The following is a 71,791-nucleotide window of genomic DNA, read 5'->3' on the forward strand; positions in this document are numbered from 1 at the left end:
AAAGTTATGACCAACCTAGATAGCATATTCAAAAGCAGAGATATTACTTTGCCAAAAAAGGTCCATCTAGTCAAGGCTATGGTTTTTCCAGTGGTCATGTATGGATGTGAGAGTTGGACTGTGAAGAAAGCTGAGCGCCAAAGAATTGATGTTTTTGAACTGTGGTGTTGGAGAAGACTCTTGAGAGTCCCTTGGACTGCAAGGGGATCCAACCAGTCCTTTCTAAAGGAGATCAGTCCTGGGTGTTCATTGGAAGGACTGATGCTGAGGCTGAAACTCCAATACTTTGGCCATCTCATGTGAAGAGCTGACTCATTTGAATAGACCCTGATGCTGGGAGGGATTGGTGGCAGGAGGAGAAGGGGACAAAAGAGGATGAGATGGCTGGATGGCATCACAGACTCAATGGACATGAGTTTGGGTGAACTCCAGGAGTTGGTGATGGACAGGGAGGCCTGGCGTGCTGTGATTCATGGGGTCGCAAAGAGTTGGACACAACTGAGTGACTGAACTGAACTGAAGTTATGAAAGAAGCAGTAGAACTATGATGAAAGAATACGACAGTGTTGAAAAAAGAACGTGGTGATTTGGAAAACATCAAGTTGAAAATTATGAAGTAGAGAGTACAGTCACTGAAGTAAGAATTCAGTTAGCAGGACTGAAGAGGATGGAAATGGGGGAGGAGAAGAGGAAGTGACTATTAATGGTGTAAGTTTCTCTTGAAATGATGGAATGTTCCACACCTGATTCTTGTGATGCCTTCACAGTCCGTGGCTATACTAAAGAATATAATAATTAATAAATTAATTTGTAAACCTTAAATGTGCATGTCAATTTTACTTCAATAAAGCTGTTAAAAAAAAAAACACACACACACAAAAACCTCAGTGGGGAATTCTCTGACAGTCCAGTGCCCCTGGTCAGGGAGCTAAGATCCCACAAGCCACATGGTGTGGCCAAAACAAATTTTAAAAAAGGGGAGAGAGGAAGGAGCATGGGAAATAAGCTGCAGTTAAAAGTGGCAATGACAAAGAACTGTCCCAAATTATAGAGGGCATGAAGCCATAGACAGCAGCAGCAAATTCTCAAAGAGTGTAAGACTGAATCCATTCCTCGACATCTTGAAGTGAAATTGTAAAACACAAAAAAAAGAAGGAAATCATAAAAGCAGTTAGAAACAACAGATTATTTACAAAGGAACATTAAGACTGTCAGAAATCTTACAGGCAACAAATAGCATCCTCAAAGGACCCTGGAAAGTTAATGTCTATGTAGAACATGGAATTCTACAACTACTACTCAAAATGAGGGTGGACATACTTGGCCAAAGAAAGGCCAGAACATTTACTCTCATTCTCTTATTCAAAGAACTACCAAAGGAACACCTCTGTTGAAAATGAAAACTAACCCAGGAGGAAGGAGGGATGAAGAGCGGCAGTGATGAGCAAGTAAATTGTTAAAAATGTGGACAAGTCTCTGCATTGACTGTAAACATCGTGTATTTGCGTGTGTGTTGAGGTAATTAAAAACAGAGTCAATCTAAAGTCCTGGACAAAAACAGCACAGAGGTGGGAGGAGGGGCTTGGGGATGATTTTGTGGTCTTTGTGGGAAATATGCTTTCTTTTTTTTGTCTCACTGAGGCTTGCAGACTCTAAGAGTAGGTGTTCTATCCTGTTTCTGTACCCTCATGTGTATAAAGCAGCACCCAACACAAAGAAGTGTGTCCCTATGTGTAAACAGAGGGTATTCTTCTGTACTTTTTTTTTAAACTTTACATAATTGTATTAGTTTTGCCAAATATCAAAATGAATCCGCCACAGGTATACATGTGATCCCCATCCTGAACCCTCCTCCCTCCCCATACCATCAGAGGAAGGTAAACTTCCAAACTCATTCTGTACCTTTTAAATGAGAAAAATGTCACCTCACTTAATCACTCTTGAAAACTAACTATGGTGTACATTTCCCCATTAACTTGGTAATTGAATGTAACTTGTGTCTATGTCCTTTCTGAAATTGGGTCCCAATATTTTAAAATTTATTTTTAAAGCTGTTTATAAACATCTTCACCTTCTTCTTGTCTTCTCTATGTCTCTCAATTACTTTTTAGTGATTTTACACAATTAAAAATTTTTATGTAATCTTTCATGTTTTTAAATTCTTCTATCATTAAGTTTAGAAAGCACTGCTTTTATTTCTTCAGTTCAGTTCAGTTCAGTCGCTCAGTCATGGCCGACTCTTTGTGACCCCATGAACCGCAGCATGCCAGGCCTCCCTGTCCATTACCAACTCCCGGAGTCCACCCTAACCCATGTCCATCAAGTCAGTGATGCCATCCAACCATCTCATCCTCTGTCATCTCTTCTCCTCCCGCCCTCAATCTTTCCCAGCATCAGGGTCTTTTCAAATGAGTCAACTCTTCGCATGAGGTGGCCAAAGTACTGGAGTTTCAGCTTTAGCATCAGTCCTTCCAAAGAAATCCCAGGGCTGATCTCCTTCAGAATGGACTGGTTGGATCTCCTTGCAGTCCAAGGGACTCTCAAGAGTCTTCTCCAACACCACAGTTCAAAAGCATCAATTCTTCGGTGCTCAGTTTTCTTCACAGTCCAACTCTCACATCCATACATGACCACTGGAAAAACCATAGCCTTGACTAAACAGACCTTTGTTGGCAAAGTAATGTCTCTGCTTTTGAATATGCTATCTAGGTTGGTTGTAACTATTGCTTCTTACATGTCTTGTAACTTCAACATGCCTTTCAACATGGAGCACTGTTAAGTTCCCTATTAACAAGCAGAATATATTTAGGACACGTGTGGTCACGGGCTGGTGTTGATATGGCTTGGGAGATAAGAGGCTGGTCTGAATTTAAAAGGACTTCAGTTTGAATCCAGGAGTATCCAGTGCCTGAACCACATTTATTAGTAGAATTATTAAATATAAATATCAGAAGCCTTTAAAGGTAATAAATCTTGGGAGTTTTGCTTTTTAAATTCAACATACAAGTTTTCAGCCTACTTAAAATGCAGAATTAGGAAAGAGGTTTTCAACACAAGATGAAGTATTCAACTTTTCACTATTTCCAAATGTTACCTTAAAACAGCCTTTATAATTTTGTCCATGAGCATTAGTAGTAAAGAGACAGGTTTTAAAAACCAGAATTTGTACCATACACAAAAGCTGGACTCAGTGATGCACAGAGAGTGATATACACATTTAGCCTTTAAAACTCTGGAAATGCAATTCGGATGAATGGCCCGCCATTACTACTACTGCTCATGTGAGCACTGTCAATCTTGCTGAAATGCTGTCAATGCTTTGCAGGACATTTGTGTTGGGAGCTAAGAGCTGTGCTGTCCACTGGCTACATGTGACTACAAATTAAAAAAAAAAAAAACTTTTTGCTGCGCTGGACCTTAGCTGCAGCACGTGGGATCCAGTTCCTTGACCAGGGATCACCCCCAGGCCCACTGCATTCTGAGTGTCATAGCTACTGGACCACTGGGGAGATTCTGTGACTAGTTACATTTTTAAATTTAAGACATTTACAGTGCAGTTCCTCGAGGGACACTCGCCTCAAGTGCTCAAGGACTACGAGTAGCAGGCAGCCCCCACACCGGACGGAGCAGACACAGAACAGTCCTATCTGTTCCGCTGGACAGAGCTGCCCTGTCTTCCACAATTCTCAGGTGTCTCCTGGGCTGCTGCTTCTCCTCCACCATGTCTCACCAAGCCCTCACTTCCAACTGTATTATTTCAAGTATATTCTTGCTCTCCCTGCACTCCTCACTGCTGAAAACAGGGGCAGTGTATTTACAAAAAAACAGGGACGATGTATTTACTCAACACTTACTACTTAAGCACCCCCTTGTCATTTGTCAAAGTCGCTCGGTCGTGTCCTGCTGTGACTGCATGGACTGTAGCCACCAGGTTCCTCCGTCCAGGCAAGAATACTGGAGTGGGGAGCTGTTCCCTTCTCCAGGATATCTTCCCAACCCAGTCTCCCGCATTGCAGGTGGATTCTTTTTAACATCTGAGCCACAGGGAAGCCCATCAAGCACTCCCTCAGCGTCGTGCAAAAGGAGTGAGGCACACAGAACTGCAAGACTGCAGCAGACAGAAGTACCTTCAGCCTGCTGTCACCAAACATGCCACCTGTCAGTCCCAGACTGTCCTCCTGCGATGCTGAGACAGGAGAGCCACATGCAGATACATCACTGTTCAGGGCCTGCACTCTGTTTAGGCCCATTTTTTTCACCCAGGGGTAGTTTCATCCAACAACTTGAGGGCAGTAGCCCGATGTTTCTTCGATATTTCTCACAGTGTTTAGATATTTAATAACAATTGATTTTATATACTGAATTGTACCAGCACTGGGACTGACCTTTGGCCCAGAACTTTCCCCAGGAGATTCTGAACTAAGTACCAGGAAATTCTTGGTGTTCTTACAAGTGCAATAGGCAAACTTATAGAGGAGTGTATTTTTAAAATGCATGCTTCAATTTTTAATGAAGTCTCATGTTGCTTTAAAATGCTTCCTGGAAAAATATAATAAAGTATGACAAATGTGTTAAATGCAGGTGATGAACATACAGGTGTGATCAATGCACTAGCCTTTTAGCTCTTCTGGGCTTAGAGTTAAAAAAAAGCTGAAAGAATGTCACACAACCGACATACCCTGTATTTCAATGGTCCAGGTATTTCTTTAGTTCACCTTTTTATTGCTAAATGGTATTCTACTCCGTGGCTAGATCAGATCTTGCTGATTGACCCACCTGCTGGTGGACATTCAGACTGTTTCCTGTTTGGGGCTATTATGAATAACGCTGTAATTATTCATACACAAGTCTGTGTGTGGGCTTCAATGTGTGGGTTTGAGAGATAAGCATAAAATAGTCATTTTTATTTTATAAGCATAAAATAGTCATTTTATGCAGCTTGTGCTTAGGCCTCACTCAGTAATGCTGTTTGTCAAGACTCAAGTTTAATAAATTTTTATAAAAGCAAAATGACTAGAACTTTCCAGAAAAGCTTTTCAGGTTCATTTAGCTTTCCGGTGAGGTGAGGCTTTGACATGACATCTTTATTTCAATGTGTCTGAATTCTGCTTTTGCAAACAGTATAAGTCTAACGATGTTTCACAGATGATCCAAGAGCTTGTGAGGTTTGCTGCTCACTGGACAGCAAGCAGCTGTCCAGGACTGGAGAGAACCAGTGCAGAAGGCACAGACCAGCCTGTGCATCTGTAACACAGCACAAGGCTGCTTTTACCCATCATCCCAATGTGAGTTAGTTTTTACACCTGCTTCGAGGTGCCTTACTGCCTGCCATTCATTAGTGCCTAACTATATGCCAGGAGCTTTACACAGTGTAAAATTCTCTGGTGGCTCACCCGAGTATTAGGTGGGAACACCGTGGCGACGGTGGCAGGGCCCTACTCCTGCCCCACAGTGCACGTGCCTGGATTCCAGCTGGTATCTTGGTCTGTTTTCTGTTCCATTGCTTGGTGCCAACCATGTAACTGCCTCTTTTACAAACCAAGTCTACAGGCTTCAAAAAGTAGTCAGTTTGCGTTGTCTTCAGTCTGATACCGGTGCCAGTGGGTAGGCTACCAAATCCTTGCACCAACTTCTATGAAGCAAGCTAATGACAGCTAACATGTACTGGGGTATAGTGTATGTCAGATACCAACAGGCTCTAAATTATTAATAATTTTCTCATTCAACTTTCAGTATCTATTATTATCCACATTTTACAATTGAGAATGCTGATCGTCTCAAAGAAGTTGCCAATGATTAAGAGTACTTCCTCAAATATTCCTTTAATTGAGGTATAACTGACATTTCCTTCAAATAATGGTGACTTAAAAACCATGTCATTTCAGAAATTGAAAATAATTTATAAAAATAAGAAAATTTGATTTTTGCCTTGGAAGCTGACATAAAATGGCCTTGACTTTCTAAAGCCAACTTTGTTCTTTCCCCATCCTTGTTTTTGGATCATGAATTCAGGTGGCGTCAACAAGTACTTCAAAGAAAAATCCCCAAACTGTGAAGAAAACAGGTGTATTTCCCCTCTGAAAATTGAGAGCCACAATATTTAGCTATTAAAGTATTTTCCGTGCAACTAGTCTCAGATCGAGTGATATCACTCTAGTGGCTCAGCAAGTGGCAGGCTCCCTCCTTGCAAATCCCCACAGAACGCCTGCTGCTGAGCAGGCGGCCAGACGTCTGGACTTGACGCCCCACGTGAGGAGACTGCAAAATGCTCCCTGCTTCACATCCGGCCTGGTAGGGAAAAGTCTGAATTTGGGAGTGACGAAGTAAGCGCTTTAAGAACACATACTCCACATATACGTTCCACAAGAATCCAAGAAAAAGGTATGGTGCTTGTCCATCACAAGGCTGTGTGCTCCACAACACCCAGTGGTTACCCTCAGGATGACAGAGGAGCTGCTTTTCTCAGAAACCCCTTTCCTGTCTCCTGGGCTAAGCACAATGATGCCAAGGCTCTACATCTTCTCTTTAAGAATTTCAAACAGTGATATAGGTCTGCTTTAATTCTTCCTTTTGCATTTAGGTAAGACTGTTTCCCATACTAGTTTTACATGTTCTAGAAGAGCTTAAAAAACTACGAACACATTGATATTAAAACATGAAGTGTTAGGAATCAAAATGACACAAGGGCCAAAGACCATGATATGAGGCAGTCGGTAGTGTGGCTTGTATGCACGTCACCCCACCTCGTCCTTCCCAGAGGCAAGCTCAGGCAGCCATGAGCAGCTACTGCAAGACCTCTCCAGGGTTGTTCAGGTCATCATGGGCCAACAGTCAAGCTTGAAATAGCAACCTAAACCAAGACGAAGCACTGGGTTGTTCTATCCAAAGGAAGGCCAAGTGTCTTCTGCAGCAGAATTTCTGTGTGAGTCAGCCCTAGACTGAGCCAGCGGCGCTGTGCTGGGGATGTGACGTGGGTCCCCAGCAGCAGTGATATCTGGAGATTAATACTGAAAGCTACGCTTGGTCTGGATGTCATCAAGAATCTGCTGTAGCTCCTCATCTTCAAACCGCCCCTCCAGGCTACAAGAAGAAAACCAAGAGTGAGTGTAACAGCAGCTGGCAGTGCTCCCACCCTCTTCTCTCGTAGGTGCAGATCTTGGAGCACTGCTGGCTCACCTCTCCGCTCACCGCTGAACACTGACACCTTTACGTTTCAACTCAATTTCCTTCCTTTCCTTTGAAACATTATCAAGTATTTCAAATACATAAAAGGTATAGAAGAATTATCCCTAGTTGACTCAGTAATAAATATTGACAGACACAAATCAATGGTTCTCTGTGGGCTCCCCTACTCCAAAACCTTCTCTTCCTTCCCTAGGAGTAACAATCATCCTAAATTTGGCATTCATTACCCCTACATATATTTTTATACTTACTACTGTATACATGAATGTACCTATAAGCAATACATAGCACTGTTTTTAAACTGTAAGAAACAGCAGTTACGTATCCTTCTGCAATTTTTTCACTCAACGTTCATTCTGGCATATAGTGACATTATCTCACATTGTTCTAGTTCACTTATTTTTTTCACTGCTGTATAATAAACATTGCACGACTGCACAGATTTATCCAGTCTTGCAGACTGAAGACTGTTGGCAAGTTTCCACTATCACTAATAATGCAGCAATATACACTGGAATACATGTCTCCTTTTAAACTATGTTTGACCTGCTTTTAGGACACATACCCAGGAATGAATTTTGGGGTCATGGGGTGTATTTAACTTTACTAGATGTAGCCAAATTATTCTCCAAATTGACTGTATAAATCTGTACTCCTATCATCAGTGGACCAGAGTTTCAGCTGTTTCACATTTCTGCCCACAACTGGTACACTGTAAAAACATTGGTCTTACTACAAAAGCACTCATTCTCCTGGGCTGGCCACAAAGTTTGTTTTTTTCCTTAAGATGGCTCTATTAGCGCTTACTTGTCTTTAATTTCATTCAAAACAATTTTGTTAGACTACATTGTGACAGCTGTCATATCAGCATGCATTAAAAAAAAACTTATCAGAATTGGTCAATTTTTGTGTAGCCATTTCAATACGGAAGACAGAAGAAAAAAAGCAACACTTTTGGCCTATTATGCTTTATTTCAAGACAGGTAAAAACACACCTGAAGTGCAAAAAAAGATTTGTGCAGTGTATGGAGAAGGTGCTGTGACTGACTGAATATGTCAAAAGTGGTTTGTGAACTTTTGCACTGGAGATTTCTTGCTGGACGATATCCCACAGTCAGACAGAACAGCTGAAGTTGATAGCAATGAAATCAACACAATAATTGAGAAAACAATCAATGCTATACCACGCAGGAGATAGGTAGCCAACACACTCAAAATATCTGAATCAAGCACTGAAAATCATTTGCACCAGCCTGGTTATGTTGATTGCTTTGATGTCTGGGTTCTACATAAGTTATGCAAAAAAACCAAACCAAACCCTTCTTGACCGTATTTCCTGTGCAATTCTATACATGAATATAACAAAAACATTTCGTTTTAAAAACAAAGTTTGAAAGGTGATGAAAGTGAATACTGTACAATAATGCAGAATGGAAGAGATCCTGGGGCAAGCAAAATGAATCACCACCAACATGCCAAAGGCCAATCTTCATCCAAAGAAGGTGGTGATGTGTACATGGTGGCGTCGGAAGGGAGTCCTCTATTATGAGCTCTTTCTGGAAAAGATCCCAATTAGATCAACCGAAAGCAGCACTTGACAAAAAGTGTCAGGAATTAGTCCACAGAAAATGCATAATATTCTATCAGGATACCGCAAGACCAAATGTTTCTTTGACAACCAGGAAAAAACTGTTATAGCTTGGCTGGGAAGTTTTGATTCATCCACCATATTCATGGGAGCCTCTTGATGAAGGTGAAAGAGAAGAGTGAAAAAGCTGGCTTAAAACTCAACATTCAAAAAACCAAAGATCATGGCATCTGGTCCCATTACTTCATGGCAAATAGATGGGGAAACAATGGAAACAGTGAGAGACTTTATTTTCTTGGGCTTCAATATTACTGCAGATGGTGACTGCAGCCATGAAATTAAAAGACACTTGCTCCTTGGAAGAAAACCCATAACCAACTAGAGAGTATTAAAAAGCAGAGACATTATTTTGTTGACAAAGGTCCACACAGTCAAAGCTATGTTTTTTCCAGTAGTCATGTATGAATGTGAGAGTTCGACCATAAGGAAGACTGAGCGCCGAAGAACTGATGCTTTTGAACTGTGGTGTTGGAGAAGACTCTTGAGAGTTCCTTGGACTGCAAGGAGATCAAACCAGTCAATCCTAAAGAAAATCAATCCTGAATAATCATTGGAAGGACTGATGCTGAAGTTCCAATACTTTGGCCACCTGATGCGAACAGCTGACTCATTAGAAGAGACCCTGATGCTGGGAAAGATTGAAGATAGGAGGAGAAAGGGACAACAGAAGATGAGATGTGGTTGGATGGTATCACCGACTTAACGGACATGAGTTAAGCAAGCTCCAGGAGATGGTGAAGGACAAGGAAGCCTGGCTTGCTGCGTCCTTCCATGGGGTTGCAAAAAGTCCAACACGAGTAAGCGACTGAAAACAAATTCACCAGACACTGAACTTTCAGATTTCCATTTATTTCGGTCTGTACAAAATTCTATTAATGGAAAAAATTTCAATTTGTTCCTCTTCAATAGAAGAAGGTAAAAGGAACCTGGAACAGTTCTTTGATCAAAAAGATAAAAAGTTTGGGAAGATGGAATTATGAAGTTGCTTGAAAAATGGCAGAAGGTAGTGGAACAAAATGGTGAATACGTTTTTCAATAAAGTTCTTGATGAAAATGAAAAATGTGTTTTATTTTTACTTTTAAAACCAAAGGAATTTTTTGGCCAATGATATCACACAGCTTTTAAACACAGTAATTCTACTTGTAGGAATTTATTCAACATACACAGAACTTTTCACCACCAGTACTAACCTTGGGATCAGAGCCTTGGACTCCTCAGCAGTCTCTGGACAAAGGTTGGCTAAACAGGCCAACTCAAACTTATGAAGCTTCTTCTGGAGCAGCAAGCTGATCATAGGGGAGAAATATCAAAACAAGCCAAATGATGAATAAGAAAAAGCAGATGAAATGTAGCTAGCAAGGAAGAGAAGAATGTAAAGCATCTGCAATCTTTCCATTAAGATTAGGTTTGCTGCAAAATCCCACTTTCAAATCATGTTCCTGTTTCTCTTCCTGGAGAGCAGGAAGCTATGAATCAGGCAAAGACGATAAAAGTAACCTGAGCACACCTAAGCAGAGGATTCTTGTGATAAAAACTTACGAAAAAAATGCTCTCTACCTGGAGGAGCATACCATCTTTCCCCCAAGAATTTATTTTGTTGCTTTCCACTCTTCCTACCACTGTTCTTTGCTTCCTTTGTTATTAATTTTATGTCTTAACACATGACGTTAGAGTTCCCTGATCTATTAGGCATTTTGACTTGGAGGAAATTCTTTTTTAAAAAAAGTTTTTCTTTATTTTTGGCCACGCTGAATGGATTGCAGAATCTTAGTTCCTTGACCAGGGATCAAACCCAGGCCCTTTGCAGTGAAAGTGCAGAGTCCTAACCACTGGGCCACCAGGGAATGCCTCAAATTCTCTTTTACATGTATCTAAGAAATGAATACAGGCATATCTTACTTTGTATAAATCTGTGTATAAGCTGCATCTTATTTTAAACGTACTTCTAGTTCAAACTGTAAAAAAGCACATAATTAATACAAATCATATCCTGGATTCTCATACATCTACTATATTTTTAAAAAGATAATATCATTTTAGTAGAATATTTTATCAAGACATCAACTATACATTAAATTTTCTAAACGTTAAAAAATATTTATCTTATCTATTCATTTTTCCTGCACTGTGTGTTCGTTGCTGCACGCGTGCTTTCTCTAGTTGGGAGTGAGTGAGGGCTGCTCTCTGCTTGTGTGCCCGGCTTCTCACTGCGTCGGCTCTTCTCGGTGGAGCATGGGCTGCAGAGCGCACTCAGTAGCTGTGCCGCTTGCAATCAGCTGCCCCTCGGGCATGTGGACTCCTCCCCAACCAGGGGTCAAACCAGTGTCCCCTGCACTGACAGGCAGATTCTTAATCACTGGACCACCAGGGAGATCAAACTGCTTAAAACAGAGGTTGTCCATGGTAAATTAGGTTTCAGAAAGGACCTGTTTTAAAAAATCTTATTTTTGGCTGTGCTGTGCAGCATGCAGCTTCTTAGTTCCCTGACGAGGAATCTAACCTGCATCCTCAGCAGTGAAAAAACAGAGTTTTAACCACTGGACTGACTGTGAAACCCTTGATTATCTCATCAGACAAAAATATTTACTGTCCTTATCACTTGATTACAAGTCTACTAGTTATTATACAAAACTGAGAACATAAAGACAGAAAAATGTCACCCATATTACTACCTAAACAAAACCAACATTACCATCTTAGTAAACCATTCCAAACATCTTTCTATGTTTTAGAAATAAACTTACTCATTCTATTGTGTAACTTTTGGTCACCTAATAAAGCTATTTTCATTTTGTAAAGAAAAACTTACACAGGTTCATAATGTAGTAAATATATGTATATGAAGGAGTTTGTTTGTAAAATGAACACATGCTCATTTATAACAAACACCCCCTCAAAAAAACCCACCCAATATGGGAAAATGACCTGAAATCCTACCCAGAAATAACTAGTGCTAACATATTCATGGAGATCCTCTTCCCCTTCTCTACATAATTAAAAAAAAAAAAAAAGAAATCATAACAAATGTTATTCTGTAACCGGCCTTTTTTCACTCAACAATACAGTCACTGTTTTCCACATTTTACACACGTACCTTTTCCTTCGACTTGGCATTCAACAGGTTGTGTCTTAAATTATATAGCAAACGTCCTGCTCTTGAACACTTCCATTGCTTCCAATTATTCATCATTTTGAATAATGCATTCTGAACATCACTGTAAATGCATACTTCTTTATGTATCTGATTACTGTGTGTTTTAAAGATAAATTTCTGGAAGCAGAATTACTCAGTCAAAAATATGACTGTCCGGAAGGCTTCTGAGAGACAGTGCCCTAAAAGAGCTTTACCATTATACACTCCCACCAGCAGTAAAAGATGGCGCCTGTTTCTCTTACTTCTTACACTAGGTTTCCTATTCTTTGTTTGTTTGTTTGGCTTAAAACAACTTATTACTTCAATTCAGGAGGCCAGAAGTCTGAAATTAAGATGTTGTCAGGGTCGTGCTCTTCCTGAAGCCTCTAGGAGAGAAGCTGTTTCCTGCAGTTTCTTAGCTTCCGGTGCCACTGACAATCCTTGGTGCTCCTTGGCTTGTAACATGACAACCATTCTCGGCTTGCATTGTCATACGGTATTTTCCCTGTCATACTCTTCTTATAAGGGTAACAGTCATACTGAATTAGAATCCACTTTAACTGAGTATGATCTCATCTTGACTTTCTGCAAAGATTCTATCTCCATAAAAAGACACATTCACAGGTACTGGGGATTTAGTGCTTCAGCATCTTTTGAGGGGACACATTTCAACCTATAACATGGTCCAAAGGGGAGAGGTTTGGTCTCAGATGGTTCCAAAAGAAATAGTCACTGGGGAGGCTTCAAAAACATTAGTCAAAGAGCCAGGCCTATTGAGGAATGGGTAAAGAATGAAGAGGGCTTCCCAGGTGGCTCAAGCGGTAAAGAATCTGCCTGCCAGTGCAGGAGACGTGGATGGTTTCCCATTCTTTTAAAATCTGCTTAGCCATTTTAGAATTTCTTTGACTTCCTTGAAGATGAGCATTACTTCATATGAACTAGACAGTCTTTTGAAGTTGTGATATAAATCTAGTCATTAAAGACTAAGTTCATTTTTATAAACTGGGTGTCATCTCTTACTTTTTAGAGCTCTTAACATTAAGGATTATCAATCCTTTCCCAGTTTACTCATACTTACATTTTAAGTATGGCAGTTTATTGATATAAGGAAGTTTAAAGATATTTATTGCAAATTCATTTACTTATTCAACTAAAAACTAGTTAGTGCCTTTAATGAAATTGACAGTGATGAATACGATCAAGTCCTTGCTCTTGCAAAGCTTACAGCCAACTAGAGTTTATCAACCTTCCCCACATATAAAGTCCTACTAACCACAGCCAAAATTGTACATTCACTCATGTTATCACATAGTACTTTTATGCATCATAGTTTACATTTACGTTCTTAATTTCTAAAGAAACCAGTTTGGAATAAGGTACACAGAGTTAAAACTCTGTTTTAAAATATTTCCCCACTAACTCAGCATGCCACCTTTGTCATATACTGGAATCATATAAACTATAATAAATTTGGATTTGAATCTGTTCCTTAATTTCCTATTCTGTCCCAATGACCTATCCTCACACCAAAGTGTCACTATTTTAATTACTGTCATTTTTTAATGTATTTTAACGTCCTATAGGGCAAATTCCCTTTTTTTTTTTTAAATTTTTTCCTGACAATTCTTACAAATTTAAGATCTTTTGGGGGGTATTTATTTATTATTATTTTTCACTGCTGAGGATGTATTTTTCTCGGCACCATTTTAGATAGACTGTGCTACTCACTGGTAGGATTCAAATCATCAGTGTCTTGCCTCAGCCACTATGATCTATTACCATCTCATCTTAGTTGAATTATATGGCAAATTAAGCTTTATCATGAGCATATTTGACAGAGAGAGAGAGAGTGTGTGTATGTGTGTTTGTGTGTCTGTGTGTAAGCTTCTCAGGTGATTAAAGAATCTTCGACTGCCAATGTTGGGAAGATTCTCTGGAGTAGGAAATGGCAACCCACTCTAGTATTCTCACCTGGAAAATTCTAGGGATAGAGGAGCCTCAAGGGCAAATATACATCAATTCCCTTGAGGATTTAGAATGGCACTAAATGTATACATTAATTTGAAGATAAATGACATCTTTATAGTATTAAGACCTTTTATTTGTGAATGTTTAAGTCCATCTTCATTTACTCATTTTTTGGGTCAAACAATTAGCAGTTTTGTATGGAACATTTTCCCCATGAATACACTCACACTTTTCACAACAGTCTATACTTCACATAGTTTTATCACTTCATCTTCTGTGCATTTAACTATTTTTTTTTTTTGGCTGCATTGAGCAGCTTATGGGATCTTAGTTCCCCAACCAAGACTGAACTGAGCTGCTGCAGTGGAAGGACTGAGTCCTAACCAATGGATCACCAGGGAACTCCCTCTGCACATTTAACTTATGTGACCATTCTTCAATTTCATTTTCTATCATAATTTTTAATGACAATACAGGAGTCGATCAAATGGATTTACCACAACTTATTTAATTACTACTGAACACTTAGGTTGTTTTTCACCTTTGACTACTATAATTCTCTGAAGAGTCTGCATATATACATCTTTTTGTTCATCTGCTTTTCCTTAGGACAGTTACTTCTCAAACATTTTCACAGGAGTGGAGCAAACAAGCACCCCGAGGCAGCCTGGAGGCACGACTTTCTGCAACTGCCAAGGATTGAAGTCTCATGATTTAATTCAAGAACTCATAGACATTTTTTGTTTTATTTCACAGTATACTGGTATCTGCTTGCTTTAATGTAGAAATGTATTAAATCATGTACTATCAAATAAAACTGATACTTCAAGAAAAAGATGCTACCCAGTTTATAAAAATGGACTTATCCAGTGGCTTGATTTGTATCAAACTTCAAGTGACTATCTAATTCATACAAATAAAGGTCATCCCCAAGGAAATCAAAGAAACGTTAAAATAGCTCTTGTTTTCTCTGGGGCCTCCTGTATGCTCTGGCACCTCACTGTTCCCAGAGCATATCCAACTTAATTTGAGAAGTAATGCCTTAGGGAGAATAAAGGCTAAAAACCAGTCACCGTTTGAATGGCAAAGATCCAAAAGAATAATCCAAGTTTATGCTTGTTTGTTTATTTATTGGCCATGCCATTAAGCATGTGGGATCTTGGTTCCCTGACCAGGGATGGAACCTGGGTCCCCTGCATCAAAAGGCGAATTCTTTTCTTTTCTTTTTTTTTTTTTTTCATTTATTTTTTTTTATTTTTTAACTTTACAATATTGTATTGGTTTTGCCATATATCAACATGATCCAAAAGGCAAATTCTTAACCATTGGACCTCCAGGGTAGTCCCTCTTGCTACATTAATGAATATAATTATATATTAATTATACAATTAATATATTTATTGTATCATATACAGATATATTAATAATATATAATAATAAATTATACATAATATATAAAATTATATATTATATAACATTATATATAATTATATAATAATATATTCCACCAGGATAATTCCCTGGTGGTTCAGTGGTTAATACTCCACACTTTATACTTCCACTGTAGGGAGCGTGGGTTCGATCCCAGCTTGGGGAACTAGATTTCACACGCAAAAGGGCAACTAAAGAGATCTGCCACAACTACTGAGCCCTATACTCTGGGGCCTGCAAGTCACAATGAGAGAGAAGCCTGCACACTGCAGTGAAGAGCTGATGTGCAGACCCAAAGACCTGACACAGACAAATAAATAAATAGATAGGTATTCCAAAAAAACACAGCAATATCTCTAGGACCTATCAGGTGAATGATAAATAAATAAGTCCACTCTATTTAAAACATAACAGGGCTGTGTGCTTGTGACGTGTATGTATATGAATTCATGGAACAAGCTCTGGAGGGCTAGCAACAAACTTTTGACAGTAGTCACTCTGCAGGGAGGTAAGTGGGATTTGGGGTACAAAAGAAGTAGGCAAGGAGGATTTTGGCCTAACAAGCTACTTTAAATTTTGTCAAAGACATAATTTTACTTGCATGAATCATACGGATGATGCCATGAGGTAGTGGGGGGTGGGGTGGGTGAGTGAGCATGGTGGTGGTGACAGTATTCTGCATGCAGGTATCCAATAGTCTGGGTTAGTAAGAACTTTCTTTCCACTCACCTACGGACACTGGCAATGGTCTCTCTGTTTTTGAAACGACTGAAACGGGCAGTGTAATTTAAAGTTTTCATGAAGACCTCGGAAAGTTCCTGCTCATCCTCTGCGCTCTCATTCTGCTGCTTTCGATGCTCAAGAAGCATATGAACTTCGGAATTCAGAAGCGTCTCAGCTGTTTCAAACTCTATTTGCGAGAAGCATAAATGTCAACTGAAAATATTTCTCCCCAAGTCAGCTTCTAAATGTTCATTTGCCTTAGTGACTATCAGCAAATTTCTGACCCTGCAGAAATCCAGAGGCTTCACATCCTACAACTGCACAGTGTTCAAACAAACAAAACACCTTAAATAAAAAGAACCGAGACAAAACCCAGGTACCAAAAACTGGTTTATCATGAAATTCAGAAAACCACCTACCTCTCAGTTATCACACCTTAAAAAAAAAAAACAAACATATGTGTCCATTATGCCTACAACGTCCGTGACGCTGTCCTCAGAAATATTTCACCCTGAGTCTGTGAAATACAATACTGAAAGCAATCTCTATATACATTAATAAATAGAATTATGGTACAACCATTAAGTGGGCTTCCCTGGTGGCTTAGTGGTAAGGAATCCACCTGCCAATGCAGGAGACCTGGGCCTGATCCCTTGGTGGGGAAGATGCCCTGGAGAAGGAAATGGCAACCCACTCCTGTATTCTTGCCTGGGAAATTCCATGGACAGAGGAGCCTGGTGGGCTACAGTCCAAGGGTCGCAAAAGAATTGACACAACAACTCTGCGACTGAACACCATCACCACCCATCAAGTACTATCTAGTCCTTTAAAAGAATAGAACAGTTCTACACAATTTATGATTTCTATAGCATAATCCTATTTTTGCAAAGAATAAAGGGTATATGTATAAGTATATATTTATAAATAAGAGTGGTTTGGAAGGATAAACACTAAACTATTTATAGTTGTTTGGGTGAAAAGGTGCGAACTTTAATGTTTTACTCTGCATATATTATGGCAATTTTTTTAAAAAGGAGGGTACTGTTAAAGTATCCCCCACTTTGTTGTTACTGTTCACTAACTTCGTGTTTTTCAGTACCTGTAAGATATATTTTGAAGTCTTAAGCTACTTATTTTGGGTTTTTAAATTACACATTAAGTCCATCACACAGCACAGAAGTTCCCTGATAGCAAACCGTGCTGTACTCCCTGCCATCTGACAAAGATTCTCTTCTCTCTTTACTAAACTCTGGCCAGGCTCCTGCGCGCCCCTTTCTCGACTAGGACTCAAGGTTGTTCCACAAAGACTTGAAGAAAACACTAACACGATTTCTAACAGCTCAAGGCTGCATCCCTGGGATGACTCTTGCTCCTTGACAATGGCTGCTTATGAAAACTGAAGGCTGTCAAAATAATTCGTTTGTTCCCGACAACATCTGAAGATATGGCCCTTGTCGCACAGCCCAGAGCGAAGGGTGTGGGAGGGAAGGAGCCTAATCCCATAACTTATCAGTTAACAAATCCAAAAGAGCTTCAAACGGACCAACCCCCGCTTCTCGTAATTTTTCATTTCCCTATGAGCCCCTGCTCACCCCTCTCCCTATTCCTTCATTCTCCCTTTAAAATGCCCAGTCACCTTTGTACAAATCCAAGTCTAGATGATTCCACGCTTCACGCTTTTCCCTACTGCGACAGTATATTAATGATTAAAACCTGCCATTACCCCTTTCATGTTGGCTTTATTTTTGACACAACCGTCTAGCACTTAAAACAACTTAAACACGAACAAGAGGCCACCCGGGGCGATGTGGAGTTGGGCGCCGACGGCTCCAGGGCTGCCGGTGTGGCCTCCAGCCGGCCAGTTCCCGCGGTACCGTGCCCAGACGACCCGCACCCTCCGCCTCCGCGCCCTTCGCCACGCCTGCCCAGGCCGCACCTTTGGGAAAGATGAGTTGTGACGCGTCCTCCTCTACATCTCCAGAGCGCGGATCGCTACCGCCCGCCGCCATCCTCTCGCCGAGAACCAGTACTCACGCTGTCGGAAACGGAAGCTCTTTCCGGCCGCCGCCACGGAAGGGGCGTGTTCTTGGAGACGGGGCGGGGCCCCAGTGGAGATGGGCGGGCCGCGATGGGTAGGCGAGACAACCGCGAGGTGGGCGGGGCCAAGGGACCTAGCGGCCTCGGGCGCGTGCGGAGAGGGGCCAGAGCGGTGGGGTCTTGCAGGTCTCTGGAAGTGCCGTGGCAGGGTGGCGTATCCTGCGGCCGCGGCAGGAGAAAACCGTCACTTTCTTCAACAGTAGGTCCTTCGCCGCGAGTCGTGGGGACTGCTCACTTGGCATTTCTGAGCTTCAGCTATCTTACCTGTGAAGTGTGGATGAGGATACCATCCTCATCCCCTCCAGGGCGCAGGGGAAGGATTAGATGGGATGCAGGAACGCGCTGACCGACCCAAGGATCTCTGGTTGATGGGAAGCTGGGTAGGTGACTCTGAAAACATTCAGTGTAATTCCTCCAGTGCCTCAAAGCGTTTAAAATATTTGATTTGTAGTGGATTTTTTCCAATACTTCTGAACATGTGGATAGTGAAATTGAGAAGCCTGTTGGAACATTTGGATGATAGAGTAAGTAAGCAAATGAAAAATGATTTTGTTTCCAACTTGAGAGAAAACAGATGGTTGTACAATGAAGGAAATAACCATAGTGCACTGCTTGGCTCAGAAATGAACCATCTATAAGTATATAAACTGTTCACAAAAAATGAAGATATTACCAGACAAGGGTATGCATCTGTATTCCTTTGATTTATAATTCCTTTAAATTATAACTTATAAAAGTTAATTTGCCTTGTATATGTGTTTCCAAAAGAAATGTATCAGGTGAATTAGTGGTAGGTTATATAGTGCTGACAGGGCTTATTACTGCTTCAAAGTGCTTTCCTACACAGTTCATTAGAGCTGCAGACCAATGCCCAGAGAAGTCTGGGAACATGCCCCAGCTGGGTATGGGATACAGTCTTGAGCTCAGTGTAGGCCCCGTTCTCCCATCTATCCATCCAACAGGCTTTTGCAGAGCACCTACCTACTACTTAACTGGACCTTAACATTTGCTGGCCCCAGTACTAGCCAGATAACCTAACACACAGCAGGAAGTCAACAGAAGAGAGAAGAAAGGAGAACAACAAATAATCCACACTGATGTTTCACAGGCTGTTCTGTCCACATTTTCATTCAGGAAACCATTATAAACACGTAAGTGCAAGGCAATGAATTTAAAAAGATGAATCAGTCCTACAGCCGTACCAAAGAAGAGCTCACGTAAGAGTAGCTCATGCAAGATCTGGACTTAGTTTCCATCATAAAAGAGAGTGACAGAAGATACAGAGAAAGAGATCATTAAGTTCCTCAAGAGCTACTATGGTTCTTTGTACTGTATTGGCTCAGAGTCAAGTTCTTCAACCAGCCCAGTGAGTGCCTTTCAAAGGCAGATATTCAAGCCAAGGTCACAGACCCTAGATTTATCTGGAAGCAGATTTAGAGCAGACTTGGAGCACCTCCTCCATCCTGATAAGAACTCTGATTTCTGACCACATGGCTTAGTTAACATTTCTCAAACAACAGAATGGTTAAAATGGCAAATTTTATGTTATATGTGGGTCCATGGGGTCAGAGAGTCAGATGTAACTAACACTTCTATATTACTACCACAAAACAACAACAACAAAGACATGGATTTCCATGCCGTTTAACTACAGGTGGTATTACAAACATGAACTACTACTCTAGAACCATAATTTCTCTTGCAGGAACAAAATCCCTCTCACACACTCTGGAGTTATCACCCCAGTCGGTTTAGATCAGTTGTAATCTATTTCCAAAATCATCTAACCCTGATAATGTACACCTGTGGCCAAGAATCAGGGATGAGGATCTGGGTATCTTAAAAAAAATTACACCCATGCAAATAATTTCAGCCGAAGACTAACAATATCAGTATATGAATGTAAAGTGTGAAGTTATTCCTTGCTATTTTCGCCAAACACACCTTATCCTTTCTGGGCCATCCAAAACTAAGAAATATTTTCCTTTAGGTCAGACCACACAATGTCCCAGGGTCACTGTTGGGTTAGTTAACCTCATGAATTATCTTAAATTTGAGCATTTCCCCACGACCCCCTTTCAGGTTGTAGCTTTCTGGGCAAGGTCAGCTTCACTGGAAAATCTAAGAACTATGAATCTTAGTTCAGAAAATTTGGCTCTTAAAAAACCAGTGGTACTGCTAGCAACCACAAAAAAAATATAAAAATGAAAGGTAATTGAGGTTCAACACCATACAAAAATATGCAGGTTGAATAAATATGATCAGGTTGGCTATCTCTAAATAATGACTATTCAAAAATTATTATTACTATCTACTATTAAAAAAAAAAAAAAAGACAAGACAAAGAACAATTTTTACCCATTATGATTTATTCTCTACAATACTTTGTTAAAGAGTTCAATGATTTGCACTCAGAAGTTATATAGCCAAGAGGCAACCAAGTGTAATACAAAGAATTGGTCTAAAGTCTTTGCACTGAAGGCCATACAAAGTCTCTTGCTTCAGGGAAATAAGAATGAAAATAAACAAAAAGAACAAATAGCTCCCTAGGTTCCAGGATCTCAATAGAAAATAACATCAACAGTTAGTGAAATTGTAGGTGTTAACATACCATGGAAAACAGATCTTGTGCAAATATTAACACCCAGGACTTCTGTATAGATGATTTTTATTATAAACAATAAAATATATGTAATGTCTGAACTACAAACCTTTCGTGTTGAAATGGTCTCTAACATGAGTTGCTTTAATATTATGAAGCGAAAAAGTTTAAGAATCTCACAGTGGAAACAATCCAACACTGATAAACTCTAGTGATCAAAGACATTCTCTTTTAATGAAGAACAAGGACAATTCGCAATTACAGAATGTCCTAGCTGTGGGTATTATGAGACAAGCCAACTTTCCAGACCGAAAGGCACTCACAGCTAGGGATGAAACGAACTCCGAACCAAACCAGCCACAGTGGGCTGGTCCCTTAAAAACAGTGGTTACTGTTCAGCTTGAGCAGTCCAAGGACAAAGGAAACACTGAGCAGAAAACATTCCCTTCTCTTTAAACCTACCACTCACACTACATATACTGGCCACCCTCATCACTGCTTTGGTCAAGCAACATGGAAGGCAGGTCAGTTCCAGTTCGGAGTTGTCATTTCCCTACGCAAAGCTGCCATATGGATGATCCAGACTTAGTATTTTTCCTGAGAGCCACCTGCCACACATCTTCATAAGGTGACCATGACCATTTATTTCCAGACCACTTCCTGACTAGGCTCCATTCAGGACAGACACTGAGTGCCATTCCTCACAGGGCCAAACAGTTTTCCTTGGTCGACTCCTGAGTCCTCTTACTAAAGTCAGAGGAACCCGAGCATCTCCATGGCTGGACTCGGATGGGAGCATAAGGGAATGTGCGGGGAGTAAGGCTTCTTCACTCCAAAAACCACTGAGCCCACTTCAGTGTGGTTCTGGGCTTAAGCCCGATTCTTGTGCACTGATTTTTTCCCCCCATTTCCTGGGGTTTTAAATTTTCTGTTTTTTTCTTAAATGGCAGGTTTCCTACCCCACCCTCAATAAAATTAAAAAAAAAAAAAATACTATACACTGGGAAAGACAAATAGGGCAACATTTCTACAAGAAAAAATAGGCTTGAAAGAGCATGGCACTGTAAATGCTTGCATGACCAGTCTCACTGAGCGTGCTCAGGGGTGAAAGTTTAGCACCATTTTTTTTGCTTTTTTTAAACTTTAGAAATTAAACACAACTTTTAACATAGAAGACTTGAACAGTAATGAGTGTAGCCCTATGTATCAATACTGTTGTACAAATTGGAGGTGGGTGGTTTAGTCCAGAGCTGACCACCCTGACATCAATCCATGGCACCTATAAGTAACTGTCGTCACATTTGTTTGTAACAAGACATTTATTCTCAGCAGCAGGAAATCATGAAACAACTCCTTCATCTTCAGAAGCCTGTTTTCATTAACACTGCGAGGGAAAGGTGGCAGGATGTGGGAGTGTGCCCAGCAGCGAGCTGGTGCTGGAGCCTGGCCCACACACCTGGACATCAGCCCACGCTTCCCTTGCACATTCCACATCCTTAACAGCAGCAGAGGATGGTGCCAAGCACACTGCTCTCCCTAACCCCTCTCTTCAAGAAACAGGACTGCTATGCCTAGAAAAGCATGTGTCATTCCTCAGACTGTCCCTGCTCCCCCCGCCCCCCGCTCCTGGCAGAAGAAAACTCAAAAGATCTTTTGCTTGAATATTTGCCCATTTCAGAAAGCCACACCACTACCACATAAACATTAAAAATAAATTAAATCAAAACATTGTGTTCACTGGGTTGACACCCAATCCACTTTAGAGTTCTCTAAGCATATTGTTGGAAACCAGTGTATCACCTGGAGGGTCTTTTCTTCCAACTGGCCACCTCTCCCTGTGAATCACTTCAGCAGTGCCTCTGTGACAACGTTGTCAAAGCATCTTCCAAATTCCCAACTTCTATGAACTTTGCCACCATATGAGTGAAGAATAGGCAAGAGGAAGGAGAAACCTGCTGACAGCTATTTGGAATCAGCAAAAATGGGAAAGGGAAATATGCCACATGAAAGTATGAATGACCTAAAACAAAATAAGCTATTTGGAACTCTGCCACAGTGGGGTGATGTTTTCCCAGCGTGTTAGGCAAGATAAAGATTCACCTTGTTTAATTACACAGCTTTGTCTAAAGTCCCCATAAAGGACTGAAACATTAACAGTTTTCCCACTTCTACAGGCAAACTAGAAAAAGGAACTCCTCTGCTTAAAGGTCTCTCAGGATGTTTGCCTGAAAAGAAAAACAGCTTGGAGACCCTGGATTCTCTCCTATGACGACGTATCCTTCTAAAACCCAACCCAAGTGCTTGTTGGAACGTCTCTGAGAACCTAGATCCAGCTATAGGCACTGCTACCAGTAGAGGAGTGAGGTAGCCAGGTGGTAAGGAAGAGGTCTCTCCCTTGACACTGCGTGCAGTGATGCCATCAGGACCTCCCGCAGGCATCCCAGTCCATCCTCAGCAGGCCAAACCACAGAGCTTGGTTCAGTCCCAGAAGACTTGATGCAGGAAGAGTGCCAGAAAATCCAACTGAGAGTGGGATGAGAATTAGAACCTTCGAGGCTAATTGAGCAATGAGATCTGCAACGCCATCCAAAGGGCTTCTGATCTTGAGGTGGGTCTCTGTCCAGGAGCCACGGAGGACTCATGGTGCCCACGTTTGACCCTAACATGGCGTCCGCTTATGAAGCATGGAGGTTGTGATCAACTCTCGGTACGCAATAAACTGCAAGTTTAAAAAAAGGAATTTAAAACAACCTAAAAATGTTTCTTGTTGGTCTCCGTTGCCCAGACTGCCAGGGGAATACACCTACTTGATCTGGGGAGGCTGCAGGTGTGTGTGGGGTAAGCCTTCATGGACCATCAATTCCAGCTTCCACTGTGTGTCCGACACACAGGCAGCACATCAGCAGCGGCACCTGCATGCCCAAGTCTTCTGAGCCCACACGGAATTCTCACTAGGCATGGAGGAGCCCCAGTCCAACGGAACCCCGTATTGAGGAAAGGCTGAGATAAGGCTTGGGCCCTCAAGTTCTGTTTCATTCAGTATAAGCCCCCCCTCCCACCTCAGTCAGCTGGAGGCAGACTTGGCAACGGAAGCTAGCATCATAAAATGGTGCAGTAATAGAAGTAACTGGACCAGGAAGAGGAGGCATCTGCTCCAATGATGTCATAGCCATTGGTGGCCACGGGGGGGTGTGACTGGTCATGCAGCCGTGTGTCAGGAGTAATGATTGTAGAGGGGCGGGGCATGAAGAGTGCCATTCTGGAAACAATGCTGTCGAGAAGCTATATACTCTGCATAACTGATTGTCACCTTCTCACTTCGGTACCTGTGTAAGGAAACAGGAAAGGGTGTTAGGAACCCCCAATACTTCATTTTAAAATCACGCAGCAGAGTAAACCAAAAGCTTATTCCACATTTTCAAAGAATAAAATGGAAGACCAAGAGCAATCTTACTTACAGAAAATGAAAGACAGCACAAGAAAACAGTGTTGTTATTACAAATGAACAAGATGAAAAAGCACAGTCACAGTCCACCCCTGAGAATGTTTTCTGCACATCCCACCTTTAAACACTTCATATGCTTATCATTAGGCTGCTCTTAAGCAATCTGCTACTAGGGTCTGGATGAAGAATTTCAAGGTCAAATTATATGGGTGGCAGACGGGAAGATGGCTGCACCAATGCCCAGTGTAAAATGCATTATCTATTTCAGGTTAAAATGTGATAAATTTGACAGAAATGCAACTTCAACTTGCAGAAAAGCAACAAACAAGTTATTTATAACTAAAAGGGGCACAGATACCTAATTCTGGGTCAAATTCTGATGAAGCAGGTTAAAAGATCCTGGGTCTCACTTCCCAGATGAATGTGCCATATCATATATCACAGGGTCATCAGAACAGAATTCATAGCACTTTGGCCTTGCTCTAAAAAGAGCCATGAGTCAGGATGCGAAGCATGGGGTGTTACAAACCTATGGAGCCTACTACAGACCACAGGAGCTGGGTGTGACAATCCTTACCCAGAGCCATCTCTTTCCCTCTGTAATCACTCCTCCACTGCAAGGTGATTATTCCTGAATTTTGACAGGGAAATGGCTGTTCAAATAAATTATAATAATAATGATAATAATAATGCTTTGTATTTGAAGATTTTTCTTTTTTGGAATCCAAAGCATTTCAAAAACATGGGGTTATCTTCCAAATAGACCTGTGAGGTTACTACATGATTATTCAGCATTTTACAGATGAAGAGGCCAACAGAGGCCCACACAAACCCACAGAAGCTACACCTCTCAGGATTTCCAATTTCAATAGGGATGGGAAGAGAACTGACACCTACTGACCACCTACAATACTGCCTGGCCCCAGACTAGAATTTCTGCACACATTACCTTACCACACTCTAGAACAACCCCAAGGCAGGCTTTTTTTTTCTGCTCAGAGAGGCCCAAGTCACACAGCTGGAAGTGGTGGAGCTGGGATTTAGGGTCCAGTTCATACAGATTTTACTATAGACCCCCCCCCATAGACGTATTTGCTCCTAAGAGGCAGAGGCGTTTCCTTGTTACTAGTCCATCAACACGCCACCTGACTGCATGTGGTGACTTCGACTGATCCAGGACTTCTGTTATTAAGAGCCTTTTCCCCTGTTTTCAGCTTTCCCACTCAGCCTCCCAACAAGTGGGTCTGGCAAAGACACCCACGATTGTTCAGCAGCTACTCTGCCCCCACTATGCCATCAGCTGAGCTGTGGAGACGCCCAGGATGCTGGGGAGTCTCTGCCTTCTCTGCCACTGCTTCCTCAGAGCTTCAACCTCACATATACTTCTTTGGTTTGGAGACATTAGCAGGGAACATTTTTCTCTTCCCCTGTCTATCAAAAGTATCTTCCATCCAACCCCAACTAAGTTAAAATGACAAGGAAAATGAGACAGTGGCTTACCTGGTGAGTTTGATGGTTTTTCTGAATTCACTGGTAATTGGAGCCTTAAAGCCACCTTTCCTGAGCAAGGAATCTATCGTCTGGATCTGATCCCAGTCTGAGGAGAAGACGGGCACACAGAGGTCAGTGCGCACTGACACCAAACCAGGCAGGCAGTGCCCTAACACAGTGACAGGAGGGCAGCAGCCGGACCCGCTGGGGGCAGGGCAGGCTGGGCGTGGCCCCCACATCCCGGAGTCCTGTCTGCCTCACTGGCAGTCCAAGGAGAGCCAGAGACGTGCGAGGATGCCCAGCACACACTGTCAGTGGCCTTCCCCTTCTTCTGAGTCTTTCCTGTCAGGTATGATCCCAGGACAACTATCTAGAAGCAAATATGGTCCCAACTTAGTTGGCCTAGTGCTGTAACCAGGGCTGCTCTGGGAGAAAGGAGAATTCATATTCTGCAGCTTGCATTCCTTCACGTGCATCTTGATGATTTCTAGGAGTCGTTTTCTACTAGAGGCTCGACAGCAGGACAGAAGCTATTCCCTTGGGAAGGATGGGAAAGTTGTTGCACATCTACTGCTGTGTTGTTCTAGAAATATTTTCACCAGATACAACCAAATATATCAAATTGAAAACCAAACAGAACTCCATAAATCACTTCAGTAGGTGCCTTGATTTTAATTTTCCCAATCAGTTTCCAAATAGAAAAAGTGTTTAATTATTTACCTAAATCATCATCACATCTCACTATTAGGAAATGTTCCTGGTCCATCTCCTTGGACAGAAATGCCAGATTTATGACCTCAAAGAGGTGGCTAAAAGGCTTCTTCTTTTTTAAGCCATATCCCCACTGCTTTCCATGACAGGAACCAACAAGGCAATCCCTCTCCACATAATCAGTTCATTGATATACTGAACTCAGTATTTTCCTCTATTTCAGTTTCATACCTAACTACTAGATATTATTTTTTAAAAAAAGACTAGTTCCAAAAAAGAAAGAAAATTGGGTTGTACACTGCAGAATGCATAAACACCATTTTAAGGTATTCTTCTAAATATTCTTAAAGAGAAAACCTGCCCAGCCCACTTCCTACCTTTAGTGTCCCACTGTAGGAACTACTGAGTTCTTTTTTTCTACAATTACCACTGCAGTTTTGGGGCCAAGAAATACTACTACTCATTGAAAGTAAGTGAAACAGATTACCTGACAAGTATTTACCCCTTTTCCCTCCCAGCTCTTTTGGGGAGTTTCTTATTCTGTAAGAATTTGATAGATATGGAAAGAAAGCCCGCCACTCATACGCAGTCATGCTGCACTGAAAGGCAGCACAGCCCACTCCCCTGCCCTCTGCCTGACAACACTGTGGAGGGTATCACTCCATTTGTCGAACTCACCTTGTTCCTTCGCAACCTCAGGTAAGTAAGTGGCTGTACGTTTGACGCCTTTTTCATTGATGAATTCAATTCGAATCCCATGGACCCCAACCTACAAAAACACACAACCAATAAATGCCGTTTACTTACTCTAATGGAACTTCAATTATCCTCACGTAAATTGACACTGTCCCCTGACCAGCTTGACCCAGGGCTGAGAAAAGGGGAGCCTCATACTTTTCACGACTGACTCTCTCAGGCATAGAAGCTGAAGAAACTGCTGCTTCAGGGAAAGGGAGACTCTATGTGGAGCCACCTCGCTGAGACTATGGAGGCTACATATATCAATTCTCTCAATAACGCATCCAATAATCATGAATATTCCACCTTTAATATTCAAGAACAGGCTACAGGATTTGATCAGGGTTCCTGACTTTTCACATGTGGCTCGTAATAACAACATTTATTCAAGGGCTTACCAAGAAGAATCAGGAATGTTCTCCTTTATCCCATTATTTATTAGACGTGGGAAAAGGACGTGGGAGAGAGCAGACTGGTAAGAAAGGGATTTCTTTCTGCTTCTAATATCGAAGTATCTTTTCTGTCACCCAGGTTGCCTACAACTGCCTCTGACCTCAGCTCTCACATGCTTATACCCTTGCTCAATGAAGGAGATACATTACCATGTACTAACCCGAACCCAAATGCAACGAGAGATGCAGAGTTCCAAATGCGGCTGTTCTCACCTCCCAGTCCAGGTAATCACTGGCATCCTCAAAGTTAGTAAGGAGGGAGACAGAGCAGAAAAGTTTAGGCAGCTCCTCTCGGGTCAGGGGGGGAAATCGGCTGTCCTTAAGTGCACTGGAGGGGACAGAAAACATGAGTGAGGCTGCTCCGGAATTGGGAGCCAATATCATAAGCCTGAAAGTTTACGGCTCTTGAGCTCTGCAGAAAACATTCAATACCCATCAGCACGAACATGCTAAATACAACATGATGCTACTGTCTACACTTGAACTGCTAAGTGACTCACCAGATTAAAGCCCCCACAGCTCCTGACTATCAAAAAGAAACACTCAAGCTTCACCACTCAGAAGAAACAGGCAGTTATTTTCAAATTTTGCAAATAATCTACCCATCTCACGTGTGGTGTCATTACCTGGTTAGCGTGTATTCCCTGAGTCCTGAATGAAGATTCATGGCTGAGAAGGTCCCAATGCAGCCACGAAGCCGCTTGTCCCGCCCTGTCTTCCATGTCACAAAGAGTGGACTGAAAGAGCAAGCACGCAGCAATCAGAGAAGAAAACCTTGGCTTTATCCCTGTCCGCCTGTTCTTCCCCAACACGACTGTTCTCTGATGTGGGCTGTCTGGAAGGCTGCGGCCTCCGGGCGCCGTGCGGCCCCAAGGTGGAGATGGAGAGGAAGTGGCCACGAGGCTCAGGGAGAGGCTCCTGCAGCCCCTGCTCTCAGCTCCGCTCCACTCCGCATGGACACACTGTTTCCTTCCTCCTCTGCTCAGGACTCTCTCTGCTAGTTCTCCACATCTTCCTCCTCCTGTTTACCCTCTTTCTCTGTGTCTCTGTCTCCCAGTTCCACCCTTCCTGAAGACATAGCCTGCACACCTTCTCCCCTCAACCCCATACTGCACCCATCATTATTTCTGTCTCTTCTGTTTATAAATTCCAGAAAAAAAAAAGTCTCCGAGAAAGTTTATTCTGTGGACTTCCCTGATGGTTAAGAATACGCCAGGCAACGCAGGGGTTATGGGTTCAATCCCACATGCAACAAGCCTGCCTGTCACAACTACTGCGCCAGAGCAGCACAACTAGAGTCTGTTCACCGCACAAAATATCCTGGATGATGCAATGAAGATCCCATGTGCCTCAACTAAGACCCAACGCAGACGAATAAATGAATTTTTTAAAAAAGGCTTATTCTGGGATTTTCCTAGTGTTCCAGCGGCTAAGAATCTGCGTTCCCATGCAGAATCTGCGTTCCCATGCAGTAAACATGAGTTTGATCCCTAGTTGGGGAACTAAGATCCCACGTGCTGAGGGACAATTAAACCTTGAGTGTCACAACGAGAGAGAACCCCACAGGCCGCAACTAAGATCCAATGCAGTCAAAAATAAATAATTCTTTTTTTTTTTTTAAAGCTTATTTTCAGCAGAAGTTACCACTTTCTAGGCCAAAGTCATGTTCCATTAGGCTACATCAAATAGACAGTAATAGATATTTAGACACATGTTACGGGGCTGCCTCCTCTTCTGAAAATTCTTCCATGTTCCTATGCCTTTACGTCTTAAGATTCTTGAGTTAACACTGCTAAAAAGCAACTTACATCTTTAAAGTTACCTTTGATCATTATTACAAGGCAAGATCTCCCACCTACCCATCTTTTCCTTTCAGTAAAACACCTGAACAGCACCAGCCAAAGTTAATGTTTCAAAACCTACTCAAAAACCCTTCCAATTCCACTGTCCCCACAGCCTACAAAGCTGTGGTCACCACCTACTCTTCAAAGTCTGTGTCCCTCTCCTGCAAGGGACGCACCTAATCCCACTCAGGTCAAGGCTCAGACTCTCCATCTACTTAGTTAGGACTTTTCTGTCCACAGATGTCACATGGGAATACTTCCCTAAAAAGCGAGCACATTTTCTCATTCCTTTCCTCTGACACAATCACAGACTAACTTCCCCTCTACTTCTGCCCAGACACTGTGAGGCACACCCGGTTTAGCTGTTGTGTGTGATCTGTCTATTCAAGTCTCCTGAGAGCAAGGACTGTTTCTTCATGCCTGTCTATTCCCCACGCAGCCCTCAGTATGGCACGAACAGTTCTTAGTGAGTCCTCTAAAAGCACCTCCTAAAAAATTAAAAAGCAGCACTGCTCTTTAAATGCACCTCAAAGCTGCCTCCAGTTCTGAGAAAGCAAGCCTTAGCATGCCTTTCTTCACTTGACTTCACCCTTTACATACACATATTCCTTATTTAAGTCACTAACACCTCACGGGAACTTGGGACAGTCTTGAACTAAAAACATCAAAACAAATTCTGACATTCTTGGTGGGGTGCTGGCAGCCCCATGGGACTGACAGTAAGTTATGAGACTCTTGAATGAGTTCCTCGTCTCCAGCCTGGCCCTCAGACACTGGTAGTTCACTCGGATTTCAGCAATGCCTGGGTGTGCAATGGTGTGGTGGTGTGACTTCTCCACATGAGGGTCTGAATGAGCTACCCACTGCCATATGAAACCAAAAGACAAGCAAAATCAAAACTCTCTTGATTCCCAGAATGTAACTTTAACAATAAGCCAATAACTCCTTCAAACGTAGCCTAGTATCCACTTTTGATATTCTGGATATTGTCTGGATATTTTTCATCATTCTTTTCCCATTAACCTTTGCCCAAACCATGTTAAAGCTTTTTATAAGTAGAAGACCGTTGCAAGAAAATAACCCTGGAAAGAGGGTGCCACGCCTTTGTCACCGTCCCCAGCGCGTGACTGCTTTACTCACTAGGGGTCATTGGTGAACCTAGGAAGTCGTGGCTGCGGGAAGCCATAGAGGTGACAGTAGAGGACATCAAAGCAGTAGCAGCACATCTCTGCGGTCACCACCAGGTTCTTGGTGGTGTTGGCAGTTCCATTGGGCCGGGGGAGAGGGCTCAGCGCTCCCGATGCGGGATTCATTCGTGTGATGGGAGAGTTTCCAGGTCCCAGAGTTAAGTCCGACACATTCTCCCGACCACTGCTGCCATCCACATGCTGGTGGTTTTGAAGAGGTCCTGAACTAGAGCCGGGGACAGTTGTGGACTGGTTCCCGTGACTGTGCGTTCCACTTCCAGATAACTTAGGCTTCTTGACCCCACAACAACCTGCTGCCAGCTTGGGCTCAAGTGGAGGAACACAACGTCTTTTTCCCATCCTGATTCAGTGCTTGAGGTCTGGAATGCTGCAGAACCCTAATCCAAAAGAGAACACCCAAGCATTAATTCAAATGTTAGTTAGAAGAACACAAAAATCAGAGAAAGGGTCTACATGGAAGGGGTAGGAGTCATCGAGTTCTTTCTCACACAGGTCACACTGCTCACAAAGGGTGTCAGACCAGTGGGCTGGAAGAGCCTGCATTCCAGACCAGGGACGCCCAACTGTTACCTGAGGGGAAGCTATTTTTCACTTTCCATAAAGGTTATGACCATCATGGATGGAGGCAGGCCAAAGACAGCTCCCTCTTGCCCAGGTCTCCTCAGGCAGAAAGAAGGGTAGAGTGGCAGCCGGTGTGCAGGCGAATGGGGACACTTGGAGACTGACTGAAAGACTGCACCTGACTTGGCAGGCTCTTCATCAGGACGCTTTCTCTACATTTCTACAGGCTCCAAATTGAACCACTCTGTTTCTAAAGAACCCCAGAGGAACTTTCATGTTTTTCCTTGTTAACCACATCCTTTCCGCATTTTCCCCATCACTAACCTCAACTTAGCTGTGTGACTTTAGCTCCAGACCTCTGTGAGGATGGAGAGCAGCCGCTGCTCTGGCAAGAGTGCGCTAACACAAGGCGACCGCCCGCCTTCCGTCCTCACAGCAATCCTGCGGTCCTATTTTCTTTGGTTCGCCTCTGAACGTACTCCAATTTCTACACTTCTATACTTTCAAGACCCCATTCAAAAAAAGCTACAACCAAGCAGAAACCTTTATTCACACAAATGACCCAAGCTTCAGTCCTTTTGTGAGGTAGCCATTTCTGCCCTGTCACAGCAAGGCAGAGATGCAAAGCCATCAGTCTGACAAAATGTGGCATTAGATGGGCCAGCAAACCAGAGTTCCAGCTGATAAAGGGAAGGAAGGAATCTTTTTCCATTAAATTCTTTTTCTTAAGAAGCCCAAGGTAAAGATATGTAGCTGTAACATGACCAAGATTCTTTCTGTTATCTATCTCAATAATTGAGACTCATGAAAATAGATCCTAGTTATTTCAATGTTGATAATACCAAAGTTAAAATCCTGCTAACTTGAGAAAAATGTACTTTGTTTTTTCACAAATCACTACATGTTGGTTTTTTTTAAGGGCTTCCCTGGTGGCTCAGACGGTAAAGCATCTGCCTGTAGTGCGGGAGACCCAGGTTTGATCCCTGGGTTGGGAAGATCCCCTAGAGAAGGAAATGGCAACCCACTCCATGGGGTCCAAAATCCCATGGACGGAGGAGCCTGGTAGGCTGCAGTCCATGGGGTCACAAAGAGTCGGACACGACTGAGTGACTTCACTTTCACTTTTCACTTAGTTTTAGCCTCCTACTCAAAATATGTAATTTTCATCTAAAATTTTCTCTGTAATTTGAACACGCAGTACATAATTGCCTTTTTAGGCACTACTCTACTGTATTGTATAGTATTTTGGTTGTAATGTGTACAATCTTTTAAATAAAATTAGGTAAGTGCATACTCGTTTCCAATGCCGTTATTTCTACAGACACAACTTGTCACTTTAGATTGAATGAGATACAAAAATTTCACAAATAGTGCATTTGTTTCTGATATATCCTGATCCCTAACAAAATACATATTTTTGTATTAGGACAATTCTTCGGAAGAAAGTTGTCTCTAGCAGAGGAGTAACGGTTTGCACATTTCGATGTCTAGCTTGCAACAGGCTTCTTTTTGAGAAAGCCTCATGCATGTGATACACTAAAACCTCCAATGATTCTAAGTGTGGATATCACTGTCTTGTTCAGACTGTTAAGAGAGGGAGCAGGAGGTCCTGGTTAAAAATGCTGCCTCCAGACTCAAATGGCCTGGGTTCACATGTGATTCCTCCAGGATTAACCTCTCTATGCCTCAGTTTCAGCAAACTGGGAATTGCTTCATGGGGCTGTTAGGAGAATTGAGTTTATTCTATGTGAAGTGCTTCCATACAGTTTCTGGCATAAAGTTAGCTGCTCTTATCATCTGGGCTCTCATCTGACTGCTCCCCCCAGAGGGGGAGACTCCAGGAAGGCTAGGACTTTGCTGCACACTCAAGGCTTAGAGCACCGAACAGATGCTCTTTAAATAGGATTTCACTTAATCCTCAGAACCACCCAGCAAGGATATTACAATCATTTTACAAAGGAGGAAACTTAGGTTTAATAGGAAAGACACTCTGCCACTGAGTGGCACTAGGTGCCATTAACTGCCACTGAGTGGCAGAGTCAGTATTTGGACCACAATCTACCTGTCAGACTACAAGGCTTGGGTCTTCCCACCATGCCACAAACAAGAACGAAGCCTGCCAATAATATTCACTGGATTCAGTCCCTTTGCTAAGGGCGTGATTAAAAAAAAAAAAAAAATCAAGGGTATACTGAAAACTAAAAGAATAGCTTGCAAAATTTTGCCCATAAAAATGGAGCCGAGGGAAGCTGACTTCCCTGGTGGACCAGTGGTTAAGAATCCACCTTCCAATTCAGGGGATATGGGTTTGACCCACAGTCGGGGAACTAAGATTCCCACATGCCTCAGAGCAACTAAGCTTGTGCACTGCACTAGTGAGCCTGCAGGCTCTAGAGCCCGTGCTCTACAACGAGAGAAGGCCTCCCACACCACAACCAGAGAATCCCCTCAAGACGCAACAAAGACAGTGCAGCCAACATAATTTAAAAAAAAAGGAGGAGCAGGGGGAAAAAACCAAAACCTAAGCCCAAAGCTCTGCCATCACCCTGACAACGACCAGTGCCCCTGCCGTAGTCACTTGCGTCCACAACGAGTGACACTGGCCTCCGAGCCCTCACTTGACTGTCCTCCTTGGCCTAACTGTGGGCAGAGGCTTTAGGGCATGTGTTCAACGAAGCAGAGGGACCTTGTCTCGAGAGCTAGAGCTTTAGCAGCACCAATAGGGCCCTGAGGCTCTGCCTCTAGAGTCCCAACGTTCAAAGAAGCAAAGAGAAGGGATGAAATAACAGTAAGTTAAAAAAAGAAATCCTTCCTCATTCTCCTTATACCACAGGCCGCTTGAAGGAAGAGAGAAATGTCATGAGATAGTGGTAACTCAGGTGTTCCTCCCAAGGTGCCATCAGCTCTCTGATGGGTGAAACACCCCGTAACAGAGCAGTAGGTTTTCAAACCACGCCAAGGCAGGTGAGGTCAAGCTCAGGAAGATTCTGCCTACACCAGTGGTCCCCAATCTTTCTGGCCCAGGACTGGTTTCAGGACAATTCAAACACATTTATCGTGCACTTTATTTTTAATCCAATGCCACCGCTGATCTGACAGGAGGTACTGGTCCGAGGCCTGTAGCTGGTGACCCCTGGCCTACCCATAATGCACAACCACTGCTCTGTAGGGGGGCATACCAAGAGATTACATTTAGCAATTCACCCACACCATCCCCAACTGTGATTTGTAATCAACAGAGCCAACCCAAACCTTGTGGATCCTCAGGACCAAGTTTTCTCTGGAGGCCACTAAACAAACAATTCAATCAATATTCTCAATTAGTGACTAAAGGCAGAGTTAGAGACTTTCTGCATCAAAACTATATTAGAAGGCATTTTTTAAAATTTATTCCATAAAACTTAAATCTTTAGAAAACTTCAAACATAAAGTAAAAGAGTATAATGAACCCAATACTCAGCTTTAATAATTTTCAACAAAGGGCCAAACTTATTTCATCCACAGCCTACTTACTCCATCTCCCTCACCCTACTGAATTATTTAAGGTTTGTTTTTTAAATGGGCCAAAATTTTACGTGTATGTCAGCGTAAAGCAAATATTAACTAAACAGTACAGACCGTGAAGGTGCTGGTAGTGAGTACTTTTATTTACATAGCAACCACTGCCTATCCACTCCATCAGGTTTCCCTCTCAGTGAGACTCTCCTAACCCAACTCCAACAAAGTGGGCTGCTGCTACTGCTAAGCCGCTTCAGTCGTGTCCGACCCTGCGCGACCCCAAAGACGGCAGCCCACCAGGCTCCCCCGTCCCTGGGATTCTCCAGGCAAGAACACTGGAGTGGGCTGCCATTGCCTTCTCCAATGTGTGAAAGTGAAAAGCGAAAGTGAAGTCGCTCAGTCGTGTCCGACCCTCAGCGACCCCATGGACTGCAGCCTTCCAGGCTCCTCCGTCCATGGGATGTTCCAGGCAAGAGTACTGGAGTGGGGTGCCAGTGCCTTCCTCACCACAACTAAGTGTCCCAGACCTGGCTCCCAGGACCGTCCCACAGTGACAAAAGACATTGATTCTCCAACAGCTCTGTTTCTGAGGGCACAGTGTAAGATCCCTCAGAATACTTTCAATGCAATAGACTAACCTGCTGTGACCGACTAAAAATACCCCTAAGGACATACATATTCTACCTCTCTTAGAAAACTATGCCTTTGTTCTCACGCTTCCCCAAAACGTCATAAAAACTACCAGCAACGGTCATGGGAGTAACCGAATGGCTACTGTCAAGTTGGTTCATCTGAAGTAACTGGAATCAGGTAAAAATCCTTGCTTTATAAACACATATACCACAGAGACCCTTCTGGAGCCTTCAGCTGGCTAACCTCAAGCTAACCTCAGGGCCATTTTAAGGGCCTATAATAGTGATGTCATTTTCCTACACTCCGTCTACTTTAGAACAAACAATGAGAACAAGCTAGTTAAAACTGGATTTCTACCAGATGGAGACAATACCCATACTTCCACAAAGAGCTGGAGGAAATAACAGGAGTCACTGTTTCACCTCTTAAGGCCTCCTAACCTAGCAAGTGTCCAGTGAAGTTGTTCTCAGTGTTGAAAGTCACCATGCCCTTTATCTGACACACAGTGCTCAAGGGATCCTGACCCTCATGAGGGTCCACAACAAAGGCACCTTTGCGGCCTGAGGGGAAGGTGAGTGGGTACAAAGCCGCCTGAATTCCAGCCGGGGCTGAACTCACCAGTACCTTCAGTCGCAGAAGCTGGGCTGCATTTCCGTTTTTTTTCCCCCACAACACTTAACCCAGCGTCCTGCATATGGTACACACATCAACAATCTTATTTACAGATCTCCCAGCAACTTCATTTAAGTTAGCCTTTCTAATAAAACGAGTATTTATGGAACAGCCTGATCTTTACTCTGTTCCACTGCGAGGGGCTGACTGTTGAGTGTGTCAGAAGCCGAAGGTGACTGAAATACAAGTATCTATTCTTATCAACAACGTCAATTCTACTCAGCCCAAACCAAGGCGTGGTTTAATTCAAGCAAAACGGATAGCTAATGTGGACCATTCATTCTAAAAATCAGGTCAAATATCCCCTACACTAACTTCATGCTAAAAATCAGGTCAAACACCCCCTACACTAACTTTGTGGTTTGGTTTATACTGGTAGCTGTTCTCTGCCAAATCACAGCAGTTGGTCAGTCCTAGGCTTGGCCTCAGGGGCTACTTACCTGTAGGTTGCTCAAGGCTTTCCTTTCAAACGCCGTGTCTAGTTTCTAAACTGCATGTGACAAGAACTTTCCTACTTTTTTAAAATGATGGAGCACTTTAAAAGCATTATTTGTCAGGAGGGCAATTTACAATTTCAGAAGTTAATGGAAATGATGTGTCATAAATTGCTGATATTTATAAACAAGATGTGGAGACCAGTGCTGAGGGGAGGGTGCGAGGGCATCCTGACAGACACGGCTGGCTGGGCAGGAGGGCCTTCTTCCCTCACTGGGGGTCCCTTCCAAGGCTCCAAAGTCCACTGAAAACAACAAGCTGATGCCTTCCCAGAGCAGCTCCCACCCTCAGAGGACAGAGTCCAGGCTTCGGGGTCACCATCTAGGCTCAAATCCCAAATCTGATTTAGCAGGTACAGGCTGTGCAGACTCAGGCAGGCTGTCCGTCTCTGGATGTAGGCTCCTGCTACCACAGAGGGTTTCTCTGTGAGCATTCACTGAGTAAGACGTGAAAAACATCTAGCTGATCTTTGGCACAGAACTACTATTTATTAAAGCGTCTACTATTACTATTAATATGGGGTTATTATTCTAATGACCTTGATGCTTTTCCTCTTTGGGGACCCATACTTCTAATAAGTCATCCATTGATCTTTTCATTGTGAGATGCCAGGAAGTATAAGGAATATTGGGCTTACAGCTGTGCAGTTCTATTCTACAAACATCCTCTTTTAAGTTTGAAGCCATATAACAAAAAGAAACTAAATTTACTAAATACACTACTATTACAGAAATCTTGATATATATTGAGTACTAACAGAACTACCGAGTCAAAATAGTTAGATTTCCAATAACCAATAATAATTTTCTAGATAAAAATATCTAGAAAGGCTAGGAGGTAGGAAAAAAAAATAGGTTCACCTTTGGATGACAAATTTCAAAATAGCTATTCAGGGGCATGACCTTTTAACAACAACAACAACAACAAAACAGACTTGGGAAGCAGGAAAAAGGCAAAAAAAGGGGGGAGAGGTTCTCTGCATTTTCTTCTGTTATTACTAGTGTCCAGATGTCTATTCAAACCAAATTTACACAGAGGGGAACAGACTGCTGTTTCCTTTGTGACACAGAAGTGAACTGAAATTCAATTTAATAATTATTTGAGTATGAAATGGCACGTAAGCTATATTCTGGCCTACTTAAGGAACTATTCCAAGAAATAGTCAGATGAAAGACCCACAAAACATTCTGGACATTATTCCAAATAATCATCTCTGTATTTCTGAAAGCCAATCATACACACATACATATCTGAAACATTTGCTGTGTAAAAATTTTCCCTGAGAAAAACAGATCTGCCTATACAACTGCTTTTTAAACTTACAGATTTAGAAAAACACACAATACTATACACCTTCGTATGAACTTAGCTTAAGGAAAAACATGAATATAAGAAATCAAATGTTTTGTTTTCTTTTTAGATCCCCTCCCTTAACTATGTGAGCTATGGCAGGATGCCAGATCTTTCTGGGCCTCAGTTCTTTCATTTGTAAAATGAAAATATTTGTCCCCAGCCTTGCTCACAGATAGACTGTGAGGCTCCAATAAGATATGAAGCATTCTGAAAAACTTTTTTACAAGTGTTTGCATACCATCAGAAGAGACCCAGCAGTAATAAAAAATTTCCCAGAACTCTGTTTACATGTAAAATTTTAGTTATTTTTAAGAAAACAGTATCACCCTAGCAGATTTAGGGCAAAATGTTCCAAAATTCTCTGAAAATTATAACCATATGGAAGACATCTGATCATTGACCTTGATAGAAACTGTATTAACCTCTGAGTTAAGATCTTTGTCTTTAAATAGTAGTTTGGGAAGGGGCGGGAGGCGAACCTTTATGCAACCCAAGGGTAAGTGTAATGCTACAAAACCATCTAAGTTACTCTAATAGGGTTATGGAAAATAAACTTGTTTTTTACCAATTAAAATTATTTTAAAAGCGAGCAAGCGGAAGTGGAAGGATTCATGAAGTTTAGGACACTCATGTAAGTAGAAAAACAGAAATGAACAAAGTAAACATATATTGTAGTCCAAGCACAGGCCTAAAACCAAGAGAAGACAAAAAAATAAAAGCAACACAATTCCATTCTAAGTATGTCCAAGGTAATACTCACTGAAAGCAGAAAGTTTGTATTGTCAGGGGAACAGCTATAACAGAGGAGGGGAGCTATTTTGTCTCTGAAATGAATTTTCTTCCTTCTGATTCCATTCCTTCTTCCTGTACCTAAGATGGAAATGCAGGTGCAGTGAGTGAACAAAACCAAGGCAGTGAGGAGGTAAGAGATGGTTTTTGAAAGGACTACAACAGAGTAATTTCTAGGAAGGAAAAAAAAAAAGCTAAGGAACAGGTTTTCCTTAAGTCAAAACATTTCAAAATCTAAATATAAGGTGGCAAGGGCAGCCCCCTGCAGTAAACCACCTCGTTCCTGAGGTCAACACCAAGAAGGGAGGACAAGGAAGATTAAAGGTTTTATTGAACCTGAACATGAAACACACATTAAAACTTCCTCCACCACTAATTTAGATCAGAAGTTGCTCTCAGGCCAAGATACACCATCTCAAAGTTTTCTACTGGTTTCAGACTACAAACAAGACTCCCAAATTCTCTGCAAACATGGCGCTGAAGGATTACTGGACAGCATGTCAGGGTCCTGAGGACAGGCCATCTTGTTATCCCAGAAGGAGATGATAACTGTTGGTAACAGTCAGTCATCATTACTCTTAGGCTGGCATAAATTTTTTCATAATCTCACCAACTCTCCCCACCCCCCAGTAGTAGATATGAGTTATTCCCAAAGATGTAAACAGGAGACTCCAGGCCCCACCCACTCTATCCAAGGAGAGGGCAGTGAAAGAGGATAGGCCCAGAGGGATAAGGGTGAGAGAGTGTGGCAAAGTGAGGAGTTCAGATCAGGACAGGGAACGGAGGAGGGCAAGTAATGAAGGGCAAAATCCACAGCCTGGGAAGGAGGGAGGAATAAAACCCACAGAATATCAGGTGGAAATAGGGGCTTTGGGTGGATAAGGAAGGACAGAATGAAAGTGGGGTTTAAAAAAAAAAAAAGATTAATGAAAGGCGAGAGCGTGCGTGTTAAAGAGTTTACCAAAGAAAGGGCGAGATACAGAGGGGAGAGGAGAGACCAGAGCGGGGAGGGGCCAAGCGGGCAGAGAGAAAGGTAAAAGGTAAGAAAAAGGTGATGGAAGGAAAGCGCGGGGCGCTAGGAGGAGTCGGGAGACGACCCAGCGACGGGTAGGGCAGCTGAGGCCGAGCCGCGGGGGTGGAATCCAGACGCCAAGCGGGGGAGGGGGCGCCGGGACGGGGGGCAAGGGCCGCCAGGCGGCGCCGGAGACCACCAAACTTTACACGACCCGAGACTGTTTCCAGGAGGGAGTGGAGAAAAGAGTGGGAGCCTCGCCTGGCCTCGCCCGGCCTCTCCTCGCGGCCCGGGGCAGGGGCGTCAGCCCACCCCCTCCCCAGCGCGTCTCCCGACCCGCCCGCCCCCCGGTGGGCACACGCGGCCCGCAGGCCCAGCCTGCCGCCTCCCTCCCCGGCCGCTCGGGAGCCCCCTCCCCACGCTGCCCCGGGACCCTCGCCCCGAACCCGGGGGGCCCGCTCCCCGGCCCCTCCAGTCGCCGCGGAGTGAGGAGGCCCGGAGGGCACGGTGGCAGAGCGAGAGAGGGCGGCCCGGCGGGGCGGGGGAAGAGGGCGCGGCGCGGACCGAGTTTCCCACCTTTTCTCCTGGCCCAGACGTAGCCGGGGCAGACGGGACCTCTCGCGCTCTGCCTCCTCCTCCTGCTTCATGGAGCCATGCGCCTGGGTGGGGGCTCCCGAGAGAAGCGGGCCGCGGGCGGGCCGGACGCGCGGCGCGGACGGGGCGGGGCCAAGAAGGCCGGCAGGGGGCGGGCGGAGGAGGAAGCTGCGGGGCGGCGGTGGCGGCGGGGAAGAACTGCTAGAGGTATTCCCCGGGCAGCTGGAGGACTGAGCCGAGTCGGGACCCGAGTCTTCCGGTATCCCAGCAGCCACCGGAGGCAGTGAGGTAATGGAGGAAGAATGTAGGGAGTCCTCCAGTGGACCACACGCCCTCTAGCGAGGCGCCAAAACCATAGAGATTAAGGGGCCGCCGGAGCACCGCCCCGCTACTGTCACGTGGCCTGACTCTGCGTACTTTATTGGCTGGCTCCGACTCTACGGGGTTGAATTTAGGAGACTGCTTCCTATTCTTGTGGCCGAATCTCAGGCAGTTGGAATAAAGAGGGGAGGACAGTAAGGCGCGAGAGGAGGTTTGCACGCTGGTTCCCCTCAGGTCGTTGAGCGGGCCGAGGGGTGCGCTGGGCTGTCAGGCTGGCCGGCGCAGAGCACGCCGGGTCCCCTTGGCTTCTGCGAGCGAGTTCGGAGCGCGCCGGGAGTTGTAGTGCGGCCGGCTGGGCGGCATTGTCCGCCGGGACAAGGCCTAAGTGCCAGCTGGGTATGCCAGCCGGGTGCCCGGGTGCCCGGGTGCTGCGGCCTCGCAGCTCCGCCCTCTCTCGCGTTAGAACCCAAGCGTCCTGGCGCGCGTCGCTTCCCCCGACCGAGCCGCAGCCTTAGAAAGCAGCCAGGAAGGGGCAGCTCAGACCAGCTTTAAATAAAGGCGACCCCCTGGCTCTGGCCAGATCCACGGGATAGATGTTCCAGGCTCTGGGCCAGTCTCCTCATGGATGAAAAAGAGCAAACCATATGGGCCAACAGCCCATCTCTGTCTTGACCCGCTGCGTCCCAGTCTGGAGACCACGCAGGTAGAATTGCCCACAGTACAGGCTTAATTCAGTAGGTCGACTAAGAACATTCCTCAGTACTGGCAGGGCAGGGGCCTCAAAAAGAGCACTACAAAAACCAGTTTTTAAAAATTAGGAGTAAATAGTTGTAATTGCAAATATTTGCTATTTCATATGATGACTTAGCACTCATTTTAATTACAGATGGAGTTGCACAAAAAGTCTTATTTCTGCCTTGCTCCCTCACCTTAACCAAATAGTTTAGGCTCTGCAGCAAAAGCATGCTCTGTTTTAAAGCATTTCCAGTCTTGCTAAAAACACACAGTCAAGCCCACAGTTTTGTTTATGCACAAAGGAATCCTAACGTGTTTGTCCTCAAGGAGCAAAGACAAGTATCTAGTAAAAAATGCAAATCATATCTTAACAGTGAAGCTTTCCAGCAAAAGCCTTCTGCTCTGGAATGCATAATGTACTAAAGCATAATAAGATCTACTACTACAGACTTTTAGCTTAATTACCTGTACGCAGCAAAAACCGAGGAAACAGAGTTATTGGTGCCTCTCAGACCTGGCACTCTCAGAAAACCTGGCAAAGCGCAGCAGTGGGAAGAAGAGACGATGATGCCTTGCAGAACAGGAGGTCGATTTTTTTTTTTAAGCCATCTATAGCAGTCTTCATAATTCCTGTCAGTTTTGACGCACTTATCTGTCGTTGAGGCCCACGTTGGCCAGTTTCTAACCACTTGTCAGACTGAAAAACTCCAAATTAAATAATCCCATGGTCTAGAGCCAAAATCAGGAGGCAGCAAGCCAGAGGTCATTTGTTTGTTGGTTTCTGAAGAAGACCAGATATTGACTTTAAATAATCGCAATAAGTTTCACATAGTGAAGGTCTTTCCAACTGAAAGTTTTAAAACAAGGCATCTGGAAAAGGGCCTCAGTCTGTTGCTCCCGGGGTGGTACTATATTGTCACTGAGTAATCCACAGATAAGGAAGTTATTGCGCCCTGGTTATCAAGCTGCCAGGAGGTAAATGATGGAATCAGGTTGGGTCTGAAACACTCTCAAATTAAAAAAAACAAAAACAAAAACCTCGCCTTGAGCTGTGAAAAGGCTTTTTACTGAGAAGTAGGACCCATATACTATTTCTGTTGTTTACTGAGCCCAAAAGGCAAAGGGTTAGGACTTTTTAAAAGGTCACTTTGGGGTCACCTCACATCAGCAATCAACAGTCTGAACTGGTGCAAAAAATAAACAGTGAAATTAGGATTAGGAACAAGGAAGAAATGAGAGCAATTTATGCCGTAAATGTGGAAGGGCCTGTGTCTTATTGTCTCATCTCTCGCACATAATTCAGAAACCTGGTACACAGTAGGCATACAATAATTTGTAGCCTGAATGATTAAGTGAAGAAGAAAGCCAGAAAGCAGTGGGAAGGTAATATATTAGTAGCTGGGAAAGGGGAACTACAAAAGAGCTAAGTGGCTCAAGTGCTATGCATGGTCCTGAAATGTCACCCTAATCTGCTGTACCACTCTATTAAAATACCCTCTATCAAAATATCAGATCAAATTGTCGCTCTCCCTATCTTTCCATGATTCTGACCTTGAATGGTTAAGAATATATGGTAATGTAAGAGATGAGATCTTAATTGTTTCCACCACAAAAAGAAATGATCATTAGGTCACATGATAGAGACATTAGCTAACTCTCCTAGTGGTAATCATAGTACAGTATATAAATGTGTCAAATCAACACGTTGTATACCTTAAACTTATATTAATACAATGTTATATGGCAATTATATCTCAATATTTTAAAAAGTATGTTATAGGTCAATTATATCTCAATTTTTGAAATGATTACGAGAGAATGGAGGGGCTTCCCTGGTAATACAGTGGATAAGAGTCCGCCTACCAATGCAGGGGACACGGGTTTTATCCCTGGTGCGGAGGATCTCATGTGCCCCGGAGCAACTAAAGCCCATGCACAGCAACTCTAGAGCCCAGGAGCCGCAACTACTGAAGCCCACATGTCCTAGAGTCTGTGCTCTGCAACAAGAGAAGCCACTGCAATGAGAAGCCTATGCACCGCGACAACAAAGAGTAGCGGTGCAAGTAGAGAAAGCCTTTACATAGCAACGAAGACATGTACAACCAAAAAATTTCAGTTCAGTTCGGTTCAGTCTCTCAGTCCTGTCTGACACTTTGCGACCCCATGAATCGCAGCACACCAGACCTCCCCGTCCATCACCAACTCCAGGAGTTCACCCAAACTCAGTGTCCATCGAGTCGGTGATTCCATCCAGCCATCTCATCCTCTGTCGTCCCCTTCTCCTCCTGCCCCCAATCCCTCCCAGCATCAGAGTCTTTTCCAATGAGTCAACTCTTCGCATGAGCTGGCCAAAGTACTGGAGTTTCAGCTTTAGCATCATTCCTTCCAAAGAAATCCCAGGACTGATTCCTTTAGAATGGACTGGTTGGATCTCCTTGCAGTCCAAGGGACTCTCAAGAGTTCTCCAGCACCACAGTTCAAAAGCATCAATTCTTCAGTGCTCAGCCTTCTTCACAGTCCAACTCTCACATCCATACATGACTACTGGAAAAACCATAGCCTTGACTAGATGGACCTTTGTTGGCAAAGTAATGTCTCTGCTTTTGAATATGCTATCTAGTTTGGTCATAACTTTCCTTCCAAGGAGTAAGCATCTTTTAATTTCATGGCTGCAATCACCATCTGCAGTGATTTTGGAGCCCAAAAAAATAAAGTCTGACACTGTTTCCCCATCTATTTCCCATGAAGTGATGGGACCAGATGCCATGATCTTCGTTTTCTGAATGTTGAGCTTTAAGCCAACTTTTTCACTCTCTTTCACATTCATCAAGAGGCTCTTAGTTCCTCTTCACTTTCTGCCATAAGGGTGGTGTCATCTGCATATCTGAGGTTACTGATATTTCTCTCAGCAAGCTTGATTCCAGCTTGTGCTTCTTCCAGTCCAGCGTTTCTCATGATGTACTCTGCATAGAAGTTAAATAAGCAGGTGACAATATGCAGCCTTGATGTACTCCTTTTCCTATTTGGAGCCAGTCTGTTGTTCCATATCCAGTTCTAACTGTTGCTTCCCAACCTGCATATAGGTTTCTCAAGAGGCAGGTCAGGTGGTATGGTATTCCCATCTCTTGAAGAATTTTCCACAGTTTATTGTGATCCACACAGTCAAAGGCTTTGGCATAGTCAATAAAGCAAAAATAGATGTTTTTCTGGAACTCTCTTGCTTTTTCGATGATCCAGCAGATGTTGACAATTTGGTCTCTGGTTTCTCTGCCTTTTCTAAAACCAGCTTGAACATCTGGAAGTTCACGGTTCACGTATTGCTGAAGCCTGGTTTGGAGAATTTCGAGCATTACTTTACTAACGTGAGATGAGTGCAATTGTGCAGTAGTTTGAGCATTCTTTGGCATTGCCTTTCTTTGGGATTGGAATGAAAACTGACCTTTTCCAGTCCTGTGGCCACTGCTGACTTTTCCAAATTTGCTGGCATATTGAGTGCAGCACTTTTAAAAACTAAATAATTTTTTAAAAAATAATTTGAAAAAGAGAGAATGGAATCAGACTTCATGATTTCAAATTCTAGTCCTGCTATGAACACCTGTGACCTAGGGCAAGTTAGTATGTTAGTGATTTCATTTTATCATCTGTAAAATGGGGATTGTAGCAGTCCCTATGAATTTAAATGTTTATACTTATAAAAGCCGCTGTCCTCGTTAGTATAGTGCTGAGTATCCCCGCCTGTCACACAGGAGACCAGGGTTCAATTCCCTGATGGGGAGGCAGCACACCCTTTAGCTTCCCTTGTAGCTGTTGGTAAAGAATCTGCCTGCAATGCAGGAGACCTGGGTTCGATCCCTGGGTTGGGAAGATCCCCTGGAGAAGGAAATGGCAACCCACTCCAGTATTCTTGCCTGGAAAATCCCATGGACAGAGAAGCCTGTAAGGCTACAGTCCATGGAGTCACAAGAGTCAGACACACCTTAGTGACTAAAACACCATAACACCATACTTATAAAGCTATGATAGGGTTAACATGTCAAAAATTGCTCTGTCACTGTGAGCCTCATTAGTATTAGGGTGTTGAATAAGCATGAAATTAGTTTGCAAAGCAAACACATGCATTCTTTTGGATGTACAGCTTCAATGGGAAATGCACTGATGCACCAAAGACATTTACCAACCTGTGACCATGAAATAAGTTTTCACAGGATATATTAATGGGAATTATAGATTTCATAGGTCCGTCTAGTCAAGGCTATGGTTTTTCCAGTGGTCATGTATGGATGTGAGATGGACTGTGAAGAAAGCTGAGTGCCAAAGAATTGATGCTTTTCAACTGTGGTGTTGGAGAAGACTCTTGAGAGTCCTTGGACTTGAAGAAGATCTAACCAGTCCATTCTAAAGGAGATCAGCCCGGGGTGTTCATTGGAAGGACTGATGCTAAAGCTGAAACTCCAATACTTTGGCCACTTCATGTGAAGAGTTGACTCATTGCAAAAGACCCTGATGCTGGGAGGGATTGGGGGCAGGAGGAGAAGGGGACGACAGAGGATGAGATGGCTGGATGGCATCACTGACTTGATGGACATGGGTTTGGGTGAACTCCGGGAGTTGGTGATGGACAGGGAGGCCTGGTGTGCTGCATTTCATGCGGTCGAAAAGGGTCAGACATGACTGAGCAACTGAACTGAACTGAACTGTTCATATTGTTCATAGGGTTCTCTCAGCAAGAAGACTGGAATGGTTTGCCATTCCCTTCTTCAGTGGACCACATTTTGTCAGAACTCTTCACTATAACCTGTCTGTCTTGAGTGGCCCTGCATGTCATGGCTCATAGCTTCATTGAGTTATGTAGCCCATTTTCCATGACACGGCTGTGATCCATGAACCAAAGATGAAATTGCCAACATTCATTGGATCATAGAGAAAGCAAGGGAATTCCAGAAAAACATCTACCTTTGCTTCATTGACTACATTAAAGCCTTTGTGTGGATCACAAAAAACTGAAAAAAATTTTAAGAGATGGGAATACCGGACCATCTTAGCTGTCTCTTGAGAAACCTTTATGCAGGTCAAGAAGCAACCATTAGAACCTTATATGGAACAACTGACTTGTTCAAAATTGGGAAAGGAGTACCACAGGGCTATATATTGTCACCCTGTTTATTTAACTTCTGCAGAGCACATCATGGAAAATGCCAGACTAGATGAATCACAAGCTGGCATCAAGATTGCTAGGAGAAATATCAACAGCATCAGATATGCAGATGATACCACTCTAATGCCAGAAAGTGAAAAGGAACTAAAGAGCCTCTTGATGGGAGTCAAATAGGAGAGTAAAAAAGCTGGCTTAAAACTCGACATTCAAAAAACTAAGATAAAAAAAAAATAATAATAAAAAAAAAATTAAAAAAAAGAAAGTAATAAAAAAACAAAAAACAAAACAAAAGCTGAGATCATGGCATCTGGTCCCATCACTTCATGGCAAATAGAAGGGGAAAAAGTGGAAGCAGTGACAGATTTTATCTTCTTGGACTCCAGAATCACTGTGGACAGTGACTGCAGGCATGAAATTAAAAGATGCTTGCTCCTTGAAAGGAAAGCTACAACAAACCTAGACAGCATATTAAAAAGCAGAGACCTCACTTTGGCAACAAAGATCCATATAGTCAAAGCTACGGTTTTCCAGTAGTCATGTACAGTATGAGAATTGGACCATAAAGAAGGCTGAGTGCTGAAGACTTGACGCTTCTGAATTGTGGTGCTGGAGAAAACTCTTGAGAGTCCCTTAGAATGCAAGGAGATCAAACCAGTCAATCCTAAAGGAAATCAATCCTGAATATTCATTGGAAGGATTGCTGCTGCAGATGAAGCTCCCGTACTTTGGCCAACTGATATGAAGAGCCAATTCATTGGAAAAGACTCTGATTCTGGGAAAGATTGAACACAAAAAGAGAAGAGGGCAGCAGAAGATGAGATGGTTAGTTAGATAGCATCACTGACTCACTGGACATGAATTTGAGCAAACTCTGGGAGATAGAGAAGGACGGGGAAGCCTGACGTGCTTATGTTCATGGGGTCCCAAAGAGTTGGAAACGACTCAGCGACTGAACAACAGTTATAGATTTCATTTGTCCCACTTTCCAGACTGACATGAGACTGGTCTTGGTAGTAGATACAGAATCTGCATCTGTGCTCTGGCCTCCACAAACGTGTCTGTGTATCTTTTGTATACTCTTGTGTATCCTTCGAAGGGTGAGTTATTTTGGGTACTTAAGAGCAATGTTGAGGGGACTTTCCTGGTGGTCCAGTGGTTAGGACTCTGTGCTTTCATTGCAGGGGGTATGAGTTCCATCCCTGGTTGAGTAACTGGAATCCTGCATGCTACAGCTTGGCAAAAAAATTTTTTTTAATTTTTACTAAATAAGAAAACTTGAGAGATGTGACCACTAAATATAACCTGATCCTAGACTGAATCCTGGAGCAGGAAAAAAGTTTAAAAAAAAAAAAAAAAAGAGCCCCACAGCAAGAGAAGCCCCCACAGTGAGAAGTCTGCACACCACAACTGGAGGGTATCCCCTGCTTGCTGCAACCAGAGAAAGCCCATGCACAGCAATGGAGATCCAGCACAACCAAAGGTAAAAATTAACTACTTTTTTAAAAAGATGAATACTTACATGATTCAAATAAATCTTTATATATACAAGTGTGTATGTGAGTTGAATATTTTCAGATATATGAAGTAGTGTAAATAAACTAAGTCCCACAGTGTTTTCTTTGTGTTAGAATTAAATCACATTACTCTTGAGAAGATAAGCTTTTAAACTTTAATGTGTCACTTTGGTACAGGGCTTCCCTGGTGGCTCAGAGGTTAAAGCATCTGCCTGCAATGCAGGAGACCTGGGTTCGATCCCTGGGTTGGGAAGATACCCTGGAGAAGGAAATGGCAACCCACTCCAGTGTTCCTGCCTGAAGAATCCCATGGAGAGAGGAGCCTGGTAGGCTACAGTCCATGGAGTCCGAAAGAGTTGGACATGACTGAGCGACTTCACTTTCTTTCACTTTCACTTTGATACAGTTCATCAAAGACTTCCTAAACTTCTACTAATATTATTGATGAAATAAATGAAACCAGGTTGGAAAACTCAAGTTGTTCTTGTTGTTCAGTCCCCTGTGACCCATTGGACTGCAGCATGCCAGGCCTCCCTGTCCCTCACCATCTCCCAGAGTTTGCCCAAGTTCACGTTCATTGCATTGGTGATGTGGTGGAGCCATCCCTCCTCTGACGCCCTCTTTTCTTCCTGCCCTCAATCTTTCCCAGCATTAGGGACTTTTCCAATGAGTCATCTGTTCACATCAGATGACCAAAATACTGGAGCTTCAGCATCAGTCCTTCCAGTGAGTATTCAGGGTTGATCTCCCTTAAGATCGACTGGTTTGATCTCCTTGCCATCCGAGGGATTTTCAGAAGTCTTCAGCACCACAGTTCAAAGGCATCCATTCTTCGGCACTCTGCCTTTTTTATGGTCCAGCTCTCACAACTGTATGTGACCACTGGGAAGACCATAGCCTTGACTATACAGACCTTTGTTGGCAGAGTAATATCTCTGCTTTTCAACACACTGTCTAGGTTTGTCATTGCTTTCCTGCCAAGAAGCAATCGTCTTCTGGTTTCATAGCTGCAGTCACTGTCAGCTGTGATTTTGGAGCCCAAGAAGAGGAAATCTGTCACTACTTCCACCTTTTCCCCTTCTGTTTACCATGCAGTAGCTCAAGTTACACATCTGTTTATTTTATAAATACTTTTAATGTCTTATCTGTACTGAGAGTTTTGTATTGCTTTTTTATTGAGAGATACACATGTAGAATGTGCAACTCATAAGTGTACAGCTCAGCAAATTCTTACTGGATGTAAATTCTCAGTACACATCCATGTAACAACCATCCAAATTAAGACGTAGAAATTTCCAGCAGCCCAGAACGCTTCTATGTGTCTCCACCCGTATTAATCTCTCTTCAAAAGCTAACCATTATTCTGACTGCTATCACCTTGGAATAGTTTTCCTTGTTCTTGAATGTTGTAGAAATTGCTTCATACAGTGAATTCTTTTGTGTCTGGTTTCTTTTGCTCAGTGTTATGTCCTAGGAGTTCATCTCTGGTTCTCTGCAGCTAGAGTTCACTATTTTTCTTTGCTTCATAAACTACTATGTCATTCAATACATATTGGATGAATATGCCACAGTTTGTCTATCCAGGTTTATTTTAAAACAATTTTCTGTCACGTGGTGCTACCAAAAAAATAGGAAAAAAGAAAAATCATTCCTTTCTCTGAATCTAGCGATTTTAAGATTTTTCCCCAAAATATCCTGTTTTTTTGGCAGCCTCAGCATAGTTCATCCTCAAATGCATATCCTAAAAAGGGCTGCTGTATCATCAGGACCCAGGCAGGAAGGAGGTGTGGCAGCAATAGATCTTCAGTTGTCTAGCCTCAGGCTTATGTCACCTCTCCTTCCCACTGCCGTCACTGTGCCAGCAGAGAGCTGAATCTTCCTGACGTTCCCCAGAACATCACCCTGATCATTACATTCATGACATCTTCCTGCATAGACCGAGGAACAGAAAGGGCAGGTACCTCAGATGCATTAGAAAGTTGAATATGTTCCAGGAGGTCAAAAATAACTCCTGATCTTGGTAGCACGTATCCTATCAGCTAAGATCTAGGAAATAGAAACTTTTGTTTGAAATGCAGGAGGTGTTTCAGACGAAATGGATGGGCCACCACAGGCTGGTGCTGGATTGAGAGACTTGCATGTCTGGTGCTGAGATCTCTAAGAGAGTCTGTAGGGAGCCCTTGAGGAGAGCCACAGGAGCCGAAGATGAGAGGGGCTGCCTTCTTTACCATCTTCCAGTCTCCCACCAGCACTTCTCATTGGCAGAACCTGAAAAGAAATTAGATGGCAAGGGCTTCTAGGAAATATAGTCTACAGATTCCAGTCCTAGCATCAAAGAGCAGAATAGAGAAAGGTAGGCTTGGCCTGAGCAGTAAAAGGTAAATAATGGTACAGCCATCAGCTCAAGGTTCCTCCAAAGTAAGATTGCCCTCTGTGTTAATAGGAATATGCCAGTAGCATATCCTTCAGGTTTGGGTTGAAATCTTTGAAGTTTGAGGCCTTATTCCAATAATGTTGAAAGCTGGCACCATCCCTGAACTGTCTAGCACCTTAAGGCTTGCTGACTTCCTGAACTTCTAGCTCCTAAAGCTGCATTGGTCAGATACACATGAGGGGAAGGAAAGGCCCAGAGGTCAGACACACTTTCCTTTCTTTGCCCTCTCTGAGGTCAGTGGGCACATTACAAAAATCCAGCCTTACATGGAACTTCCTAGGTAGTCCAGTGGCTAAGACTCTGCACTCCCAATGCAGGGGGCCTGGGTTCGATCCCTGATCAGGGAACTAAATCCTGCATGTCATAACTAAGATCCAGCACAGCCACAGAAATTAATTTTAAAAAGTAAATGCCTTACAAATATAAGAAGGAGTCTTTTAATATAATTACTTTGTGTTTCTCAGAGGTGGAAACCAAAAAGAGTAATTGAAGACATCTATTTTTCCTTCACTGTTCTGTTTTGAGATCTTTATGTGCAGACATGATGGGGGGAAATAAGACTGAATAAGCAGCTAATGTCTAACCAATACAGAAGGAAGGGCAGGAGACAGGGCCCCAGAAGGAAGGAGCTAGTGAGAAGCCACAAACCCAGAGATTTATTCATGTTCAGGAGGATTACAATTAGCTTGGGGATTGCTCAGGAAAACAGAAGTAACCATGTTGAACAGAAATCACTGAACAGACAGAGAACAACAGAAAACATTGAATCACTGAGAGTACACACAAAGGCAGAGTAAAAGCAGCTCAATATGCCTGAAAACGTCTTTGCTCACTGACCTCTGTCATGAAGGCTTTCCAGTTGAATTCATGAAGGCTTTCCAGTTGAAGCCACGCAATTCGTATGTTGAATACGTCAAAGCATGAAATACCACATAACTACAGCACTGGGCACACAAACATGTCCGTCCAAAAGAGGGAATATGTGAGTGAATTTCAAAGGCTAGGAGTATTTTCTTACTTCTCAGGGCAAGGATCTTAACTGATGGAAAAGCTCTAAGCTTTAGAGCCTTAGAACCATGACACACATTTCTCCAGAGAAGCAGAGAGCCCAGACATCTCAATCTCATGATTATTTTTCTTCCAACCACAAAGCTGTAGGAAGGAGGATGCGAGGAGAACAAGCAGAAAGGGCCCAGGATGGGGAGGGGAAGCACGTCTCTGCTCAGGGAGGCAGAAGAGGACAGACCTGTGAACAGGTGGACATGCCGCTAGGCCTCTGCTCCCTGTGTCGACTGGAGAGTGAATCTGGGTATTTTTGACGCTGTACCTTGACAGGACGACAACAGCTCCACTTCTGCCAGCAGCCCAGTTTAGACACAAGACCTCCGCTATATAGTTCTATCTCTTGCCTACTCAGAGAGGACTTAAAAATCCCCCTTGAGAACTGAATTTTCTCCTTTTCATTTTCTTTATACAGCTGGAACCTTAAAGAAGTGAGGTTTTGGATCTTCTGGATTGCATTATCCACTGTGCTGGGAGGAAGAGCTGCTCCCAAGCTGGGTGCTGGGAATGACTGGGGCCTCTCCCCGGGTTTCCATGCCCCCCAGTTCCCCTTGCCCAGACTAGCAGGGGGGCGGAGGTGGAGGAGACACAGGCTCCTTTGAACAACCGCTGTGCCTGTACCTGTAGCTTTACTCACCCTCTCGGATGCCGGTCCCTCCCAGGAGGTTTACTGGGTATCTCCTTGTCTTTTTCTCTCTCTGGAATGAGAGCTTTTCCAAAACAGAACTGGCTACTTTTCACTTCTATCTCCTTAGCTCGCAGCATACAGGTGGGCACATAGCGTGTGCACAATAAATATTCAACAGGTGGATTAAAAATAAACACGCTGAAGATGGCTTAGGAGAAGAAAAACTATTGTTAGCCAAAAACAGGGTTTTAAAAAGTGAAGTATATATTTAACACAGTGCTGGAAATTTTAAGCAGCACAATATAGCAAGAAAGGGAAATAAAAGGATACAGGTTGGAAGGCAATAAAGAAAACTGCCTCCATTTGTAGATGACATGATTGTCTATGTAGAACATCCCTAGGGGACGACGAAAAACTACTAGAACTAATAAATGAGTTAAGCAAGGCCACAGGATAAAAGAAATCAATACACAAAAATCAATCATACTTCCATATCCGAGCAATAAAAGCTAAAATTAAAAATATATACCAGTTAGGGATTTCCATGGTGGTCAGTGGTTAAGACTGCATGCTCTCACTTCAGGGGGCCTGGGTTTGACCTCTCGTCAGGGATCTAGGTCCCATATGCCATGACTAAGCGCCTGTATGCTGCAAGGAAGAGCCTGCATCTAGTAACTGACTCGACACAGCCAAATATTAATAAAATATATATAAAAAAATTATATGTTGTAAAAACATATATATATTTTGTATATGTATATATCGGTTACAATTCCCCCAAAATCAAACACTTAGGTATAAATCTAATAAAATATGTAAAGGCTTGTATCAATATAATGAAAACTATAAAATGCTTATGAAAGAAGTAAAAAAAAAATCTAAAAAAACAAAAAGACATAGTGTGTTCATGGATTGGAAGAATCAATATAATAAAGATATTGATTCTCCCCAAGTTAATCTATATAAATAAAGATTAAATGCAATTCCTTTAAAAATTCTACCAAGGGTTTTTGTAGACATAGAAAATCTTAATTTAAAATTTATATGGAAAGGAATAGGAACTAGAATATCTATAGCAATTTTGAAAAAGAAAAGTAAAATGGGATGACTCAGTCTACCTGATACTAAGCCTTCCTTATATAGCTACAGTAATCAAGGGCTGTGGTATTGAATAGACATTTTTCCAAAGAAAATATATGGAAGGCCAACAGTTATTGAAAAGATACTCAGCATCACTAGTTGTTAGGGAAATGCAAATTAAAATCACAGTGATGACTTCCCTGCTGCAGTGGTCTGATGCAAAGATCCCACATGCCTTGGAGCAACGAACCCAACGCACCACAATCATGCACCACTGAAAACTACCCTGCTCAGTGCAGCTGGAGAAAGCCCGTGTGCAGCCAACAAATAAATAGGTAAATTTAAAAACCATAATAGCTAAAAAAAAATAAACTCCACAATGAGTTAACATACCTGTTAGAATGGCCATCATAACAACCCTAAAAAAAAAAAAAAAAAAAAAAAAAATTGCTAAGGAGGATGGAGAAGAGAACCTTTGTGAACTAAGGATTGGATTATAAATGGGTCCTTAGCTGCTATGGAAAACAATATGGAAGGTCCTCAAAAAAATTAAAAATAGAATTACCATTGTTTAGTCACTAAATTGTGTCCAACTCTTTTCGATCCCATTGACTGTAGCCTGCCAGGCTCCTCTGTCCATGGGATTTCCCAAGCTAGAATGCTGGAATGGGTTACCATTTTCTTCTCCAGGTAGTCTTCCTGACCCAGGGATCAAACCCATGTCTCCTGCATTGGCAGGCAGATTCTTTCCCAGAGCTACCATAGAAGCCCAGAATTACCATATGATCCAGCAATTCCATTCATGAGACTGTATCTAAAGGAACCAAAAACACTAACTTGAAAATATGTCTGTACCCCCATGTTTATAGCAGTGTTATATATAGTAGCCAAGACATGAAAACAATCTAAGTATCCATAGATGGATAATTGAATAAAGCAGTTCTGTTGTATGTAGACAACGGAATATTATTCAGTCATAAAATATGAAGAAATCCTACCACTTGGGACAACACCAGTGAACCTTGAGAGCATTATGCTAAGTAAAGCAAGTCAGACAGAGAAAGACAAACCCTGTATAATCTCACTGATACGTGGAAGTTAAAAATAAGCAAACAAAAGAACTCATAGAAAAATAGACCAGACTTGTGGTTACCAGAGGCAAAGGGTGTGAGAAGGGGGAATTGGAGGAAGGTGGTCAAAAAGTATAAACCTCCAGCTATACGACAAATAAGTACTAGAGATATTATGCACAGTGTGGTGACTATAGTTAACACTTTATACATGGTTGACATAAAGGAACAATGTTAAAAGTAAGTCCTAAGAGCGCTCATCTCAAAGAGAACCTCTTTTCCCTTTTTACCCCTCTTTTTATTGTATCTATATGAGATGATGAGTGTTAGCTGAACCTATTGTGGTGGTCATTTCACAATACATGCAAATCAAACCATCTGCTCTGTACCTTAAACTTATACAATGATGTATGTCAGTTATTTCTCAGTGAAACTGGGAGAAAAGAGACCGTGGTATTGGCTAAGAGACAAACAAATAGATTACAGAATAGAGAAAGCAGAGATGGCCTGCAGAAGTACAGCCAACTGTTTTCTTTCAAAAAGATGAGAAAGCAGTTCAGTGGAAGAAAAGAGAGTCTTTTTAACAAATGGCGCTAGAGTAATTAGACATCCTTAGGCAAACAAAACGAAAACAAGAAAAGAAAAAGAAAAACAAATCTTGGCATAAGCTCGCAACTTTTACCTGACCTGAAGGCTTTTTCACTTGATGTTTACTCAAGATGAATCATAGACTTTACAATGTAGAACTATAAAACTTTTAGAAGAAAAAAAACAGCAGAAAATCTTCAGAATCTAAGGCTTGGCGAACAGTTCTCAGACATGACAAAAATACCATCCATAAGAGAATAAAAGTGATAGATTTCACAAAATTTTTTTCTCTCTGTGAAAGACCTTCTCAAAAAGGGTAAAAAGACAAACTACAGAAAGGAAGAAAAATTTCGCAGGTTACATATTCAATGAAGGACTCATATCTAGAATACAGAAAGAACTCTCACAACTGCACGGTAAAGAACATACTATCCAATTAGGAAATGGTCAAAATGAAATTAATAAACATTTCATTGAAGATGATATATGGAAGGAAAATAAGCACATGAAAAGACATTCAGTATCACTGGGCAAATTAAGACCGTACTGGAATGTTCTTACATAACTGTCAGAAGAGCTGAAGTAAAAAGTAGTAGTTATACAAAATACTGGTAAAGATCCAGAGACAGTGGGTCCCTCATACAGTGTTGATGTGAATGTAAAATGGTACAATCATTTTGAAAATTGTTCAACAGTTTCTTAAAAACTAAACGTATACTTTCCATAGTGGTGGTGGTTTAGTTGCTAAGTCATGTCCAACTCTTTGCAACCCCATGGACTGTAGCACATCAGGCTCCTCAGTCCGTGGGATTTCCCAGGTGAGAATATTGGAGTGGGTAGTCATTTCCTTCTCCAGGGGATCTTCCCAACCCACGGATCAAACCTGTGTCTCCTGCATTGGCAGGCAGATCATCACTGAGCCACCTGGAAGCCCAATAGGACCCAACAATTGCACCAGCGGATATTTATTGTAGAGAAATGAAAAGTTATGTCTTCACAAAAACCTTTATATAACTGTCACAGCAGCTTCATTTGTACTAGTCTAAAAGTAGAATACTGCTCAGTCATAAAAATGAACCAACTCTTGCTGACCTGGCCAGAGGGAGCTCAAGGGTGAAGACCTAGGGTAGTGTATTGTGAGATCCCCAGGAACGTACCTTTACCACACTTTTGCCCAGCCCTCAGGTTGGCTCAGCTTTGTTCTTCACTGTAAGGACAGGCTGGGACAAGGTCTGACACCTCATCCTTCTCATCCTAGTGAGTGGTCAGGCCTGACTCCATGACCTATTTCAGGCCAAAGACAGTTGCTAAGCAAGAGTGGCAGCTTACCTTTCTCTTGGCACTGCTGACTGGGGTCATGGCACCTTGTAGCTCATGACCTTGGAGGAGCTGGAGAGAAACCATGTTGACTGTATTGTTTGAAACAGTTCATGCCTGGAGGTAGGAGCTACCTCCAGACTCATCATTTATGTGTGCCAATAGATGATGTCTTCTATTAAAAGAAATAACAAGGGGCTTCCCTGGTGGCTCAGTGGTAGAATCCACCTTCCAGTGCAGGAGACACAGGTTCATTAGATCCCTGGTCTGGAAAGATTTCACATACAGCAGAGCAACTAAGCCCATCCATTACAGCTATTGAACCTGTCCTCTAAAGCCCAAGAACTGCAACTATTGAGCCCACATGCTGCAGCTACTGAAGCCCACCCACCCTAGAACCTGTGTTTTGCAACAAGAGAAGCCACTGCAATGAAAAGACCACAAACTGCAACAATGGGTAGCCCCCCCCCCCAACTCTGAAACTAAAGAAAAGCCTGCACAGCAACTAAAAAGCCAAAAATAAATAAATAAAATTATTATTATTTTTTAAAAGGACACTATAAAGTGTCCTTGGAACAGTTCAAATGACAGCAGGCAACAAAAATGCCTCTGAGAGAGTTGCTGAAACCCTAAAGTCTACAGAAAGAGGGAGTGTGCTAGGGAAGAATTATTCTGTCTTCCCTGAGCCCCATCTTCCATCCTCACAAAAACAGAAGATCCTAAAAAAATCAGATTTCTGCAGGAGCAGTCACCCAGTTTTCTGATCCTGTTTTGTATCAATCTCATTAAGGAATAACTTTCCAGTTCCATCTATGGAGCCAGAATCAGATTCTTTTGATTCTAAAGCTGCTGCTGCTAAGTCACTTCAGTCCTGTACAACTCTGTGTGGCCCCGTGGACTGTAGCCCATCAGGCTCCTCTGTCAATGGGGATTCTCCAGGCAAGAGTACTGGAGTGGGTTGTCCTGCCCTCCTCCAGGGCATCTTCCCGACCCAGGGATCCAACCCGCATCTCTTATGTCTCCTGCTTTGGCAGTCAGGTTCTTTACCACTAGCACCACCTGGGAAACCCCTTGACTCTAAAGAGAAAGACTCAAAATACAGGTGACCCACAAGCAAGGTGTAATGTTTTCTTTGTTCCTGAGAGCCAGGACTGGGGCATGGCGGGGTGGGTGTCAGTTTCCCACATCCCAGACTTTGTGGAGAAGGGACATGAATGCAGTTTTAGCAGCTTCAAGGAAACTGGTCCTTCTTTGTTAGCCTTCATTTCTCTTGGCAGGTGCAAAGGAGGCAGCAGGTTTCAGGGGCCTGGTTATTGTTCCTGTTTCTCTGAAGGGTGAGCGATTGTGTCTTCCCTGGGACAGGTCCCTGATCTGATCCTGATTTTTAGCAAGAAGAATGAGACATTGAGGAGGTGGGGCCAGGTTAAGGTATAAGTAACCCATCAATCATCCAAGCTCAAAGTCAGTCACCTCACCCATGGGAAACTTAGTACTGGCTCTGAATTTCACATCATGGTATATTATGTGAGTGCGTGCTAAGTTGCTTCAGTCTGTCCGACTCTTTGTGACCCTACGCACCATAGTCTGCCAGGCTCTCGGGTCCATGGGATTCTCCAGGCAAGAATACTGGAATGGGTTGCCATGCCCTCCTCCTGGGAATCTTCCCACCCCAGGGATCCAAGCTGCGTCTCTTAAGTCTATTGCATTGGCAAGCAAGTTCTTTACCACTAGCGCCACCTGGGAAACCCCAAGGTATTATAACTAGCTGTATTAGCCAATTTTATCATTAAGGCCCAGAGACTTCAACTATTTTGATGGAAAATTACTCCCAAATTCTCATCACAAAGTGACACTTTTTGTGAGATATTTCAAGAATCTTGGCAGGAAGCAAGGACTGCCTCAAGATATCCAAACTAAACACCTTTTCAAATAATTGTGAAGGCAGTGATGTTTAAAAATAAATTACCATAGAAGAGGTGTGGTAGAGTGACTGTGTCTCTCCAAAATCCATTCATGGAAGCTCTGCTCATGCATTCCCTCATGCATTGCCCTTTGCACTTTCCATCTGGCTGTCCCTTAGATGTATCCTTTTTAATAAACCAGTAAATGTGAGTAAAGTGTTTTCCTGAGTTCTGTAAGTCATTCTCAGTTCAGCTCAGTTCAGTTGCTCAGTTGTGCCTGACTCTTTGCAACCCCATGGACTGCAGCACGCCAGGCTTCCCTGTCCATTACCAACTCCCGGAACTTGCTCAAACTCATGTCCATTGAGTCAGTGATGCCATCCAACCACCTCATCCTCTGTCATCCCCTTCTCCTCCTGCCTTTGGTTTTTTCCAGCATCAGGGTCTTTTCCAGTGAGTCAGTTCTTCGCATCAGATGGCCAAAGTATTAGAGCTTCAGCTTCAGCGTCAGTCCTTCCAATGAATATTCAGGACTGATTTCCTTTAAGATGGACTGGTTGGATCTCCTTGCAGTTCTAGTGAATTACTAAAACTGAGGAGGAGGTGGGGGAACCCTTAATCTGTAGCTGATCTGTCAGAATTAGGGGTGGACCCCCCAGGACTTGCAATTTATATCTGAAGTTGGGGTTGTCTTGTGGAAATGACTTCATAAACCTGTGGGGTCTGCCCCTAACCATGAGTAGGTAGTGTCCAAACTGGATTGAATTGAATTTTTGGACATCTAGTTGGTGTCAGAACCACCATTACAGGACTTCCCTGGTGGTACAGTGGGTAAGAATCTGCCTGCCAATGCAGGTGACATGGGTTTGATCCCCGGTCTGGGAAGATTTCACATAATGCAGAGCAACTAAGTCAGTGGTCCACAGCTACTGAGCCCAAGTGCTCCAACTACTGAAGACCACGCATGGACAGCCTGTGCTCTGCAACAAGAGAAGTCACTAAAATGAGAATCCTGTGCACCACAATGAAGACCCAGCACAACCAGAAATAAAGTAAATAAATAATAATTTAAAAAAGAACCACAATTATAGGTGGCCTTTCCTCTGGCTCCAAAAGGAACCATCCATGGGAATGGAGCCAGTGTGGACAGGCCTGATTGTGTATCTGGTACATATCAGATGCTCAATACCTGTAAAAGAAATGTGGATTTAAAATAAGTATTGGTGGGTCTTCCCTGGTGGTCCCGTGGCTAAGACTTTGCATTCCCAGTACAGGGGGCCTGGGTTCTATCCCTGGGGGAGGGACTAGATCCCAAGACTGTGCTGCAACTAGAAGATCCTGCGTGTCGCAACTAGGACCTGGTGCAGCCAAATCAATAAATAAAATACTAAAGTAAATAAAATAAGTACTGCTGAAATGCCTTGCAATATGGGACACTCAAGGCATTTTAGTAAAAGTAGTAGGACGTTTACCAAAGAGTCTCATTTGAAATTATGATCTGTGCCTTTCACTTTGAAGTTAGTCCTATGTGACAGGAGAGGCCTAACTTGCCGATTTCATTCTGAGTTTATAAGATACAAAACCTGTCCTTTTTTTTTTTAGTGCCATTTCCTTAATTATTTGCAACCCTCTATGAATCAGACCCCAAAATCCTCATTTGAGCTGCACGGAGATGCATGTGTTAGCCAGAAAGAGAGTGGACTGGCAGGAGGGAGGAAGGGAGGAAAGACATATTGTTCTGATTCTTGATCAGCCATGATTACACAAGTGTGTTCATTTTGTGAAAATCACTGGGCTGTGTACTTCAGATGTGTGCACTTTTCTATATTGACTTGCTACTTAAAAAATAAATGATAATATTCAAACAAAAAGTTCAAAGGTAATTACTTCTTAGAACTGTGAAGTTTAAGCGATCATATGTGTAGGGCACCTGACAATTTCTAGCATACAGGACACACTTGTCAGATTTATGAGCCAACTCAGCTCATCAGATGAAAGGCCAGGTAAGTATGCAGATGAACTGAGTGGGTGAGGAAAGGATCGCCAGTCCATGACTAAGAGTAGGATGCTGCACGGAGCAAACTGCACAGATTTGTGGTTTGAATTCAGCTCCTCCACCTACCAGGCAGGTCACTTTACCTCTCTGAGCCTTAGCTTTTCATCTGATTAGTAACTGTCCAACAGTGACCAGGTTAAATGACATACATAAAGGCCTTGTCCTAGAGCTTGACCTGTGCACACATAGTCACACTCAGTAAGCGGTAAGCATGATGGTGATTGCTACCAACTCCAAGCGCATACTGCTGCCTGCACAACAGGCCAAAAAATTGAGATTCAGGTTGTTGGGGCCAGGAGTGGAGACTTTGCAAGCCAGGAGACAGAGAAGATGATAGACTCATGTCCCAGAGAATCATCTTTCCTGGGTTAGAATTCAGACTCCTTTTATACTAAAAGGGGAGAAATTAAAGTCAGACACTTCCTGGTTCCCATCAGCCTCTGGAGGGGATGTGTTAATTGCTTCCTCTCTCCAGTCATCATGTCACAGGAGTGGGCCTGATCCTGTGAGCAAAACAAAGATATTTTAGCTAATTACCTGGGAGGTAGTGTTCTCAAAGATGGGCCATTATGTACAATTTAAGCTTATGGAAACATTTCTTTAGTGATTAATTTGTCATAGGGATAAAAGGTTCCTCCCTATTACATGATGAATAGGAAACCTTGCCCAGCCAAGCCCTCACACTACTGCAGTCTACAAAATGAATGTACAGGCAGCTTGAGATACAGATTCTCCAGTGGCCATGAACCCCTAAGCTTTTCTATTTTTAAAAATATTTTATTTGTTTATTTGGCTGCATCAGGTCTTAGTTGTGGCCTGTGGGCTTAATTTAATGGCTCCACAGCATGTGGGATCTTAGTTCCTCAACCAGGGATCAAACCCATGTCCCCTGCAGAGCAAGCCGGATTCTTAACCACTGGACCACCAGGGAAGTCCCCATCCTAAGCTTTTATTAGCTGAAGCTTTCAACTTTGCTCTGGAAAGTGAAGCTTTCCAAGAAAAGCTGTTCACAATCTACCTTCAAGGAAATCATTTGCAGGTCCAGTTGCCATGTCCTCACATTAAGCTTCTTGCTGACAATAACTGTGCCAAGACTGTTGTGCCAAATACAGTCTTCCTGAGTGTCCTTAAAAAATTAAGCTAATGGCAATTTATTGTTTTACGGAAGCTCTTTCTGTCTATTCATTGCCAACAAGAGACAACCCTGGCCTTTCCTACATCTCAGCCTGGACATCTTAGGAAACTCGGTAAGAAATTGTATCAGTGCATATTAAAATTGTGCTTGGCTATATTGTGAATTTCAGGAGGTAAAGTCATATAACTAAGTTTCTATGGAAACATGATGTTAACTGTATACTGACATGCACAGTATTAATTGCCACCACTTGCTCAGGCCCTGCTATAAGACACATGATGGTAGGCATATCCACATGTTATGCCCATAACGGCAATTTCCAGGATTTATTTAACACTGCTGGGAGAAATATCAATAACCTCAGATATGCAGATGCCACCACCCTTATGGCAGAAAGTGAAGAGGAACTAAAAAGCCTCTTGATGAAAGTGAAGAGGAGAGTGAAGAAGTTCGCTTAAAGCTCAACATTCAGAAAACGAAGATCATGGCATCTGGTCCCATCACTTCATGGGAAATAGATGGGGAAACAGTGGAAACAGTGTCAGACTTTATTTTTGGGGCTCCAAAATCACTGCAGATGGTGACTGCAAGCCATGAAATTAAAAGACGCTTACTCCTTGGAAGGAAAGTTATGACCAACCTAGATAGCATATTGAAAAGCAGAGACATTACTTTGCCAACAAAGGTCCGTCTAGTCAAGGCTATGGTTTTTCCAGTGGTCATGTATGGATGTGAGAGTTGGACTGTGAAGAAAGCTGAGCGCCGAAGAATTGATGCTTTTGAACTGTGGTGTTGGAGAAGACTCTTGAGAGTCCCTTGGACTGCGAGGAGATCCAACCAGTCCATTCTGAAGGAGATCAGCCCTGGGATTTCTTTGGAAGGAATGATGCTAAAGCTGAAACTCCAGTACTTTGGCCACCTCATGTGAAGAATTGACTCATTGGAAAAGACTCTGATGCTGGGAGGGATTGGGGGCAGGAGGAAAAGGGGGCGACAGAGGATGAGATGGCTGGATGGCATCACTGACTCGATGGACGTGAGTCTGAGTGAACTCCGGGAGTTGGTGATGGACAGGGAGGCCTGGCGTTCTGTGATTCATAGGGTCGCAAAGAGTCAGACATGACCTATCAACTGAACTGAACTGAACTGAAGGTGAAATGGGCTTCCCTGGTAGCTCAGCTGGTAAAGAATCTGCTTGCAATGTGGGAAACCTGGGTTCAATCCCTGGGATGGGAATATCCCCTGGAAGAGGGTATGGCAACCCACTCCAGCATTCTTGCCTGAAGAATCCCCAAGGATAGAAGTGCCTGGTGAGCTGCAGTCCATGGGGTTACACAGAGTCAGACACAACTGAGCAACTAAGCACACAGCACAGCACACTGGTGAGACGAAATCTCATCTCCTATAGCCCCCCTTGGGGCTTTCCTTGGTGGCTCAGTTGGTAAAGAATCTGCCTGCAATGCAAGAAACCCAGGTTCGATCCCTAGGTCGGGAAGATCCCCCTGGAGAAAGAAATGGCAACCCACTCCAGTATTCCTGCCTGAGAAATCCTGTGGACTGAGGAGCCTGGTGGGCTATATAGTCCATGGGGTCACAAGAGTTGGACACAACTTAGCAACTAAACCACTATAGCCCCAATTCTCTCCCATGTCACTTTGGCCCTGCAAGGACTAAAATACCACACATCATTGTGTCCTAGGTATAAGAGGTTGACATAGCACACTCATAGCATCTATACATCAAAGATATCAAGAATAAGTAGATGTGTCTAAGGCTAAGAGCTAGACAAATGCTTTGTGGAGAGTGCAATCTGAGTGCTGCCTATGGATGCCTGCATTCTGTCTTTGCAGACCTGCTCTTTGGTTTTTTATTTATTTGTTTTTTGGCTGTGCCTGGTCTTTGTTGTGGTGCTTGGGCACATGGACTCAGTAGTTGCAGTGCGAGGGCTTCTCTAGTTGCAGATGTGGGTTCTCTAGTTGAGGTGCACAGGTTTAGTTGCCTCATAGCATGTAGGATCTTAGTTCCCTAAGTAAGGGATCAAAACCACATCCTCTGCACTGGGAGGTGGATTCTTAATCACTGGACCACCAGGGAAGTCCCCAGAGCTGTTCTTTGAAAGGTAGAGGATCTGCAGACTGGGAAGTTCAGAATAAATGTTCCTGAATGATCAAGGAGAAAAGATTGTCTGGTTAACTTCCTAGCCAAGCCAATGTTAACTTGCATGAATGTTTCACAACCAGGCATAAGAGAACTTAGTGTAGAAAAGAGGGCAAATGAGAAGCTTAGTTTTTGTTTGTTTTGTTTTATCTTATACAGAGATGGTAACATCAAGGCATTAGTAAATGCTTACTAACACGATGGTGAATGAAAGGAAATGAGTAAAGTTGTTAGAAAAATAAAGCTAAAGAGAAAGTTTTATACTAGGAAACACACTTTCAACATTCTTCATGTCAAAAAGTTAATACCTGGGAATAGAAGGACATGCAATGGTATCTTCTCCTGTGAGAGCACCAAAATCACGACAGTTGACAGGAGGATGCTGGAACCTACCAAAAAAAGATACCCCACATTCAAAAACAAAGAAGCTGAATCGAGGTGGTAGGAGGGACACAATCATGATAGAATCAAATCCAATACCCACTGGGTGGGTGACCCACAAACTGGAAAACAATAATACCAAAGAAGTTCTCCCACTATTGTGAAGGTTCTGAACCCCACTTCAGGCTTCCCAGCTTAGGGATCTGACAAAGGGACTGGGAATCCCCAGGGAACCTGATCTCAAAGGCCAGTAGGATTTGATTACAAGACTTCTACAGGACTGGGGGAAAGAGAGACTCTAAACAGAAACAGTCTTGGAGGACACAAACAAAACCTTGCACACTCCAAGACCCAGAGGAAGGAGCAGTGACCTCACAAGAGACTGAACCAAAACCATCTGCTGGTGTTGGAGGGCCTCCTGTGGAGGTGTGAGTCAGCAGGCTATGGTGGCTTAGCAGTAAGTCATGTCCGACTCTTGCGACCCCATGGACTATAATCCACCAGGCTCTGCTGTCCTCTATCCATGGGATTTCCCAGAGATGGGGGCAATGGCAGCAGCAGTCTGGGAAGGTCCCCCTTGGAGTAAACCCTCTTGGAAGTTACCATTAACCCTATCATAGAGCCTGTAGACTGGCAGGCTGGTTTGCCTCAGGCTGAAAAACTACCAGGGAGTGAGTACAACCCTACCCAATAGCAGATAATTGGATTAAAGCTTTATTGAGCAAGACCCTGCCTACCAGAGCAAGACTCAGTTTTTCTCACTACCAGTCCCTCCCATCAGAAAGCTTACACAAGCTTCTTAGCCTCATCCATCAGAAGGCAGAAACAAGAAGCAAGAAGAAGTAAAGTCTTACAGCAGCTAAAACAAAAACCATATTACAGAAAGTTAATCAGCATGAAAAAGCAGAAAGTTATGTCCCAGATGAAGGGACAAGATAAAATCCCAGAAAACCAACTAAATAATGTTGAGACAGGTGACCTTCCAGAAAGAGAATTCAGAATAATGATAGTGAAGATGATCCAGGATCTTGGGAAAAGAATGGAGGCAAAGATTGAAAAGATGCAAGAAATGTTTACCAAAGATCTAGAAGAACTAAAAAACAAACAAACAAACAGATGGTACACTAGAAGGTATCAATAGCAAAATAACTGAGGCAGAAGGAAGGATAAATGACCTGGAGGACAGAATGGTGGAAATCACTGCCACAGAATAGAATATAGAGAAAAGAATGAAAAGAAATGAAGACAGCCTTAGAGACCTCAGGAGGGCCGAGAGGAGCTACTCCACGTTCAAGGTCAGAAGGGGCGGCAGGGAGGAGATACCCCTCGTCCAAGGTAAGGAGCAGTGGCTGCACTTTGCTGGAGCAGCCGTGAAGAGATATCCCATGCCCAAGGTAAGAGAAACCCAAGTAAGACAGTAGGTGTTGCAAGAGGGCATCAGAGGGCAGACACACTGAAACCATACTCACAGAAAACTAGTCAATCTAGTCACACAGACCACAGCCTTGTCTAACTCAATGAAACTAAGCCATGCCATGTGGGGCCACCCAAGACGGGCGGGTCACGGTGGAGAGATCTGACAGAATGTGGTCCACTGGAGAAGGGAATGGCAAACCACTTCAGTATTCTTGCCTTGAGAACCCCATGAATGGTATGAAAAGGCAAAATGATAATGATACTGAAAGAGGAACTCCCCAGGTCAGTAGGTGCCCAATATGCTACTGGAGATCAGTGGAGAAATAACTCCAGAAAGAATGAAGGGATGGACCCAAAGCAAAAACAACACCCAGCTGTGGATGTGACTGGTGATAGAAGCAAGGTCTGATGCCGTAAAGAGCAATACTGCATAGGAACCTGGAATGTTAGGTCCATGAATCAAGGCAAATTGGACGTGGTCAAACAGAAGATGGCAAGAGTGAACGTTGACATTCTAGGAATCAGCGAACTAAAATGGACTGGAATGGGTGAATTTAACTCAGATGACCATTATATCTACTACTGTGGGCAAGAATCCCTTCAAAGAAATGGAGTAACCATCATGGTCAACAAAAGAGTCTGAAATGCAGTACTTGGATGCAATCTCAAAAACAACAGAATGCTCTCTGTTTGTTTCCAAGGCAAACCATTCAATATCACAGTAATCCAAGTCTATGCCTCAACCAGTAATGCTGAAGAAGCTGAAGTTGAACGGTTCTATGAAGACCTATAAGACCTTTTAGAACTAACACCCAAAAAAGATGTCCTTTTCATTATAGGGGACTGGAATGCAAAAGTAGGAAGTCAAGAAATACCTGGGGTAACAGGCAAATTTGGCCTTGGAATACAGAATGAAGCAGGGCAAAGGCTAATAGAGTTTTGCTAAGAGAACGCACTGGTCATAGCAAACACCCTCTTCCAACAACACAAGAGAAGACTCTACACATGGACATCACCAGATGGTCAACACCGAAATCAGATTGATTATATTCTTTGCAGCCAAAATTGGAAAAGCTCTATACAGTCAGCAAAAACAAGACCGGGAGCTGACTGTGGCTCAGATCATGAACTCCTTATTGCCAAATTCAGACTTAAATTGAATTTAAGTCGGCAGCGACTTGAGAGGAATCCCGACGGGCCCCTCACAACTCGAAAAGAGACCTGACTTCTCTGAGGCTACACAAGCCGGTCCCTGAGATCCCCGTTGCAACTCAAGAGGAGCCCTGCAGCAACCACCACCCCTCCCACCGTCCTCCAATCCACCCTCCCACCACCCTCCCATTTATCTTCCCACCACCCTCCCAACCACCTTCCCATCCATCCTCCCACCATCCTCCACCACCATCCCACCATCCTCCCACCATCCTCCCATCCACCCTCCCATCCACCTCCCATCCACCCTCCCACCATCCTCTCACCCATCCTCCCATCTCTCCTATCCACCCACACTCTCATCATCCCTCTCATCTACTTTGCTTCCCTCCCTTCTTGTCTTTCCTTCCATGTAGTATTTATTGAGGGTCTACTGTGGGATGCAGTAGACCCTGGTGATGCAATAATGAACACGGCACAGTGACCCTTTTTCCAGAGGGGTGCAGATAGGGAAGCCATATGGTGTCCCTCTATCTTTCTTTGGATGAAATCTCACCCAGAATCACAACACAGAAAGCCAATAAATCCTAGATAGCCTAGAGCTCCAAAAGGTCAAGTTTATAAACCACAGATGAGCTAGATCCTCCCATTTTATGTATAAGAAAACAGGTTCATCCTACTCCATCCTCCTCCACAGGGGTGGGAAAATGAATGGGAGGGTGGATTAGAGGGTGGGAGGGTGGTGGGAGGCTGATGGGAGGGTGCTGGGAGGATGATGGGAAGGTGGTGGGAAAATTGAAGAAAGTAGGGAAAACCACTAGACCACTCAGGTATGACCTAAATCAAATCCCTTATGATTATACAGTGGAAGTGAGAAATAGATTTAAGGGACTAGATCTGATAGATAGAGTGCCTGATGAACTATGGAAGGAGGTTCATGACACTGTACAGGAGACAGGGATCAAGACCATCCCCATGGAAAAGAAATACAAAAAAGCAAAATGGCTGTCTGGGGAGGCCTTACAAATAGCTGTAAAAAGAAGAGAAGCAAAAAGCAAAGGAGAAAAGGAAAGATATAAGCATCTGAATGCAGAGTTCCAAAGAATAGCAAGAAGAGATAAGAAAGCCTTCTTCAGCAATCAATGCAAAGAAACAGAGGAAAACAACAGAATGGGAAAGACTAGAGATCTCTTCAAGAAAATTAGAGAAACCAAGGGAACATTTCATGCAAAGATGGGCTTGATAAAGGACAGAAATGGTATGGACCTAACAGAAGCAGAAGATATTAAGAAGAGGTGGCAAGAATACACAGAAGAACTGTACAAAAAAGATCTTCATGACCCAGATAATCACTATGGTGTGATCACTGACCCAGAGCCAGACATCCTGGAATGTGAAGTCAAGTGGGCCTTAGAAAGCATCACTACGAACAAAGCTAGTGGAGGTGATGGAATTCCAGTTGAGCTATTTCAAATCCTGAAAGATGATGCTGTGAAAGTGCTGCACTCAATATGCCAGCACATTTGGAAAAGTCAGCAGTGGCCACAGGACTGGAAAAGGTCAGTTTTCATTCCAATCCCAAAGAAAGGCAATGCCAGAGAAGGCTCAAACTACCGCACAATTGCACTCATCTCACACGCTAGTAAAGTAATGCTCAAAATTCTCCAAGCCAGGCTGCAGCAATATGTGAACCGTGAACTTCCAGATGTTCAAGCTGGTTTTAGAAAAGGCAGAGGAACCAGAGATCAAATTGCCAACATCTGCTGGATCATAGAAAAAGGAAGAGAGTCTCAGAAAAATATCTATTTCTGTTTTATTGACTATGCCAAAGCCTTTGACTGTGTGGATCACAATAAACTATGGAAAATTCTGAAAGAGATGGGAATACCAGAACACCTGACCTGCCTCTTGAGAAACCTATATGCAGGTCAGGAAACAACAGTTAGAACTGGATATGGAACAACAGACTGGCTCCAAATAGGAAAAGGAGAATGTCAAGGCTGTATATTGTCACCCTGCTTATTTAACTTCTATGCAGAGTACATCATGAGAAACTCTGGGCTGGAAGAAGCACAAGCTGGAATCAAGATTGCTGGGAGGAATATCAATAACCTCAGATATGCAGATGACACCACCCTTATGGCAGAAAGTGAGAGGAACTAAAGAGCCTCTTGATGAAGGTGAAAGAGGAGAGTGAAAAAGTTGGCTTAAAGCTCAACATTCAGAAAATGAAGATCATGGCATCTGGTCCCATCACTTCATGGGAAACAGTGTCAGACTTTATTTTGGGGGGCTCCAAAATCACTGCAGATGGTGACTGTAGCCATGAAATTCAAAGATGCTTACTCCTTAGAAGGAAAGTTATGACCAACCTAGATAGCATATTGAAAAGCAGAGACATTACTTTGCCAACAAAGGTCCGTCTAGTCAAGGCTATGTTTTCTCCAGTGGTCATGTACAGATGTGAGAGTAGGACTGTGAAGAAAGCTGAGCACCGAAGAATTGATGCTTTTGAACTGTGGTGTTGGAGATGACTCTTGAGAGTCTCTTAGACTGCAAGGAGATCCAACCAGTCCATCATAAAGGAGATCGGTCCTGGGTGTTATTTGGAAGGAATGATGCTAAAGCTGAAACTCCAGCACTTTGGCCACCTCATGTGAAGAGTTAACTCATTGGAAAAGACTGATGCTGGGAGGGATTGGGGGCAGGAGGAGAAGGGGACAACAGAGGATGAGATGGCTGGATGGCATAACCGACTCAATGGATGTGAGTCTGAGGGAACTCCGGGAGTTGGTGATGGACAGGGAGGCCTGGCGTGCTGCAATTCATGGGGTCATAAAAACTCGGACACGACTGAGCGACTGAACTGACTGAACTCACTGACTGATTATAGACTGGTACAATATAGTACTATTGCCACTTGTCAGTGTTGGGGAGTGTGGATAAGCGGGGAGTTGTGTTGTAGCCTTTTGGGAAAGTGATTTGGCAGTGGTCTCGGGGCATGGGGGTGATGTGGCTGAAAGCAAGACCTTGGTCCTTATCTTCTTTCTTTTTTAATATTTGTTAAATGTAGATCATTTTAAAAGTCTTTATTGAATTTGGTACAGTATTGCTTCTGTTTTATGTTTCGGTTTTTGTTTTTTGGCTGTGAGGCACATAGGATCTTAGCTGCTCAACCAGGTATCGAACCTGCACCCCCTGCAGTGGAAAGCAAATCTTAACCATTGGACAGCCAGGGAAATCCTGGTCCTTGTCTTCTTTGAAGAAAGAATTCAGCAGACACAGATTATGAACTAGATTACAGTCTGAGTATGTGTGGAAGAGCACACAGCAAGCTCAGGGTGAGTTGTATGTAACAGGGGTGCTTAGACTGCTTATACACGGATAGTCTTCTGGGTGGTCTCTGGCCAATCATCCTGCTTGTGTCCGTATTTGCTTTGAGTCAGTGTCCTTCCTGGTGGTACATGTGCATCTCTCAGTCAAGATGGATTCCAGCATGAAAGTTTCTGGGGTTGGCAGGACATATTATGGGCTGGTGGTTCCTGTCTTCCTTGTTCTCTCCCCTAGAGTGAAGACCATCTCTGTACACGTCAGGCTGGGAAATCCACTTGACCGCAAGAATGAGGAAAATGTGGTCGCTTTATCTTCCACTCACTCAGGGCCCAGCGCTCCTGCTAGTATCTTATCTTGAAGCGTCAACAGGAGGTTGGTTGCAGCTGTTCATCTGTCTCTCTCCTATCTCAGCAGCACACACCAAAATCCAACCTTAGTCCTGTTTTCATTAACATACAGACTCTGTGATATATTTCTATATATGCATGTATTTCTCTGTATGCTTGTTTATTTGCATGCCACTGTCTGGAAAAAAAGACTAAAAGGATATATAGCAACTGTTAGCAGTTTCCTCTGGCTAACTATGTTTTGTCACAAAATGCTTTCCAAGAGTTCGTCAAATCCTGAAGCACAGATTCTTATGCTGCAGGAATAAACAAACTTATTTCTCGTTGGCAAAAATGTGTTGATTGTAATGGCTCCTATTTTAATTAAGATGTGTTTAAGTCTAGTTATAATGATTTAAAATTCACAGTTTGAAACCGCAATTATTCTGCAATTATTCTGCACCAACTTATTCTTAATTCCTGGGAATTCCTAGGCAGTCCAGTGGTTAGGACTCTGTGCTTCTACTGCCAGGGGCCCAGGTTAAACCTCTCATCGGGGAGTTAAGATCCCACAAATCATATAGCCAAAAAAAAGTATTACTAATATAAGTTAATATGAAAAAGTTAATGTAAGTTAATTGATATCAATTGGAATTGATATTAATGTTTATTAAAATAAGGAAATAGAAATATTTATAAAGGAGAGAAGGAAATGCAATGTTTGAATATTGGTCTTATTAGCTACTGGTGTCTATTCCAGAAAAGAAATGTAACCCAAGAGTTAGAAATTATACAGTCCAAACATTTCACTTTACAGACAAGGAAGCTGAGGCCCCAAAGGCAGAGCAACCTGTCCTGCCACAACAGAGCTGCCAGCCCCATTAGGAGTACCATTAAAATCTCCACACCACCAGGCCAGTGCTGTTCCAAGGTATGAGAAGCTGTCTTTGCTAAAAAGCAGCATCTTTTAGCCATAAGCAGTCCGCCCAACCACGTGGAATGGCTGTGATATGATACATTGCAGAGACCTTGCTGCGAGTTGAGATTAGACCCTTCAGCAGAGCCTTCAGAAAATCCCATGGATGGAGGAGCCTGGTAGGCTCCAATCCATGGGGTTGCTAAGAGTCAGGCACGACTGAGCGACTTCACTTTCACTTTTCACTTTCATGCATTGGAGAAGGAAATGGCAACCCACTCTAGTGTTCTTGAGTGGAGAATCCCAGGGACAGAGGAGCCTAGTGGGCTGCCGTCTACGGGGTCGCACAGAGTTGGGACACGACTGAAGTGACTTAGCAGCAGCAGCAGAGCCTTCAGAGTTGGTGGGGAGGAGGGAGCCCTGAGGGCATGTGCCCCTCCCATCACATCCTGAAACTGCAGGTCACACGGGGGCAGTGGTCGCACGGGGGTTTGAGGTCCCTGGACACATTTGTAGGTCAGCGTGCTTAGGCTCTCACTTCGGTCTTTGGAAAATGCTTCTTCGAGAGAGAGACAGAGACCTGGGCAGGGCAGTGAAGCACTGAATCAGTTTAATAGGATTTAGGCTCCAATAGGGATTCCCAGGGGGCTCAGATGGTAAAATGTCTGTCTGCAAGGCAGGAGACCTGGGTTCGATCCCTGGGTTGGGAAGATCCCCTGGAGAAGGAAAAGGCACCCCACTCCAGTACTCTTGCCTGGAAAATCCCATGGGCGGAGGAGCCTGGTAGGCTACAGTCCATGGGGTCGCCAACTGTCGGACACGACTGAGCG

The 71,791-nt window shown here is 43.2% G+C and overlaps 2 protein-coding genes across 4 annotated transcripts; both read right to left on the bottom strand.

Moving 5' to 3' along the window:
- Nucleotides 1–6,050: 6,050 nt before the first annotated feature.
- POLR2D (RNA polymerase II subunit D) lies at nt 6,051–18,172 on the bottom strand. 2 transcript variants are annotated; one of them, XM_005894348.3, is made up of 4 exons: nt 18,026–18,172; nt 16,096–16,276; nt 10,025–10,120; nt 6,051–7,080 (listed from the first exon to the last, which is right to left on the bottom strand). In XM_005894348.3, exons 1-4 carry the CDS (start codon nt 18,096–18,098, stop codon nt 7,002–7,004), a joined length of 429 nt encoding a protein of 142 aa, XP_005894410.1. In that variant the 5' UTR covers nt 18,099–18,172; the 3' UTR covers nt 6,051–7,001. The 2 variants fall into 2 exon arrangements, with proteins under 2 accessions (XP_005894410.1, XP_070215997.1); XM_070359896.1 differs by lacking the exon at nt 6,051–7,080 and adding an exon at nt 8,138–9,461.
- Nucleotides 18,173–20,534: 2,362 nt separating this feature from the next.
- On the bottom strand, nt 20,535–40,557 carry AMMECR1L (AMMECR1 like). 2 transcript variants are annotated; one of them, XM_070359916.1, is made up of 9 exons: nt 40,267–40,557; nt 38,650–38,759; nt 30,610–31,054; nt 28,252–28,362; nt 27,839–27,953; nt 27,114–27,204; nt 25,734–25,830; nt 24,811–24,864; nt 20,535–24,114 (listed from the first exon to the last, which is right to left on the bottom strand). In XM_070359916.1, exons 3-8 carry the CDS (start codon nt 31,014–31,016, stop codon nt 24,837–24,839), a joined length of 849 nt encoding a protein of 282 aa, XP_070216017.1. In that variant the 5' UTR covers nt 31,017–31,054; nt 38,650–38,759; nt 40,267–40,557; the 3' UTR covers nt 20,535–24,114; nt 24,811–24,836. The 2 variants fall into 2 exon arrangements, with proteins under 2 accessions (XP_070216017.1, XP_070216007.1); XM_070359906.1 differs by lacking the exon at nt 24,811–24,864 and having other exon boundaries at nt 40,267–40,555.
- Nucleotides 40,558–71,791: the final 31,234 nt, after the last annotated feature.

Source organism: Bos mutus, chromosome 2 (assembly GCF_027580195.1).
Source record: "Bos mutus isolate GX-2022 chromosome 2, NWIPB_WYAK_1.1, whole genome shotgun sequence".
Lineage (NCBI taxonomy): Eukaryota > Metazoa > Chordata > Mammalia > Artiodactyla > Bovidae > Bos > Bos mutus.

What these genes read in the sequence shown, in the direction of transcription:
- POLR2D (XM_070359896.1), bottom strand. Translation starts at nt 18,098, where the DNA reads ATGGCGGCGGGCGGTAGCGATCCGCGCTCTGGAGATGTAGAGGAGGAC. An exon ending in ACAACTCATCTTTCCCAAAG is followed by an intron (nt 16,277 to 18,025) that starts GTGCGGCCTGGG and finishes TCTCGCAAATAG; the next exon opens with AGTTTGAAACAGCTGAGACG. An exon ending in ACCATTGCCAGTGTCCGTAG is followed by an intron (nt 10,121 to 16,095) that starts GTGAGTGGAAAG and finishes CCCTATGATCAG; the next exon opens with CTTGCTGCTCCAGAAGAAGC.
- AMMECR1L (XM_070359906.1), bottom strand. Translation starts at nt 31,016, where the DNA reads ATGGGAAAAAGACGTTGTGTTCCTCCACTTGAGCCCAAGCTGGCAGCA. An exon ending in AGGTTCACCAATGACCCCTA is followed by an intron (nt 28,363 to 30,609) that starts GTGAGTAAAGCA and finishes TTGCTCTTTCAG; the next exon opens with TCCACTCTTTGTGACATGGA. An exon ending in GTGATTACCTGGACTGGGAG is followed by an intron (nt 27,205 to 27,838) that starts GTGAGAACAGCC and finishes GTGTTTTTGTAG; the next exon opens with GTTGGGGTCCATGGGATTCG.